The sequence below is a fragment of the Dipodomys spectabilis genome, unplaced genomic scaffold (genome assembly GCF_019054845.1).
Source record: "Dipodomys spectabilis isolate Male_0828 unplaced genomic scaffold, ASM1905484v1 ptg000043l, whole genome shotgun sequence".
In the NCBI taxonomy this organism is placed as follows: domain Eukaryota; kingdom Metazoa; phylum Chordata; class Mammalia; order Rodentia; family Heteromyidae; genus Dipodomys; species Dipodomys spectabilis.
In genome coordinates this window covers 380,324-452,412 of record NW_024870720.1, presented here as the reverse complement: position 1 = coordinate 452,412, position 72,089 = coordinate 380,324, and positions in this window count along the sequence as shown.

Below are 72,089 nucleotides of genomic sequence, written 5' to 3'. Positions count from 1 at the left end.
ATTTCTTTACATGAAAACCTAAGTAACTACAATTTTACTAGTATTATCCTCATATTAAAATGTGGAATATATATATATATATATATATATATATATATAAATGGAATTCTATGCTTCCATAAGAAAGAATGACACAACCCCACTTATTAGGAAATGGAAAGACTTGAAAAAAAAATCATATTAAGTAAAGTAAACCAGACCCAAAGAAATATTTCCCATGGTTTCCCTTACTTGCAATAATTAGTATACATCTAGAATAATCTTATCAGATGAGCAGAAATGCTCAAAAGCTATGTGCATATGACCATATAAGATGATGCTAAGTGAAATGAACCCCAAGATATGGACACAAGAGGTCTTTCTTTGTTGTTGTTTTTATATACTATGTGATTTTTTTGTTTCTTTTGTATGTTCTTACCCCTATGGCATATCCCCTGTATTTGATTTTAGTACCCTGCATCTTGCATATACATTTATCTAATTTGGGAGGGGGAGGAGAATAACAAAATGCTGAAACAAGCACACAGCATTACCCATTGCAACAATGAGACTCACAAGAGTCTCATTGATATGAGATATGAACTTTACAACTTCAGGTGTGGGGGAGGAGTTGGGGAGGCAAGAGAGGAAAGGGATAGTAGGAGAAAAACAAAGGAGGAAGTAACAATTCTCGACCAGAAATGTACTCAATGCCTTACTCATGTAACTGTACTTACTCTGTACAGTATTTTTATAGTAAAATAAAAAAATTTGAATGTAACTTTATATTCATCTTACTATTTTGAAGTTTACTTAATCATCTTGAGTTTCTGCTATGATTAGAGAATTTTGAATTCCAGTTTTAAATACTTCAACTTCACATTTTTACTTTAATTTTATTTGCCTATGTTGTTAACAATGCCACCTCTCTATCTTTATAGGAATTCATTTGATTTTACAGTGATCATGTGATATACTTACGTGAGCTGAATTTCACAAATTAAGGTATTGACTTATGACAAAAGTGTTCACATTGAAATATGAAATCGATTCTAATGATCCCAATGTAGGATGAGCATGTGTGTCATTAGAGGTCTCTCTTCACTAGTACATGGCTAAGAAAACAAAAGGCATTTTGGTGTGATTGTACATGGCATGAGCCAGTGCTAAGTTTGAATCATGACTTCTGTAGGTTCCCTCTATATATTGTCTTAGGAAAGTTGTCAAACTATCTTACTTTGTTCATGAGAGTATGTTTCATGCTTTGCTGTGTGGCTTCAAAGGCGCATATTCAAACAATATTTAAATATTTCATAAAGACATAAACATTTTCTTTGCATTTCTAAGACTCAAATCCTATCATTTTCTGTCCTCTTTCTCTGCCCCAAATTCTGATAGAACAAATACCACAAATTTGCAGTTTCATTTTTTACATTCAACATTATATGAAAGATGCTTTAGGCATCTACATTATATTCTATAATTAATGCTTTATTGATGCCATAACATGACAGCATTTACATTCTTTTCTATAGTCAATCCTTTTGGGTTTGGGTGAGTGTTTAATATTTTCAATCAATAAACTTGTTTTTAACATTGTAGTTGAGTGTTCATGGATCTTGTGTCAGAGCATCAAAATTTATAACATTTTCAATGAATATTTTATGCATACTTTCCTTTCTATCTCAGTAATAAAGGTCGACATTTTTCATCTATGTACAGCTGTGTATAATCTAGGAAATAATATGCTTAAGAAACATATTTCTGGGAATAAGGGACTAAGCATAAGAAAATAAAGTGAAAGAAATTATGTTTGTCTCATGTACAGTTTCCTTAATTGCTATACATATACATTCACTGGTATTTGAAATTAAAATTTGACTATTTCCAATAATATCTATCTGGAAGATACCACAGTATGTAAGTTTATGTGGAAAAAATGCATCTGGTGAGTATTGAACTCTAAGAGGAAATATAGGAAGCTTATGTGCTGGAAGAATGAGTTTATTCTCCCTCAGTAACACACCTGCTTATCTAGGCTATTTAGTACCTCTCAGTATGTTGCGTCTACATGTATCATTTGCAAGTAGCTCTTGAAAAACCATGAGAATAGATTTTGCCTGGAAGTCAAAGTCAACATTCTCATCTTCTTGTCTATTGCAATCATGAGAGAGCAAGCTAGGAGGTTACATACATTTCCCAGATTTGATACTCTTCTTTGGTTAATGACTATATATAATGATAGATAGCTTAAAGTGGTTTGTTAAGTATCATACAGAAAAATTTCACCTCAATGTGTTGGAAGCTTATTCCTTGAATAGTAGTTTCATTGTATATTTGTTTATAAAGTCTATGATATTTTAGTTATATAAGATGGTAAGTTCTAAAATTCACTGTTCCATACCAAGGTGGCTGTAAATAATCCTACTTTATTTGACATTTTAGTATCTGTTTTAAAAAAGTAGATGGTATATTAGGTTCTTGTCCTGATGAAATAATAGGATTAAAAGAGATTATAATATATAAAAGAGAAAATATAGTAGAATGAAAGAGAAAAACAAAACGGGAATCCAAATAGGGATTAAGAATTAAAATTATCTCTTTTGCATATAATTAAAAGAATCTTATACAGTCCCAGCCTACTAGAGCTGATCCTAAACTTTGGCATCGTAGCACAGTATAAAATCAATCTACAAAAATCAGTAAGTGTTCTGTTTGCTAACGATCAAGACTGAAATCAGAAAAGCAACCACATTTGTAATAACATTAAAAAAGCTTAGAAATTCACTTACCCAAAGATATGAAGGACCTCTATTGTGAAAACTTTAAAATTTTGAAAAATAAAATTGAAGAAGATTTAAGTAAATAGAAAGATCTTCCATGCTCCTGTATTGGAAAATTAAAATTGTGAAAATGGCAATAATGCCCACAGCAATTTACAAACTCAATGCAAAACCTATTAAAATCCCAATAACATTTTTCAATGAAGTAGAGAAGGCAATCCAAAATTCATATGGAATAACAAAGACCTGAAATATTAAAAGCAATACTTAGCAGGAAGAATAATGTAGGAGGGAAATCAATAGCAAACTTCCATCTCTGTTGCAAATCCATAGTAATAAGCAGTTTATCACTGGCAAAAGAATAGACGTGAGGATCAATGGAAAAAATAGAGGATCCAGAAATGAACCCACAGGTCTACAGCCATTTAATATTTGATAAGGGAGCAAACAAATGTAGGTTGGAAAGAAGACAGCCTCTTCAACAAATGGTTCTGTCAAAATTGGCTATACACATGCAGAAAACTGAAACTAGATTCTTATGTATCACCTTGTACCACAATCAATAAAAAAGTGATATATATATGTGTGTGTGTGTGTGTGTGTGTGTGTGTGTACACAATAGAATTCTATGCTTCCTTCAGATAGAATAACACTACCCCTTTTGTTAGGAAATAGAAAGAGTTGGAAAAAATCATATTACGTGAGGTAAGGCAGACCCAAAGAAATATAGGTCTCATGGTTTCCCTTATAATGCAATAATTAATATATGTCTAGGATAATTTTATCAGATGAGCAGAAAAGCTCAAAAGCTATGTATATATGACCATATAAAATGATACTAAGAGAAATGGACGCAAGGAGTCTTTGTTGTTGTTTTAAATGTACTATATGATTTTTTAATTTCTTTTGTGTTTCCGCCCTATGGTATACCCCCTGCTGTTACTGTATTTGATTTTGGGGCCCTGCATTTTGTATATACATTTATCTAATTTGGGGAGGGAAAGGGAATAACAAAATGCTGAAATAAGGACACAGGATGACCCATTGCAACAAGAGATTCACAAGACACCATGTTGGATATGAACTTTACAACTTCAGGGGTGGAGGGAAGAGTGGGGGAAAATGAGGGAAGGAAGGGATAGTAGGAGAAAAATAAAGGAGGGAGTAACAATGCTCGACCGGAAATGTACTCATTACCTTACTCATATAAGTGTAAGCCCTCTGTACAGCATCTTTACAATAAAATTTTTAAAAAATGGATCAAAGAACCTCAAGCTATTACAGGAAGGGGTAGAGGAAGCACTAGAGATCCTAGGCTCAAGTCAAAACTTTTTAAGATCCAGAATCACAACAAATAAAAAAAAAGACCAGATAAATGGGATTGCATCAAACTCAAAAGTTTCTTCATGGCAAAGAACATAGCTGGCAAGCTCAATAACAGCCCACAGAATGGGAGATTTTTACCAGCAACCCCCAAAATATAACTGGAGCTCAATAAATTAAACCATCAAAGAAACAACACTAATGACTAAAAGAGAATGACTAAAAGAGAAGCTACTGACTTGAGATACTTCTCAGAAGAAGAAGTAAAAAAGGCCCATAGACACATGAAGAAATGTTCAACATCACTTAATATAATTTTTCCAAGTCTTTCCATTTCCTAACAAATGGAGGGATGTCATTCTTTCTGATGGAGGCATAGAATTCCATTTTATATCTATCTATCTATCTATCTATATTATATATATATATATATTTATATTTATATATATATATATATATATATCACACTTTCTTGATCCATTCATCTACTGAGGGGCATCTGGGTTGGTTCCATATCTTAGCTATGGTAAATAATGCTGCAATAAACATAGTTGTGCTGGTAGCTTTAGTATGGTCTTGTTTGTAAACATTTGGGTAAATGCCCCAAAGTGGGATTGCTGGGTCATAGGGGAGCTCTATGTGGAGTCTTTTGAGGAACCTCCATAATACTTTCCAAAGTGGTTGAACAAGTTTACACTTCCTCCAACAACGCAATAGGGTTCCCTTCTGTCCACATCCCCTCCAGCATCTGTTGTTATTAGAGTTCTTTATTCTAGCCATTCTAACTGGGGTGAGTTGGTATCTTAATGTTGTTTTGATTTCCATTTCTTTTATGGCTAGAGAGGTCGAGCATTTCTTCTTGTGTCAAGCCAGGCCCAAAGAAACATAGATACCATGTGTTCCCTTATTTGCAATAACTAGTATATGTCTGGGACAAGTAGTAAAGGTCAAAAGCTATATACGTCTGACCAGATAAGATGAAGTTAAGTGAAATGAACCCCAAGATAGGGACACAAGTGACTTTTTCTTTCTTGCTATTGTTTCGAATGCATTTATAAGGTACCATGTGATTTTTTTTTTGTTGCTTTGTATATCCCTTCCCCATGATATAACCCCTGTTTTAACATATTTGATGTTCGTATAGTTTGGGGAGGGGAAGGGAAAAAAACAAAATGTTTAAATAGGGATACAGGCTGATCCATTGCAACAATGAGTTGTACAAGATGCTATGTTGGAAAACAAACTTTACAATTTAGGCAGGAGGGAAGGGATGTAGAGGAAAAACAAAGGAGGATTCAACAATGCTTGATAAGAAATGTACTCATTACCCTGCTCATGTAACTGTAACCCCTCTGTACAGTATTTTCACAATAAAAAACTTAATAAAAAAGAAATGTTCAACATATTTTGGCCATAAAATAAATGCAAATGAAAACAACATTGAGAGATTCCACCTCACCCCAGTTAAAATGTCCAATATCAAAAATGAATGTGGCCAAAAGGGAACTCTAATTCACTGTTGGTGAGAATGTAAACTTGTTCACCTACTCTGGAAAGCAGTATGGAGCATCCTCAAAAACTAAACATAGAGCTTTCTTTTTTTTGGGGGGGGGGGGGCCGTCGTGGGGCCTGAACTCTGGGCCTAGGCACTGTCCCTCAGCTCTTCAGCTCAAGGCTAGCGCTCTACCATTTGAGCCACAGCACCACTTCCAGCTTTTTTCTTTTTGCTTATGTGGTGTTGACGCCACTTCCAGCTTTTTTCTTTTTGCTTATGTGGTGTTGAGGAATAGAACCCAGGACCTCAGGCATGCAAGGCAAGCGCTCTACCACTGAGCCAACTTCTGAGCCCAAGCATAGTGCTTTCTTATGACTCCGCAATCCCACTCCTGGGCCTTTGTCCAATAGAGCACAAACAAGGCCACACTGAAGCTACAAGTACAACTATGCTCATTGCAGCATTGTTTACCATAGCCAAAATATGTAATCAGCCCAGATGCCTTTCAATGGCTAAGAGAATCAAGAAAATGTGGTATATCTACAAAATAGAATTCTACATGCCCATCAGAAAGAATTATATTGTTCCGTATAGTAAACCAAGTCAACCGGACCCAGAGAAGCCCAGGTTGCATGGTTTCCCTCATTTGTGGTAACTAGAATGCTCCTACAAATCCATAGTAAACACACTGATTGGTAAGCAACGAGTTGCAAATGAAATGAACTGTAGTATAATAGACTCTATGGCTAACTCAAATCGTATCATTCTTTAAAAAGTCTATGTTGAAAAATAAACTTTACAATTTAGGCAGTGAGTGGGGTAGGAGGGAGTGTAGTTGTGGAGGTGGAAGGGAACGGAGAGTAGGGGGAAAACAAAGCAGGAGGGAACAATGCTTGATAGGAAATGTATGCATAACCTTGCTCATGTAACTGTAACCCCTCTGTACAGTATTTTTACAATAAAAAAGTATTTTAAAAAAAGGCTAAGTCAAATGCCAACAAAATGAGTATCAGGAAATGGGTACACACAAGAGGGGAGGTGGAGGCAGTGGCAGAGAGTAGAAGAAAGGGGGAGGACATGGGCAAGAATTCATTACATATGCCACAGAATTGAAAAACATAAGAAAAAGGCTGGATCAAATGGGGATGGAGATGGTGAGGCCATCACAGAGAAGATGCATTGTGGATTTAAACTGCTTTGTTAAATGGCAAAAAATTCAATACATAAGATAAAAATTAAGAAAATTACAGGAAGGGGTAGAATTGGAGGGGTGTATGAGAATGTTGAAAGGGGTGACACTGAATAATATGCATGGATTCATAAACTGCCTTGTTTCATGGCAACTTTTGTACAAGAACTTAAATATAATAACAATATTCAAAAATTTAGTAAAATCCAGAATAGAATATCTAATGACACTGATTTAGAAACATTATTGAGCATATCTTGTTGTCAAATATGTACATATTTATATTTCAGTCATTGTTATGTTGGACATTATATAGGCAGCAATAAAAATTGTTATTTTACTTTGAACAGAAAATGAGTTCCATAGTTGCTATTACATAATGCCATCACTTATAAAATACTTTAAATGTACGACTAATCTAATACCATGAGAAAGGAAAAAATGGATTATTAAATGAAACATGAAAATGAGAGTATAAAACATTGCATAATAAGTTATGAACCTGAAAAATTTGCCAAAGAAACAGGATTTATTTAGTTTCTGACATAAATTTTTTAAAAATTGTTTAGCTAGTATCTATTGTTTAATGGATATAATTTCAAATACACACTCCATTGAGTAGAAAAAAGTCATTGCTAATATTTTGTAATTTGGGGTATTCTTTCTCTGTAGGAATATGCCCCTAACAGATATGTTTTCATTACATTAATAAGGATGATAGGTACACCCACTTAGAGAGTGCAGTGCCTTTTAACATAACAGCATTACTACTCATCCGTTGATTTATTGCTCAGAGAGCTACAAAATTAATAGTATGTTTTGGTGGGTTAATATAAGTATAATAAATCATTTGGCTTTATTTTTTGGCAAATTAAAATTTGCATAACATGCTTAAATAATGTAAAATGAAAAGCAAAACAAGCATATAAAAACATCAATTGAGGGCATTATTGAGAAAAAATTATTGTGTATTCATATAATTGGCTACTATACAATTCAATAAGTGGAAAACAGCTGTAATTTGACAGTAAATGTTATACTGAAAGAATGATTTCCTTAAAAACAATCAAAAGGGACATTAGTGAAAATAGTCTGAGAGTTAGAAATGGATATATGAAGATTCATAGTTAATTAAGACTTACTAGCTACACATTTTAGCACAAATACAGGATTTTGAGGAAGTTATCTATATTTTAAAGAAAAAAATCATGTAGTTGGTCTTATCATGTTTTCCTCATCCTTAAATATGTAAATCTGAATTCTAATAAAAATACATAAATATGCTCTACTGTATAGAAATTACATTAAAATATTGCTATGAGTTGTATATACATCATTTATATTATGCAAAACTAAAATGGAGAGTATTTATACATTAATCCATTGAACATGAGCAAATGAAACACCTAGTATTTAAAATATTGATCTTACATTGATGAACATAAATATGATTTTCCAAATTTATAAGGAATGGTATAATGTTGCCTTTTAAAACGTGTTTAGTGTCTAACTTAAGGAAAGACAGCTGGCTTCTCATAATCCTCTTGTACATTCAATCTGCTATGATTTTTCAATACTATTTAGCTTCTCAAAAATTCTACTGTGCAAAAAGAATGCAAATAGAAAAGTACAAATAATAACATTCTTATGAAGATTGTTTGTGAAGTGTTTTGGTCACCTCTGGGCTTTCTAGGGTCAGCTTGAGGTCAGCTGAAACACATTTTCTTTCAACAGTAAAACTCCTGATTTAGCTCTTCCATCTACAAAACACTTGCATTCTGCAAGCAGTCTTTGTATTACTGTAACAATGGATATGTACAAATTGTCTCTATATCCTCTGACTAATTCACAATTGTGTTCACATGCCAATTTGTTCTCAAGAGTTGAATTGAAGAGTCCTATGAATCCTTTATATACAATAACAGACACTCTACAAAGTGACCATCTTAAGCAAGGGTCACAAACATAATGACACAGGTAATTCTACTCAGAATTTTAAATTGTCAATAAATTTAGCAATAATTTTAAGAAGTTTATTTAGCAAAACAATTCCAGCTCTAGCTATTACAACAACTCAATGATAAAAAGAGATTAAAAAGGCAAAAAATGTAGAAAATGACACTCTAAGCACTCTTCAGAATGCCTAGAAAAAGACATACTGATGTAGCTTCTGACCATATACTCAGAAGCCACTGTAGCAGGAGAGCACAGAACCTAGCCTGTAAAATACAGAGGCCCTATGTTCCATATTGCATGCATAATCAAAATGAAGCAAACTGAGTGACATTCTTTAAAGGGTTTGATACAAAAGTTGGGTTTCTCTGATAAAACAAGAAAAACATAATCCTTTTAGGAACATTCAATTAAAACACTACATTGGGAATGTTCTTCAAAATGCACAAAAGTACTCAATTATATAAACTGAAAGGATTAGGAAGAGAGAAAAAATAAACAGGAGGATGAATGTTCTCTAAATTCTTCCCATTTGAAATAGTATATTAAGAAAAGCAAAACAACGACAAAACAGCAGTTTGCCTTCAGTATTTTTAAATAATTGAAAAAACTATCAATCATTCATTCTGATGATATTATTTATATACTAATTTTATTTGCTTTAAAATCATCTTTAAGCTGTGCCGGTGGCTCACGCCTGTAATCCTAGCTACTCAGGAGGCTGAGATCTGAGGATCGCAGTTCAAAGCCAAACCGGGAAGGAAAGTCTATGAGACTCTTATCTCCAATAAACCACCAGAAAACCGGAAGTGGTGCTGTGGCTCAAGCAGTAGAGCACTCGCCTTGAGCTGAAGAGCTCAGGTGCAGCACCCAAGCACAGAGTTCAAGCCCCCCCGACCGACCAAAAAAAAAATCATCTTTAACATGTCCACTAAATCTAATATATTATATGATATTTTTAATTACACATCCTAAAACCAAATTGAAGTCTTAGCCGAGCACTGGTGGCTCACTCCAGTAATTCTAGCTACTCAGGAGGCTGAGATCTTAAGATCATGATTTGAAACCAGCGTGGGCAGAAAACTCCCCATGAGACTCTTTATCTCCAATAAACCACTCAAAAAACCAGAAGTGGCACTGTGGCTCAAGTGGTAGAATGCTAGCCTTGAGCACAAAGAGGCTCAGAGACAGGGACCAGACCTTGGGTTCAAGCCCCAGGACCATCAAAAAACAAAACAAAACAAAAAACAACAACAACAAAAAAGAAAACAAGGAAAGCAAGCACAGTCCTAATAAGCTGCCCAGGCTGGCATGGAAATCTCAATGCTCCTATTTTAACCTCAAAAGTAGCTGAGAGGATAGAACATATGTATTGATTAATATATCAACACAATATGAAAAAGAGAAGAGCAAACGCCCAAATGTTTACACAGAGCTTAGGAAGAAAGAAATACTTCAAATGTTTTATATCAACACTCTTCAAATTTTCTTTTGTGAAGAATTACCTTGAACCAATATTTTTGTTCTTTGTCATTATTTTCCCCAATAAAGGGTGCTTCCATCTATACAGAGTCCTTGGATGTATTTTTAAACCATATATAATTGACTTACAACATGTTGTATCCTTTTATGACTGACATTTTACATAATGGTAAGTGTTAATAAATACATTTCATTTCTTTTTAATGATGAATAGCATTCACTTGTGTGACTTTATGATCATTCATTTCTCCATTGGGCCCTCAATTGATATTTAATGTTTTATGTTTTACCTTTATACATTTCCTAAAGCTGCTGTTTTGAACTTATTAGGCAAATAATAAGTTTTCCTTGGATGTTTAACCAAAAGTCTAGCCTATGGTCAGTTCAGTATTTATTTGTTCAAATTTACTAGGTAATTTTGGTCTGTATTTGGAGGTGGTTAATTTCTTTGCCATCACTTAAGTATAAAGATACTCTTATACAAGGATATGCTTCTATCTAAGATACACTGGGTATCTTAGTTGGGTGTTCATTTGTCTTGGAATAAAATTGAGAATCAAATTTCCTTTGCTTCCACTCTGATACCCAGTAAAAATTTTGTTTTCCCATCATTCTTCAATGACAGTTGTCATCTGAATACATTTAATTGTATAATAAATAAGGATACTTCACTGAAAAAGTCATCCATCCTTCTGCTTTTGCTTTAAGATCATCTGAATAATGGTTGAAGATTTGCAGTTGATTTTTAAAGTTAAAGCAATATTTCTTTTCAGACCCCTGGTCCTTTTAGCTCTGGCTATTCCAGTCTGAATTTCAGTCCATGCTGTAGGCTTCTCACTGAAGCTAGGCTTATAGGCACATGACACCGCATCCGGATTGTTCTTTAGAGATGATGAGTGTGTTCATATTTTTTTTTGACCTGGGTTGGTCTTGAACAGCCTTACATTTCACTGTGATGGCAGGCACCATTGCACCCAGCTACTGGCTGAGATTGGTCTCCTGAACATTTGCTGCTGTCCTGGAACTTCAAAGATTCTAGTCTCAAGCTGCTAAATCAGTAGGATTACAAGCCTGACCCACCAGTCCCTGGACACATCTTTCTATTTTTAAATGTTATATGTCTTCTGTAATTATTAAAACATTTATTACACTTACATAAACACAAATCTATTATGCTTAAATAATCACTAATCATTGTGGAGCTCTTTTATTAGGTATAAATAATTATTAATCATTGTACAGTTTTGACACTATAGGGAAGGTCTATATACATAGTACCTTCAATATATAAAGAGTGAAGCAATAACCATATTTTTCACAAAAGACTATATGAATTAAAGATCTTTTTTTGCAATACTGTTTATGAGAGCCTTTGAGGGTCTAGAACCTGAAGGTGTCATTGCAATCCATAATAATGGTCTTTGCCTTTATTGAGTGAATAAATGTGTTAAATATTCACTCAAAAATTGTTACTACATATTGTGATAGATTATAAAGCCAGGTAAATAGTACTACAAAAATCTAAAGAGTGAATTCATCTGATTTCAGAAATTAAGGTATAACTAAGAAAGTGACCATTGAAAAGGGATGTTGACTATAGGCAAATTTCACAAAGGTAAACTGTGTGACAAGAAAATATAATCCAAGTAAAGAAAGTTACTAATATCCAATCTTCAATGCAATTTCATGCAAAGAGAAGGAAATCCTTAAAATACAATGGACCCGTGTTCTAGTGACACTGTGAAAATGACAAGAGATGGATAAAATGGGCCACTTTCTCAAGGATATTACTGATAAATCTGAGGTTCATTCACTGTATTCTAAGAATAGTGGAGAAAGGATACAAACTCTTATGAGACAATATAGTAATACCTGATTTACAAATATGCAATGCCATTCAAGATGCTTCATGGGGTTGAGAGAGATGGGTGAGGATGTAGAAAGGGGTGATCCTGATCAGGATGCACTATGCTTACAAATGGCTTTGTTAAACTGCAACTCCTTCATACAACTAAAGATAATTTTCTTTTTACAAAATGAAATTCCAGATGCTTCCTGGGAAAACAATCCAGGCACCAGGATTTGGGAATAGCCTCATCTTGTCTGAAAGCTAAATCCTTTATTCTAAACCCATGTGCACCTAAAGCATCTATTATTTATTTGCTTTCCAAAATAACCCTCAGAGATTAAAAAATGAATTATTATTCACATAATATTATTGTTGAAATGAAGATCAAGAAGAAAGTACACGAGGCCATGGTGTTTGTTCCCACAGAGTCAGAGGGGTATGGATAAGCAGTTGATGAGTAATAGCTAAGAATGACAAAAGGAATATCTGAGCCAGATTCTGTGCTAAATTGCTCATGTTTATTAACTCCTATAATATTCACAAAATTATTATGGGGCTTTGTTTCTAGCTCCTTAAGGAAGAGACGACGACATGAATAAACTAAACAACTTCCTGCAAGAACAAATCGCTAGTACAGTCCAAAGCTATTGGATTATGTAAATTCTGAACGCTACTCTTCTCTAGGTTTGATATACTATATGGAATCAAAACATTCCATGGCAATAGGATGCTTATATCAGCTCTTCCTCAATATAAAGTAAGTGGTAAGCTTTATCTTTTGACATGCAATAATGTAATAGGAGAGTTGTAGTCAGTGTTCACTCTAATAAATATTAAGCACACGTGATAAAAATGGAAATAAATTGAATAATGATATGGATTGAATTCTTCACTCACAGTTTATTGTGTTTTCTCATAGACAATACATAGATATCCATAGTAATGATAAAGTAACGTGTCTGATATTATATATTATATAATATACCTTTGTGTATTATATAATACACAAAAACATATACATTATTTTCAGAGTAAGTATGCACTTATTGTGAAGCCTGTTAGCTTCACTTGCACGAACTCTATCACTGTTGTCTATATGAATATTCTCTAATATTCCCTAAATTCTCCCCAATTAAAAATAATGATGTAGAACTAGAAATGATCACTTTACATTATTGTTTCAGTGCATATTATATAATTGAGTGTTTATGATATCTGGAGCAACAAGTGCAATGAATAATTTCAAGTGTATATACATTTATTTATATTACATATTAATATGTATTAAATTGTAGTTTAATTTAAACTTGGTTTAAGTTGTGTCTTATTTATGGACATTTAGACATTAATTTAAGAGCTCTTCTCTCCTCCCTTTGGAAGTTTTCATCACGCTTGCTATAAGGAGTCCTGGTTGGGGACAAGGAAGTAGATCAATAAAGTGAAGAATCCACAGGCTGAGGACATCTTGGACATCATGAACTGCCTCTCAAGCTACCGTTCTCAGGACTTCTATCTATAAATTAAAAGTGCTTATTTTTTCACTGTGCACCATGTCTTCTGTTACTGATCTCTGCTTTTTTATGAGAAGTGACAACCTGCCAAAAGCAAGATATACTGAAAAGTTTTATTTCCAAATCTCAGTAGAACAACATAGCAGCAGTACAAAGAGACAACTCTGTTATAAATGATCCGACAATATTCATTTGAGGAAGAATGCCAATGAAAAATTACTAGTTCAAGCTTTCCTGTATTTTTCATCACCTATTTTTGTGCTTGGTTTGACATGCAACAATTTGGAAATGTTATTTTAATTCAGATAGCTAGGATTGAGCATGGTAGAGGGAGAAAAGTCGGGCCAAGAACTGTTAAACATTCATCTTGGAACTATTCTTTTCTGGGGCTCAGGATTCCCTACTATTACGCTACTTCCAGCATGTGTCTTCTCTTTGCTGACTAAATCACAGACTTTGGCACCCGTTATAAAAATTGGCATAATTCCTGGCTTCACAAATAATGTATCAGCTGGAGCATGATGCGTGCCTTCATTAACAAAATTGGGGCATGGTATTCAATAAACATCCTCTCCAGTGTTTCACTGTCTGTCAATTTTAATTCAGCCAGAGTTATTTTGGGTTGGGAAGTAAATTGTTTTATATTGGCAGGGAGCTTGGATGTGGCCATGCCAAAAGTCTTAATTAAGCATCAAATCGAAGTATTATTTATGTTAGCTTTAACAACAACAACAAAAAAAACCAACAGTGTCAGGATTCAAACAAGTATCACTAAGAATTTTTATGACAATATAATTTATGACAAAATTAAAGTCATGCCTTAACTTAGAAAATAAATTGTCACTGTTTGGTCTTTAAAATTGAACACCTTGAACTACCATGATATATAGACTAATTTATTAAACCATAGAGTCCATGGTTGCTTTACTTTAAAGAAAATATCCAACAGAGTAAAACACATCAGTGAAAATATTTTCAGCCAAGAGTGAAATCAATATTTTAAGCATTGACTTGAGTATTTTGAAGGATTTCAATAATATTTTTATTTTGTTCAAATAATTCAAGAGATACATGGCCCAATGGATACTTTCAGAGGTATGTGATCCTCTGATAATGAATGAAAAATTTTAGATGTCAATATCACACAGTTGTCTCTTGAGAATATTATATATGAGAACAATAAAATTAAACAATGTAATATAATTCTATAAGTAGCTCTATGTTGTTAAGGAATATAATGATAACTGTAAATATATTTGGCAGGAAAAATTCTTTTAAATTAAAAACTATTATAGAGATACATAAAGGACACCACTAGAAGTACTGATGATCTTCTTAAAAAGTGTATTTTCTTTGTTTATGACTTTGGTGAATGGGTATACCTGTAATATTATTTTTACTCTGCTCACACATACATGTGTGGAGCACTGCATGCAGTAATTTTTATGTGCTTGAGTGTTCTCTTTTTCTTCATTGTCACTCTCAACTCCTGGATGTGCGTTCTTCCAGGACAATTGCAGTTACCCATCTTCATAGCATCTACAATGCTCTGCTATGAAAAGCAAAAGGCAATTGTCACCTATTTGCTCCCATGCTATTCCCCTTCTTCCACAAATGTCCTATAGATACCAGGTTCTCTTTCTATGTGTGTGCAAACACACACACACACACACACAGTTAAATATATATGTATAACTACTTCAAATCAAAGTAAAAGTTCACTTAAAATATAGCAGGTGCATAAAAAGCACTATGTTTTAAAGCATTAGAGCTAAAATGAGGAACTATGCATTGTAAAGCTTTTCCTTAAACTGTGACTGAAATACTACTGTCCCTCTTAGAGTTCTTTGAAAACCTTTTGCATTTTAGTTCTCCCAATGTTTTCTCACCTCTAACTGCAGATACCAATTCTTGCCATTTACTGTTCAGAAAAATGGATAGGATCAATGGGATGATATTTATCAAGTGCTTTGAACTCCTGAACAGAAGAACTATATAAATATCATATAGTGCACTCAAGTATATAAAGGAGAATTTCTCTAGACTTCCAATTCTACAGGGGATTTTCCATGTCATGGAGTCTGTCCCAGGAAAATAGACAGTAATGAAAAGCAGGCACTATGAGAAAACCAGTGGACCATTATGTTGATGCTCTACTTGTGGTAATAAAACATCCCTTTCATATCCATACTCCCCTTAAGTAGAAGTAAATGGGGGAGTGTATAGTTCATTTGCCTTGTGGCAAACAAGGTAGCATATTTACTTATTTTAGCAAACAATTACAATTTAGTGCTTAAAGTACTACTTTGAGTAATATATGAAATTAGTTATCAATTCAAATGTATTTCCTCCTGAAAGATATAAATAAAAATTAACCATTATTCTGAAGTCTCACAACAAGACATTTGTTAATTAAGCTACTTTTAATTGAACACAAGTACCTGCTGTTTACTAAATATCTAAAGCTGAAAAAGAAAATGTATCTGTGCTCCCACTGAATTCTTAAAGTAGAGATATACATGGTCAAATAGAAAAAGGAAATAGTTTACTTTCCCTTACACTGTGAGTACTCAAATGATATATATGCATATATAATATATATATACATATATATGTATATATTATACAAAACACACACACACACACACACACACACACACACACATATATGCAAGGCTATTTCCCAGGATCTTAGATGGAGGGGATTTCTATTCTATACTTTTGAAGGCTGAAGCAAAGAAAAAAATCCAGAGATATAAATGGATTTAAAATTTAATTAGAGCAGATCCAGAAACGGACTGGTCAAGCTTTCATAGGCATTCGGTTAGAGTTAATGGCAGCACTTCCTTGACTGCATCACCAATTGAAGAAGAATTAACACATGAAGATTTTTGCATAAAATGCAGGTTTTTATAGGAAACGCACACTATGGAAGTTAAATAAACGCACAGAGTGACTTTCCCATTGTAGATTCCCTTGTTTTCTTCATTAATGTAATTCTCTAGTCCATCTCTCTGAGAGCAGCTGCTGTTTAATTTGTTTGTTCATTTGTTTCTCAGAGTATCCAGGGGAAAATGGGTTGGAGAACTTTGGGATAAAAACAAGTTTCTTATGAACTACACATGCCCTCATAGAAACCGTGAAACCCCAGAGAGAGTAAGAAATTAAAAGCATCTTACTTTTCAAAGCATAGTTAGCTTATGGAAAAGGAAACAGACGGGCTAAACTTCTAATTGACAGGAGGAAAAAAATTAGGTGCAAGATAAATTTGATGAGTCATTAAAAATTCATTCATAAAACTTTTCAGTCATCTATTCATCACATGTATATTGATGAGTGAATTTACAAGCAAAACACTGTTGTGAATTCCGGAGGCCAAAGTTGTTGAAAGAGAAGACAAGACTCATATTCAAATATGTCTTTCTCATAGTTAAAAAGTATATCAAGGAAGAAAACAAATGAGCAGGAAGATTTTACTTGCTGCTAGGTTCTGTGAAGTAAACAAACCAGAAGAAAACAACAACTTTAAAGTGCAACAATTATAATAGTCTTATTTGGAGGGGCTAGAGAAACCTCTCAGGACATAGGCTAAATGACCAAAATGAGTTTTCCAGGTAGATTGCTGATCAAAGAAGCTTTCATAAAGGAAAAGCAAATGTGGAAATCCTCAGGCAGCTAACAGTTCTATAGAAGTTCCTACAGGATAGGATCACCAGAGTCCACAGGGCCCAGTGAGGAAGGGAGAAGGGTTGCTATAATTGGAAAAATTCAATCAGTAGGGGTTTTGCATGTTTACTTTTTTAAAATATCATACTAAGTTCTTGTTGTCATTGTTTTGTAAACCTGTAGTTGGGAGACTGTACCTAACTTTGGACCCAGAGCATGTGTCACTTTTATCTGTTCAGAGAACTTAAGGTTGTCCAACAGCTGATGTTTACATTGGGATGGATTCAACAAGGAAATTTAAGCAGAGAAGAGAAAGAGGAAGAGGAAGAGAAAAAGAGAAAGAGAAAGAAAGAGAAAGAGCAAAGAAAGAGGATGAGAAAGGGCAGAAGAGAAAGAGAAAAAGAAGGGAGAAAGAGGAAGAGGAGGAAGGTAGAAGATTTCCTGTCTGGCTGATGTCTTCTAAAAAATACTTGATCTTCAGCTGTTAGCTGCAAAAACGGATAGAGCCCAAGAGCCAAAAGATGCAGGTAGCATCTCCTACAAGATAGAGCAGTCTCCCTGGGCCATCAGAAGGGATGGGGTTGATACAGTGTTGGATTCCTGACCCTAGGACATAGAAATAGGGTATTACATTTGTGGTGTTTAAGTCACTGAGGCTGTGGTACTTCCTTACAGTAGCAATAAGAAGATTGGGTCTGGAGCCAGAATAAAACCAAAGTCCCAGAGTGAAAGCAGCTAGGGGTAGTCCCTCCTACTCAGGAAAGGGCTGATCCTTTTCTTCTATTCAAGGCTTCAACTGAATTTTCCAGGCCCACACACACAGCAGGGCAGGAGGGGAGGGGCAACATATTTAAATAGGACTCCCATTTAACACTGTTATAAACACACAGAAGGTTTGAGGAAATATCTGGGCACCCCATAGCCACATCAAATTGACTTCCCCACATGGGGATGTTGGAAAAGCGGCTAAGATGGTAGAAAGTATACTAATAGGGAAGGTAGAGCAGGGACTGGGTCCAAATTACTGACAGCCAGTTCTCAGAAGGCAGCTTTTAACTCCCTTCAGTTTGGAGCACAGGAACTCTATTTAAAGATGTGGTCTCTAGGATCAGAAGAGGTGTAAATTTCCAATACTTCCAGAGCTATAATAGCAATATGACATCAGGCATTGAGTCTATCACTCTGAACTCTGACTCCTAGTGTGCAAAGTAGAAAATGTAATCATGTCTGCTACATGTTACAAAGTATACGATAATATAGGTAAAGCATTTAACACTGATACATACATCTGAAAGATAAATTTCCTTGTTCTTAAGAACAGGTTGGATCTCAGCAAAGCAGTGGCTGAAAGAGAAATTTATTTTTCAAATGTTTTCACAACATTGGACTGATCTTTCTCCTTAAAGGGTTTGCTCACTTCTTTACTATTTTGACATTGTACTTTTTTTTTAAAGAAATCAATAGAACACAACAAACATATCAGGAAACAGTATTGCTCCCCGATTCCTGCAAAGCTTCACTGATCTTCCCCGCATTTGCTATGTATCTGATTATATAGAGTAAATAATCCACCAACATCTCTTAAAATTAGTGTAATCACTAAGGTCTGACAATGTCACCAAAGGTTTTTACGCAGGAGAAAGGCATAAGCTGCTCTTGATGGAGAATATCACAGAATAAGTGAGAATAAAATGTGGTAATTCCCATGTTTTTTTTTTCCAAGTCTCCTAAATGGTGATTTTCTCACATCATAAAGTATCCATTTCCCTTAATCCTAAGTGAGAACTTTAGTAGAAATACAAATTGAAGGATTTCTTAAAAAAAAAAAAAATCATTTGCTCATGACCAAGTACATTTCGCCTTTTGCTGTGTTCTTATTGATATGAGGCAGACACTTTACAAGGCTGGAGCCAAGGAGAGACAGAACAGGACAGCACAAATGCCACAGTTCATCCATCTAGCAGGAAGAACATTGGGAGTGGTGTGATTCATTGTTGAGTGAATGATAGAGACAGAATCCAAGCACTTCCAAAGCCAGCAGTGAGACCATGGAAGGAGAGGTTGCACAGTAGTCTATTGGACCTCCTCCTCCCAGTACAGCAACGGCCTGTGTGTGGCTATAGGTAAAGCTGTGATGTTGAAGCTCAGGATGTCAGCGGTGTCAGCTGTGGGGAAGGAAGTCAGCATACCCATAAAGACTGAAATCCACTAGTTCCCTCAGTATCTCTAGTTTCCAGAGGACAAAAGCAGATTCCAAAGCAAAGCAATGAGAACTGTTCACTCTTGCCTCTCAAACCCAGAAGAAGTTTTGCCTGTGACTGTCTCTTCTGTGACACTTAGAAAGGGATTGGGGCTCATGTAATTCCACGTACAGTAAACCTAGAACTATACAACTGCATGTAATAGAAAAATGAAATATTCAGAATATGGGTGTCATCTGCTATGAGGAAGGTGCTAGAAAGAACTCCAACTATGTGATCATTTCTATGGAACCTAAGAAGGACAATTCTACACATTTGATAGTTTATTATCATTAAAAAGCCACAAAAGAATCATTCATTGGCTGTTTTTGTCAATTGTTTTGTTTTGCTTGACAGTCTTAGTGTTGGAGGGCGTGGACTCATGGGGGCTAAGCTGAGTCTCTCCTACTTGAGCCAATCTTCCAGTGCCTGCTCATTGACTTTTACCCAGAATGTCACAAGTCTAAATTTCATCCTATGAATATATACAATGCACTGAAAAATAATTTTAACTCAGCCAAATTCATCACTAGGTTATTCCCATAAAACAAGAAGACATATCTTTAAAAAGAAACATTCACAGGAGGAAACTGTGCTTTACCATCATGTTAACATTAATTTAATTTTTTTTAGGATATTGAGAAACTAAGTTGATGTTGAAGAATTCTCTCAGATACCACATGAAACACCTCGCCCCTGACCCCAAAAAACCCAAAGTACTAGGAATGAAAAAATATTTTAAAGTGTAAAATATGCCCAGACACTAAAGCATCTGAATAATAGGAATTAGAAAAAGAGAAAAAAAATCAGTATTTTTTTCAAAATCAAGAATTCTAAGTTAGTGAAATGTGTCAGTAAAGAAAGGAACTATCCTGACTGTTCATAAAAAGCTTTTAACTATGATAAATAATGCTGCGATAAACATAGTTGTGCTGGTAGCTTTGGTATGACCTGGTTTGTGATCATTTGGGTAAATGCCCAGAAGTGGGATTGCTGTGTCATAAGGGAGCTCAATGTGGAGTCTTATGAGGAACCTCCATACTGCTTTCCAGAGTGGCTGAACAAGTTTACACTACCACCAACAATGCAGTAGGGTTCCCTTTGGTGACATCCCCTCCAGCCGCTGTTCTCTATCTTGTATATACATTGTATGTACATTGTATATAATTTGGGGAGGGGAAGGGGCCTTGCAGAACACTTAAATGGAGATGCGGCTGACCCATTGTGACGACCAGATGTACAAACACTATATTGAAAACGACTGTTACAGTGGGGGGGGGGGAGGGGGAGTGATGAGTTGGGGAGGAAGTGATGGAAGGGGTAAAATAAAGGAGGAGGTAACAGTGCTCGCTATGAAATGTTCTCATTACCCTACTCAGGGAACTGTAACCCCTCTGTACAACATTTTTATAATAAAAAAAGCTTTTAAAAAGAGAAGAAAAATAAATACAAAATCAGATTTCTAGCATGGGTTAAAATGAAAACTGATAAGACAATTACAAAGAAAATGACACTCAAATATGTCAATGAAACTATTGGAATTCCAAGTTAAGGGGAAAAGTAACAAAAATAGACAAATTAACATATTATAGCCAATCCAGGTTAAAGTATGTGAACATTTATTGTTACTTTTTTTCCATCAAGTGGTACAACTTATTTACTTGAAATTGTCTGTATCCTCACTAGTTTCTAGATTATTTTCCATTATTTCCTTCATTACATTTGATAATAGCTACTATTGAAATTCTTACTGCTAATTATAAAATGACAGGCATCATGAATTAATTATATTGACTTCTATACCATTTCTGTGTGTGTGCCATTGTTTCTGAGGCCAGCAGTACTTCTTCAATTTCTCTGATCTGTATCACAGACTCTTTGGAAATCTTGCATGTATGAGCGGTATTTGACTCATCATCATCTTAGATCAGCAATTTCCTAAGCACAAACCTCACACATCATTTTGTTTTCTTTTGTCTTGTCTTACCTTCCTCACTGCTATCAACAAGTATATCTACTCTGTCTTAATTACTTGGTCTTCCAGAATAGAATGGATGAGTTGTACATCTACACTTCCTCAGGATTTCTGTAGTTGCTAGGTGATACCAGTAAGTGCCAAACAAAAAAATGCTTCCTCTTCAGATTACATTTTCTGGTTCCTTTTCCTTTAAGGCACTTATACAGAGTGATTTAGACTGCATTAAAAAAACTGATTGAATCAAAGAAACATTTTGATTGGTGCACAGATTAATATAAAGTATAGATTAATTTTTTTCAGCTGAAGCAGCCACGTAAATTTTAAACTGCTAACATCATCAAATTCTAGCACACAGAAGTATAGTTTTTTGTAGGAATGAAGACATCCTAAAGAGAAAGTAATAAGGCATATCTAATCAGAGTGTTTGATAATCCTGAGGTAAAACTCTGAAGGGATTAGAAGCATGAGACTGCATTTCTGTCAAATTATTACCTTTCCACAACCCTTTCCTTCTTGTCACACTTGACTGTATAATTCAGGTCCAATTATAAAAGTGTCATTTTCTGGTGATTCTGTTAGCAATTTAGGTTCATACTTTTTCTGTTTCTACTTCAGAAGCTTCTTGGAAGACACATCAGTGAAATGGAGAGGACTTTGTTCCGAGATGCTGTTGGATGTGTTTGGTGAGGAAAATTGTTCAGACTGTGTCAGAGTGGACTGGCAGGGACCTGGTCAGTTATTCAGAACCATATTTTTCATGCAACACTGTGAACTGCTCTTCCATTTGTTCCACTCCAGCAATGATTAGTAGCTGTATCTTTAAGGAAGCCATTGCAATTATTAAGTATCTGATTTATGGTAGATAAGAAAATAGGAAGATTCAAAAATTCAAATGGTAAACCATAGGAGAACTCTGTATTGTATCTATCACTTTGAATTTGTAATTATGATATAATGTAATCACTTTCCAACAATTCACATATAAAAAAACTACATTAGTATTTTATACTAATGTGTCTATATAGATACACAAATATATACACACATACATGCACAGAAAATCAGTCATACTGTGCCATGAAGTAAGGCTGTCCTTCAAGGAGCAGCTACTGTGGAAAAACAGTGTATTCCTCAAAAATTTGAATAATTACTACATAATCCAGCAAGTCTAGAAACATATCTTACTACCTTATAACACAGTTTTTAAATGTTTAATGAAATGTAACAATTTGACCACTAATACTGAGAAAGAAATATTACAAACAGGAGGAAATGAAAGTAAGTATAAAATAGGTTTAAAAATATATAGGAAACCTTTTCATATCATCCAAATTAATAAATATTCCCTGAAAAATACCTTACAAAAATCATAGTAATTTATTTTACATTCTGAGGAAAATAAAGAGGCTTTTAAAAGTCTTAATTTTTTAATCTATATTTTATTATAAAGGTGATATACAGAGAAGTTACAGTTACATAAGTAATGAGTATATATCATTTTTGTGTGTGTGAAAATACTATACAGGGGGATTACAATTACATGGGCAAGGTAATGAGTATATTTCTTTTTTTAAAAAACACAGATCCTAGATTCTTTATTGATGAGAATAACTTACTTTGTATAATACAGTTTTGTTTTTTTATTGTGAAAATACCACACAGAGGGGTTACAATTACATGAGTGAGGTAATGAGTACATTTCTTATCAAGTATTGGTGCCTCCTTCTTTGTTTCCCCTTCCCATCCCTTCCCATCCCCCCCCCCTGCTGCCTCACCCCTTGCTAAAGTTGTAAAGTTCATTTTTCGACATAAGATCTTATACATCTCATTGTTGGAATGGTTCCACTTGTATCCCTATTTAAACAATTTGTTTTTGCCCTTTCCCTCCACAAATTATATCAATATCAAATACAATGAAAACAGGGGTTATACCAGGGGAGGGAGGAGGGACATACAAAGCAACAAAGAAATCATCTTATAAATACGTTAGAAAATTTTTTGTTTGAATATTCTCTCACAGACATGAGGGCTTTATCTGATAAAAATAGGAGCTGATAATTACTATAATTTTTATTTTGTTTTCAAACTATCCCAAATACACTTAAAAAACATACCCATTTTAAAAGTTTAATGTGATGATACCTACATAAAATTTAAAAATTTGGGGGTACTAAATGTATAATTAATGTCTAGTATGTACATTTAAAACTTTATCCAGGCATATTATAGTATCATAATGTCATTCCTTTTAAGGCTGGATAAAATCCCCTTGTTTCATATAGAAATGACAATCTCCTCCTCTAATGAGGGAACTTGTGCTTTGTTCTTGTGTTTTGACTGTTGTAAGTATTGTCTTTATATCTGAGTCTTCACTTTGAATTATGTTAAAAAGACAGGTAAATAGATATATTGAAGCATAGAAGGAAGATGGATTAATAGACTTCTAGAATTGGTGAGTAATGTGGAATTTCTCTGCTTAATATTTTGAAAGAAGTGTCAAACTGTATTTATATATTTAATCTATATTATTTTACATTCTCAACAGCAGTCCACACTCACAGTTATTACCATTAAACAAAATGTAAAAGACAAGAAATGGACAAAGCATATGAACTTTTAAAACCCGTATTTCTTGCTTTCTGTTTTCATTGTTGTAATACTTAAACCCAGGAAAATGTCATATCTGAAAGAGATTATGTTATCTAACAGTTTCTAGCAAAATGCAAAGCAATAGGTTATGATACTTAAATTCAAAATGCAATCACTAGAGTGATTTTTTTCAACTTATCTCCCATATGATTATATACATTTGTGTTTGGCTATAATTATTTAAGCATCCATCTGTTGACAGAATGGAAAATGCAGTATTATTTATAAGATTTTTATATGCTTCTTATTGTAAAAATACTGTATAGAGGGGTTACAGTTACATGAGTAAGGTAATGAGTACATTTCCTATAGAGCATTGTTACCTTCTCCTTTGTTTTTCCCCTACCCATCCCCTCCCTCTGCACCTCCCCAACTCCCCCCAACCAAGTTGTAAAGTTCATTTTCAACAGAGTGTCATGTACATCTCATTGTTACAATAGATCAAACTTTATCCTTATCTAAGCATTTTGTTATTTCCCTTCCCTTCCCCAAATTAGAAAAATGTATATACAAGATGCAGGACACCACAATTAAATACAGTGGAAACAGGGGTTATTCCAATAGGGAAGAACATACAAAAGAAACCAAAAACATCACATAGGACATTATAAATATGTTAAAAACAATAGCAAGAAAGAAAAACTCACTTGTGTCCTTATTTGGGGGTTCATTTCACTTAACATCAATAAGATGTTCTTTGTCTTGAGTTATGCTTTTTGGTCTTTCCTAGTGCAAAAAATACTGGCATTGAGACATTTATTTTGTTGTGAGTGATCTATCAGTATCTAGGAATTCTCTGACAAAAACTTTAGATTTTACTTCTTGACTTTTAAGTTTCTATAAATTAGTACAAATAATATGTTTTAAACTTTTCACTAATTCAATAATCCAAGTAAGTTTCTTGCCAAATTTCTCCCTCAAAAGGAAAGAAACAAAGATTATTTAAAAGAATATTCAGGTCAGTTTTGAAAAAATAAACTTTCAGTACAAGTACTTTTTTGAATATTTTGAATATTGGTAGATCCTGAGGTAAATTTCTCCAAGTTGACTTAGTACACTAACATAGAAAAAGAAATCTGAGTATGTGATAGGTGGAAAGGTGTATGTACACATCCATAAGACAAATATTAGCTCATCTTTTAAAATTTAAACATACCAAATGAACTGTTAGCACCAAAGCAAATGCAAACAGAGTCTTACTAAACCACAGATCAGTGAGGTTATTATTTTCCACAAATCCCACAACTGATTCACAGAGAAATTTAGGGCATTGGAATAAAATGGTAGAGATATGGGATTATATAACTAAATATGGAATTTGCCTGAGTTTAGTTTATTTTCACCAGATACTTTAGACATAGCAACTTACAGATAGAAACTCTAAAAGATCACCTTTCTCTGTGGTCTGCATTATTTTCAAGATAAAAATCAAACATTTATGTAGGTCAAAATCTTTTGTCTTATAACCTGAATTTAACTTTCCAATACTTGTTAAAATACTTTATATCAATATTTTATTATGATAAAATCATATTTTCTAAAATTCTCACATTTGCCACTAATTGGCAACAAAGTTATAAATGGTGTATTGATACCCACATCACAAATATATATATATATATATATATATATATATATATATGTAGACATGCATGCATGTTAGTGTATGTGTATATGCACATATATGCACACTATTTCCCCTTTAGAACTGTTATGCGTGGTTTACTATTGTTTATTCTTTAACAATCAGCTGAAATATATGGATTTTAAATTTCCAACTTCTATATTATGTTTTTCCCAATTTTACTTTGTTACAATTTTATTTTCCTTATTGCTTAATTACATTTAATTTTAATTCTTCTATCATATATATCCCAAAAAGTTGAATTGTTTGAGAGAAGGAATCTCTCTGTTGTTTTGTAGACCGAATATGCAGATTATTCCTGGTCCTCCTTAGATTCTTCCATTGTTTTTAGTTGTAAATAGTGGTTCATTATCTGGGAGCTAATGCTCAACCTGCAATTTGAAAGAGTCCCTCTGAGATGATGTGTTAGAATCTTTACCTTTTGATGTGGGGGTATTGAGAAACTGGTCCTTTAAGAAGTGATTAGCTCATATGACCTGGGTCCTCAACATGAGATGGATGTTTTGTATTTCAGGAGTGAGTCGTATTTGCTGAATTTGGTCCCCCCCCTTCTTTCTGCCCGTCCCTTTTTGCCATATGTTCTATCATATTATGGCACAGCAACACTTCACCATTGTTGCTACTCAGTCTATTCTCTCTCCTCCAGAATGAGCCAAATAAATTTCTGTTCAATATACATTACCGATCTTACATATTTCCTTATAGCGGGAAAACACGACTAACACACAGCAAATGAATACAAAGCCTGTGATTAAAATTCAGATGAAGCAGGCTAATAGATTCTGAACCGTACTAATTAAAAACAGTAGAATATTTTAAAATATTTAGAGGAGGATTGGCTAGAACTCAGACTCATCGGGAAGACTTTTTGAAGCATATCATAATAAATTAGGATAATTATTAATATAAATCATATGTTTTTATCCCCTAAGAAAATGAAGCACTTCCATCTACCACTGTAAATGAAATCAGATTTGCTGATAGTCAGTGAGCTTCAGGATATGAAATGAAATTAGGAACTTGAATTTGTGCTTTATCTACCTCAGGACTATTAGCAAAAATTAAACATCAACTTAATAACCATAACATGGTAATACCTAATTGTCACAGAGTTTAAGAGAAGGATCATTTAGCAAGTAAATAACACAGAAACATGTTCAGAATAATTTACAATCTTAACATATATTTTACTGTAGACAAAGAAACAGAAAATTTCTATTGTATTTTAGATCACAAAGTCCTTAAGATAATTAAAGAAAAATGTATATCATAGGCAACAATGATTTGAAAGTTCATAAAAACATAAACAATGTACCAGCTCAGAGATTTTAGGATACAGACATCACATAACCAGCTAAAGCTGAATTTAAAAGATTTAAAATCCATATGCTGGACTCAGGCATATGGACCTCATTTAGGACCTAGGCTCAATATTTGAAATCACTGACCTGGCACTTTTTATCATAGTCTTACACTATCCTTAGTGTCACACTAGATTTTTCCATATTATTGTCCCCACTGCTGGCATTCTGAGCTATCTGGGAGAAAAAGAGGAACATTTGCTCCCATTTTCAGTGGTTACCATTTGCAAAGAGTTGTACAATAAACTCACAAAGGCTAAGAATGAGATTGTAGATATTTTCAGTCTCTATACAAGACAGTGAGCTATATCACAACCTATGTATTTCCTGTGATACAGTTACCATTACTCTATTTTACCTGTTGCTTTCTGTAAAAAGCAGCCTTACTAATGAAAGCAATTTATGTTTTTGGATTAATATAATTAATATTTCAATATAATTTCTGTTGGGAAGTGAAAGAATAAGGATAGACAAAAGGAAGTAGAAAGAAGAAAGCAGGGAAGGAAGGAAATTTAAGTACAGAAGACTTTCTGTTTTGTCCATGGTAGGTCAGCACAATGAAATATATGAGAGAAAGGCCTAAAAGCCAATGTATACATGAAACTAACCCCTCCCAAACCTAATAAGCCTATTACTAAATGGGCAAGGAAGCTAAGAAGAGACTTCTCAGGAGCAGAGGTAAGAATGGCAAAGAAATATATGAGGAAATGCTCATCATTCCTTAACATAAAGGAAATGCAAATCAAAATACTCTAAGATTCCACCTCACCCCAGTTAGATTGGCCCACATTGTGAATTCAAACAACAACAAATGTTGGCCTATGACACAATTACATTACTCCATTTTCCACGTTTCCCTTCCTAAAATGCAATCTTATTAATGACGTGGGATATGGGGGAAGCCTACTGCATGGTTGGAGGGAATGTAAATGACTGCAACCACTCTGGACAGCAATCTGGGGCTTCATCATAAAACTAAGCATAGATCTTCCCTACAATTGAACTACCCTGAACACCATGAGCCAAGATAGGATAAGAACAATTGCACATCCATGTTCATTGTCACACTACCCACAGTATCCCAGATGGAAACAGCCCAGATGCCCCAATTAGATAAGGGAATCCAAAAAATTATGTGGTACATTTATGCAATGTAGTTTTATACAGCCATTAATATTTCAATATATTTTCATTTGCAGATGTATGGAACCAGAAAAAATCATGTAAAGTGAGATGAGCCAAGGTCAGTGAGACAAATGGCAGCGTGTGTTCTCTCTAATATAAAGAAGTTAGATCTAAAATATACTGGGGTATGACAAATTATACAGGATTCGAGATACTCACAAACAGCGAGACAAAAAGAGGATCCCCTAGGAGAGAAACACAAGGTACAATGCCTACATGACTCTTCATATTAACGTAAGACTATATATAAAATATATACACAGATATGCTTATGTTGAAATGAACTCCAAGATATGGAAACAAGAGAGCAATTGTTTTTAATTTTTAATTTTTATGTTTTTATTATTTGATGATTCTGTCTTCCTTTCCTTATGTATAGTATATTCAAGTGGGGAAAGAGTACAGAACTTGAGGGAAAAAAGGGGTAAAAAGTACAGCAGTGAAACTCATTGCACACTGGTAAAAATGAACAATACAATTTGTAGGAAGAGGCAAACCGGAGGGACTGAGATAGAGTGAGGACAGAGAAACTGTATGAAAAGAAATGTACTCATTACCTGACATGTAAATGCAATCCCTCTGTACATCACCTCTATAATAACAATAAAGCAAATTAATTTTTAGAAGGCCCAGAAAGAATAAAGAAAATGGTGAACTTAATTCAACGCTACTAGAATACAAAATAAACTGCTGTTCATTGAATTGTGTTTTAAATCATCCTTCACTCTCAACTGTTTCTCTAAATGCCAAGCTACTCTTTCTTTCTCTGTGGCTCAGTATAATTTCGTAGTTTTCCTAACTATGAATGTATTTTTCCAGCTATTGTTGATATGGCTGTATGGAAATTTTCCAATTTTATATAATATAGCAATAGCTTCTTCACCAAATTTAATTTTCTACAGGTTATTTAATTATTTTGCATGTGATTAATTTTTTATTCATAATAAAGGTGAAACTTTAACCGATTGGGAATAGTTGAACAATCAGGAGAAGATCGTTGAAGTACACATTGCATTTGGTTTCACACATTTAATGGAAAGCACCAAAGTTAAACACATACTGTGTGTGGAGTCAAAACATTCCATGATGTTTCTTCAACATCATGGGGCTGAGCACTGATGAGCAAGGCTTTTATTCATCTCTGATTGTATGTCCATCCCTTGTTGGCTTTTAGAATTTCTATTACCATTCAATCTACCCACTGATATATAATTGTCCCACTGCTAATACGTCATGCTATCTGTTTTAATGACTGGACTTTCACTCATGTAACAAGGACCATCCCATCTCAGAATAAGGCCTTTTAAAATCAAAGACAGACGTCACAGAGAGATTAAGGAAGGTGTAGGAAGATAATTAGTCAGGAAATAAAGCAAGATGTCTACTTGTTTAACAACATTCCAGCTAGTATGTATAATATTTCTATAACTACATTCCAAGACTCTGATTCCATAATTTATCTATAGCATGTACTGTCTAAATGTTAAATTTGGCATCTTTCCTGACCATTTCAAGATTTTGGACACCTTCCCATTGAATTCCTTTGACAATGAGTTGTATAATGTAGCCATTGTGCCACCTGACGCTGAAATTCCAGTAGCAGAAATAGATTCAGAGGCATTTGTGAAATATTTGGACTCAGTCTTTCTGGGATGTGAATAACACAGGCATAGTTACCTTGCGATAGAGTGAGGTGCCAACTTCAGCTACACTCCCCCCCCACCACCTAATTTGTAAAGTTTGTTTTTTGACATAGCGTTTTGTACATCTTATTGTTGCAATGGTTCCACCTGTATCCCTATTTAAACATTTTGTTTTTTCCCTTCCCCTCCACAAATTATACTGACATCAAATACAGTGAAAACAGGTTATACAGTGAGGGAGGGACATACAAAGCAACAAAAAAATCACATGGTGCTTTAGAAATAATAGCAAGAAAGAAAAAAAACACTTGTGTTCCTATTTTGGGGTTCCTTTTTTCTTAATATCATCTTATCTGACCTTTTCTGCTTGTCCCAGACATATACTAGTTATTGCAAATAACGGAAACCATGGGACCTATGTTTCTTTGGGCCTGGCTTACTTCACTTAATATAATTTTCTCCAAGTCTTTCTATTTCCTAACATATCATTCTTTCTGATGGAGGCATAGAATTCCATTGTGTATATATACCATATTTTCTTGATCCATTCATCTACTGAGGGGCATCTGGGTTGGTTCCATATCTTAGTTATGGTAAATAATCCTGGGATAAACATAATTGTGCTGGCAGCTTTCCTAGGGTCTTGTCTGTGATCATTTGGGTAAATGCCCAAAAGTGGAATGGCTGGGTCATAGCAGAGCTCTGTGTAGTCTTTTGAGGAACCTCCATACTACTTTCCAAAGTGGTTGAACAAGTTTACACTCCCACCAACAATTCAGTAAGGTTCCCTTCTGTCCACATCCCCTCCAGCATCTGCTGTTATTAGAGTTCTTGATTATAGCCATTCTAACTGGGGTGAGGTGGTATCTCAATGTTGTTTTGATTTTCATTTCTTTTATGGCTAGAGTGGTTGAGCATTTCTTCATGTGTCTATTGACCAATCTTATTTCCTTTTCAGAGGAGTCTCTCTTTAAGTCTTTAGCCCACTTATTTATTGGGCAGTTGTTTCTTTGAGGATTTGTTGTTGGGGGATTTAATTTTTTGAGTTATTTTAGATATGAGACTCTTGTCCATTGTATGTCTAGTGAAGATCTTCTCCCAATCCGTGGGCTTTCTATTGATCTTGCTAGCTATGTCCTTTGCCATGCAGAAGCTCTGCAGCTTCATGCAATCCCATTTGTCCAACCTTTCTTTGATTTGTTGTGTTTCTGGGTCTCTATTAAGAAAATTTCAGCCTGTGCCAAGGAGAACAAATAGGAGAAACCCTAGGTGTCCTTGGCACATGCTGAAATTTTCTTAATAGAGTTTTGCTTTTTGTACTTCTTAATTTCTTATCAAAAAGTATTTTACTATGACATGTTTATACATGTGTATAATATACATTGATAATATCCCCCTTCCCATTACCCAAATTTCTGCTGGTCTCTACCCTCTTCCCAAATAGTTTTGCTTCTACTTACATATTTAAAAAATAAAACAACCTATATTTTTCATATGAGAGAAAACACATGCAGTATTTTTATTTCTGAATCTCGCATGATGATCTTGAGTGGAATCTAGTTCCCTGCAAACCCATAATTCCATTATTCTTATTTTACACTATACTCCATGGTGTGTACATATCACATTTTCTTTTTTGTTGTTTGTTTTTTGTTTTTTATTTTTTTATTGTGAAAATATCATACAGAGGGGTTACAATTACATGGGCAAGGTAATGAGTACATTTCTTATCAATCAGTTGCCTGATTGATAAGATATATAAGACAGAAGGAACTTTACTGCATTCGTTGGTGGGAGTGGAAAGTGGAAAGTGAAAAGTGGTGGAAAGCAGTATGGAGGTCCCTCAAAAGACTCCATATTTTCATTATCCACTAATAAGTTGATGGGACCCTACACTGATTCCACAGTTTGACAACTGTGAATAATCCAATGGTCAAAATAGGTAGGCATGTATGTAATCTATATGGGAAGCTGATCTATATACATTTGGGTATAAAACCAGTAGCCACTTTTTATATGTGTATGAGTGGTCCATGAACAATGTTTGAGAGTATAAGATATGCATCATTCCATGTCATAATTTAGATTAAAATATAAACCTTTTATATATACAGGATGAATAGAAATTGTCACTCCAAAAAAGAAAAAAAAAAAACAGTTTAGAAGACCAACATATTAAAATCTCAGAAACCATTACTCCCACCCTTGTTAGAAAAATCTGTTTAGGATTTCTGAGATGAAATCCTCAACTGACTGTGCTAGGACTCCTCAAACAAAGTCACTAGACAAATCACCAACCAGAAACCTGGAGGAACAGGAAAATCTAGAAAGTCACAGCTGGTATCTCCTTGCCTGGAGCAACAGCAACAAACAAAGTTGCATCTATAAACTAAAAGGAACACTTAAATAGTAAGGTTGAAGAACTGACAGAACCTGAGGGAAGTTCTGGGTGAAGGTGGGAAAAATCGTGAAAACCACAAATTGGTTAATGATACCTCTAAGAACCAGTAAGTTCTCACAGTAAATAAAATAGATTTTTTTAAAATTTTGCATTGGGTAGGTTGTGTGTGGGGAAGGGGGGATAAAATGTCAATATGAAATGTGATTATAGTATTTTATCTAAAAGTTCTATTCTTCAAGGGTAAAGTAGATTTTACCTGAGTCTTGATTGTTCTTAGAATGACTCTGACCCATTGTTAGCTACAAGTAGCTTTCTTGTCTTTTAACATATATTTAAAAGCTGTTTTTTTTTTGCTAGGCCCATGAATTAACTGGAAGCAGAAAAAAAAATTTCTCCATTATGTACCTGTGTCCTTTGCACTGAGACATTATCTCCTGCAATTCCTTTAGAGCCATTTTGAAATGTAGAATAGAGCTGGCCATCTACAAACTCCTATCAACAGGCTAAAGAAAAAAAAATCATCCTTGTCTAACTCTCTGTCCTGTGATGGCACACTTGGTGTGATTCTCTGGCTTAGGACTGTTCACTGGAACTCTAAAACTGCTTTCTATGCGAGAGCTTGTTCAGATTCCAGCTTTATCCTGCCCATGTAACTGTAACTCCTCTGTACAGTATGTTCACAAATAAAATTAAATTAAATTAAAAAAAAATCATCCTAAATTGACATCAATTTGTGTAGCCCAGAAGTGATTTGTGATAAAAAATTCTCAGCTACAGTAGAAAGGCCTTTACTCTACATGATAAAGAACTTCTACAACAAACATTGTACTTAATGTTGAAAGACTTTGAACTTTCTCCTCAAGATCAATAACATAAATAATCTTTCCTTCATAGCTCACATCGTATGGAAGTCCTCTGATAAAATACATGGCATAGAAATTTGATGAAACAATTTTACAGTGCTTTCTTCAAAATTTCTGAAAGCCATAAGCAACCAAATTGTCTTTCAATGGTGTAAAAAGATAAATGGTAGGTACATTCCTACAACAAAATAGTGACAGAAACGAAACGAGAACTGTAGCCATAAGAAAAGGCCCGATCTTTAAGTATATATTGTCTAAATCAAAGGATCCAATTTTAAGATTCTACATATTTTATAATAGATAAATGACTTTTTTCTTGCAGTGCTGAGACCAAACTCAGGATCTTGTACTTGTGAGGCAAATGCTCTTCCACAGAGTTAAATCCTCAACCCCATAAATGACATTATGGAAAAGACAAATCTATAATAACAAGGTAAGTGGCTGCCAGAATTTAGCTAGAAGAGACACAGAATGGATATATTTTGTTTGTTGTTTGTTTGTTTTGAGGCAATAAAATATTCTGTGTATTATGCAATGGGCAAAGAATTGTTTAATTTAGACACTTCCAAAATGAACGGAAACCACAAAACTACAGCCAAGGTGAACTTCACACAACCACTACTCTGAAGTTCATGTGAATGTTGAATATGATGATATAAGTGAACAATTCTGCTACTGCTCTTCATGTAGAATGTAACCGTAAAATTAAGCAAAGTGATGGAAAACATTAGGAGACAGGTAGTCTATTATTGTAGTGAGGATTTTCAGAGAAGAAGCAAAGAAAGCAAGGGTGACACAAATAGTAATTGACTGAAGTTGGAAACCAAGCATGAATTCCTATCTAACTTAATATAGATGCAGGTTGTTATACAAATATCTAGAAATACGTGTAAATAACTTTAATGGTGAAGAAGTATAAAATTCCTCCCTAAAATGTGGGATAAAATTAATCTTTATCAGTACACTATTTAACATCCAGTTGAAAAAGTCTTCACAGATTAGTCTACACACACACACACACACACATTTTTATCTTCTTTCAACTGAAAAGTACTAAAACAAAGAAATACCACCACGATTCTAATGCATACACTTAGAACCTAGATCATCTTAATCTGCTAACCACTTGGAGAAGATTCTGATTCTAAAATTGGAACCAGTGAACAAGTAAATATGTAAAAAAGCCTAGACACATTGTCTAATGCCAGAAAGTAAATCACTTCTAAAAACAAAATGCATCAGTGTTTACATGTTAAACAGATACAAGAGCCAAATGAAAGAATTCTTAACAGCCAATTTTTTAACAATCTGAGCAGCAAAAGTAAATGAAGTAGTGAAAACTCAAAGTATAAAATGGGTATATGTTACTCCACACTAATATAAATAAATGAACTAGTAGATTAATGAATTAAGAAAAAGAGAAAATAATCTCATCTAAAATACTTGAGGATAATTTATGCCAATGACACCCTGAATGAGAGAAAATAGAAATATTCTTATCTGTTAAGTATAGGTTGCAGACCTTTACTTCCTCAAAATTTAGTGTTAAAAGTGGTGGTAATATGTACCTGGTACTTGGTACCTGGTAAAAGATACCTTTAATATCCAAATGATTAAGGTCAGCAGAAACACTGGTAAATTATGGAAATGATATTTGATATTTGATTCTTAGACAATTTTTCCCTAACCCTAAAATTTCATTGTACCTATTAGGAAAAATATTGAATAAATTCCAATAGTGGTACATTTCACAAATACCTGAACAGTAATCCTTGAAACTGCCAAGGATATCAAAGGCAAGAAATCTTTAAGCATTGCAGAGTCTGAGAATCATATCAGGAGGCATGGACATTAAGTGGTATTCTAGAGAGGAACCTGAAATAGAAACAAAGAAAGGTAAATATGAGAGAATCTGAATTAAATGAGATCTTTCATGTATCACAGCATATTAATACTGATTCTTCATTGTGTTTTTTTTTTGTTTGTGGGTGCTATCCATGAGCTTTTTTACTCAAGGCTAGTGTTCTACCACTTTTAGCCACAACTCCATTTCTGGTTTTCTGGTGGTTAATTGGAAATAAGTGTCTCATGGACTTTCCTTCCCCAGGCTGGCTTCAAACCACAATCCTCAGAGAACAGCCTCCTGAATAGCTAGGATTACCAATATGAGCCACACATTTCCAGCACTAGTTCTTTGAATACAGCAAATCTAAGACCATAATCCACTATTTATGAGATACGTATTTATATAAATATGCATATACATATACACATCTCTACAGACAGCATACAATTTTCTCATTAATTTTTCTCAAAATATATAACAATTTTTAAGTCTTTTTCATAAAGGTTCTAAATGAAAAAAGGAAAGAAAAATTTCATAGCCTTGCTTAAAGATAATAGTATATGAATGGCTTCAGTAACTTTTAACTTCAATATAGCAACTGCTAACAATTATGGCTCTTTTGCTTCCTCTCTTGATCACAGTCTAGAAGAACTTACCATGATTTCTTTGCACATGTAAAATAGAAGGTAAGGCAATCATTAGGTAGGTGCCCTAGTAGAATCTTTAAGATGGCTTCTATGGAATTTCAAACATTCTAACAATTTAAGTTTCATTCTGCTGTGTTTCAAGTATGCATTTTCAAACAATTTGCAATCTTTTGCTTTATTTTTTTCCAGTGAAAATTTCATTTCTGGCAAGTATTTTTCTTGGGCACCTAAGTCCTGAGGCTTTGTGCTTTTATTTAAAAATGAAAGTCTAGCAGGGAGCTGGTGGCTCACGCCTGTAATCCTAGCTACTCAGGAGGCTGAGATCTGAGGATCGCAGTTCAAAGCCAGCCCAGGCAGGAGAGACCGTGAGACTCCTATCTCCAATAAACCACCAGAAAACCGGAAGTGGCGCTGTGGCTCAAGTGGTAGAGCGCTCGCCTTGAGCTGAAGAGCTGAGGGACAGCGCCCAGGCCCAGAGTTCAAGCCGCACGACTGACAAAAAAAAAAAAAAAAAAAAGTGAAAATCTAAGTGATAAAATTGAGGTACAACACATTTCAAAGGATTTGGTAAGTATGAAGAAATATTTAAAGGGCCAAACATTACAAAGTGTTTCTATTGAATAGGAGTCTCTGGTAAGTATACTCTTGTCTGATGAAAGATTAAATTATTCCATTGTAAGGATCGAAATGTTGCAGCAAAGAAATAATCATAAAATTTTGCAGTAAATGTTCAAAATATTTGATGCTACTCAGAAGCACTATTATGCTTATTTAAAACTTAAAATCATTGAAACCCTATGGTTTAAGCACCAACTTCAAAACAAATAAGTATTGACTTAATTTCACAGAGAACATTAAATGTTACCTACACTTTATTGCACTTTTATTATGCTCCTTATTGAACACTGCTTTTCATTTTACTTTTTATACTGTGATAAGGCCTCCACATGAGGCATTTCATATCCAGGCAGCCAAAAATATTACTCCTTTTTTATTTAAAAATATTGTAACTTGTGCTAGTTATAGAAAATAGGTCCTAGAATTCTTCAGTGGTTCATTTTCAGGCATTGTTTTTCTTTCAATATCTATCTGCCATTCAGAATATTGCATATTCATTTTCAAAGTGCTTTATGAGTCTCATGAGCATATATATATGTATGCTCTATACATGCTTTTTATAATAAACCATACATAAGTATATGTATGTGTGTTTGTATGAGGTTCTTCATAAAAAGAGATAAAATTAACTACCAAATGAAAGGTCAATTGTGTCCTTAAATAATGAAGAAACTGTTTTAAATGGCAAAATTAAATCATATTTTAATAGTAATTAGAAAATTAATAATATTTGATATTTTTTATAGAATTCAAAAATAAAGAGGAACGTAAGTATATCAAGTAAATAGTCAGACTGTATATTATTACCATATAACAAAATTCAGCCCAGTCAGATTTTTGAAATACAAAGCTAAAAATATTAGTACAGAACAAAATGGAGAAAAATACCTTCTCAACCATTAACAAAACTACTTGTTTGACTAACTATCAAACAGACTCATGGATAAGTATCTTTTATTAATGTGCAAAATTTAATCAGTCAGTAAAGAAGATATTCAGTCAAATGAACAGAACAAATGAATAATTTGACTATGTAAAATGAGTTGGGATAACATTAAATTGTGGCACAACTGGCCTATATAGATTTCACATGGGATACTGAAGAAGTAATGAACTGTGCTTTGGATGGTTGATATACTTTGAAAGCAACTTATTTGACATTTTTAAAGCATTTCAAATACACTCTTAATCATATATAGTTATAAGGAACAAAATATTGTGCTGTTAGAAATGACTTGATGAAGTATTTTCTATCAAACCTTTGATAGGCAAAAGTCAGTAATCCAATTACTATAGTATGTGTAAGAGGTATGATTATAGCATGATAAAAGAAAAAAAAGTCATAGAGATCATTGTTAGATATTTCAAATGGTTGATTACCCCCACTCATTAATAAATTGAGTAGCCAAATGATTTTGAAGGATATAAATGGGACTGAGTAAACAATGAAGGAACATGAGTTTAGTGGACTTGGGAAACTAGATCCACAGGAGAGAACTAGATTTCCAATTGGAGAGAATGGGACTAGTATGTATATTCAGAACTAAGGACAAGATAAAGAGGAAAGAGGAACATATTTTCCAGTATCACTGGGTATGGAAGAACAAGAGAGGGCAATAAAGACTGCTTCTTTCTCTTCTCATTGGCTGGAAATAATTGTTAGTTGTTACAGACCCTAAAAATACAATGAGGAGAGGAAAAAAAATGGAAAATGGATATGAAAGAAACCATATCAGTATTAGGATTCTTAAAGGGAGGATTTGTAAACAATAAGTTGGTCGATACAAAGATTTTTTATGATTAAGTCTGATATGTATGATTTTAAATGATATTTCAATTAAATTATAGATTATGATATTTTAATTAAATTATAATTTAATGATTTAAAATGATTAAAATTGTAATCAGATAAATGATAAGTTTAAAAAAGATTTTATGATTTGAACATAATTTATTTAAAGCACATGCATGAAATTAATAATTTTTAAAGTGATCATAAAACAAACAAATATATACTCTATTATTGGATGTTAAGGAGTAATTCAAATAACGATATCTTCACATTAAATGCTTTTCTTCCAGTAACAGAATTTCTTTGACAATTCAGTCATCTAATTCTATTAATCATACAGAAATTAAAAATTTCCCCAAATAAACAATCCACTTATGAAAGAAAGCAGCAGGGTGAAAACCAGTGGTGTCATCATAGAAAGGAAAGTAAATGCCAGTTAATATAATGTACTGCCACAAACACTATGATATGGAAAGATTGTATTTTCAAATGGGTGGCAGTAGAGTTTAATAAAATAAAAGAGAGAGATAAAGAGACTCCATTCAGATAACATTCAATACAATATAATGTTAAAATTGTTCTTTACCACTATTGTTATGAATATCTTAATGTGAATTATTTAAAAATGATACCTTATTGTAGGTATATATGCATGAGAAAAAATATATTTATGGCTCAGTACAGTGCAATTTCAATATATATTCTTCCTAAACATATTCTTCCTAGCTAATTTATACAGTAGAGAAATAAACAAATAATTGTTTGTATAATTAGCTCTTCTTAGTAGAAACACATTAAATCAATGCCATCTCACAAAAAACTCAATTCATGCATGTTTAATCTTAAGTGAGAAGAGCAAATGTCGAAACTTTTTGAAGACATGAAAGAATATTTTGTGAAACTTTACTATTGCTGAAGTAAATTTCTTCAACATTGAATAGGTTCAAAAAAAATGTGTTATCACTCATTAGTTCACGACAACTGAGAAGTTTTACTGAGTTTTCCATGGTTTGATAACCTGAGCTGAATTTCTATCACCTCTGATCAACTAATGAATCAATTAGGAATTATCTGACTTTTTGGCTAGAAGGAGAGTATTGAGGAAATTATGTATTTCACACCATCTAGTAGATAAACATGGATATGTTCACGTTCCAGAGGATGTGACCTGAGAAGAGCCACAGACACTTTGAGACTGAGATTCAGAAATGCCATACCATAAAGTTCCACAATGCTATGGGGAGCAGCACAATCCACAAACGTAAAAAGAAACAACAAGTAGTGAAATGACCTCTATGTATATAGAATGAAGTTGTTTAAATAGGGATACAGGTGGACCCATGGCAACAATGAGATGTACAAATCGTTATGTGGAAAAACGAACTTTACAACTTTGGTGGGTGGGGGGGGGGGGAGGGGGAGCGGGAATGGGAAAGCTATAAGAAATGTACTCATTATCTTGCCTATGTAATTGTAACCCCTCTGTACAGTATTTTCACAATTAAAAAAAAGTTATAAGTTTCTGTGTTACTGAAGAAAGATCAGAAAGTTAAATCACAAAGAGAAGATAGTTCTAATAAACTGGAAAATCCATTGTTGTAGAATATTATATTTGATATCGTAGTTCTGACAGAACAGATACATAGAAAAATAAATAGAGAAAATACTGGAGTTGGGCACATACATACATGGGAATTTGACACATCAAAAGGGCAGACTTTTCAATAAAACAGAGCTTAAAATGTTTGGCTATAAATATGGGAATTTTTTTAAAGTACATTGTTTTTCACCAAACACAAAAATCAATACAAAAATTTCTCAAGCCAGGATTAAGGTGCTAACACACACTTTTGAAACCACATAGCAAACATTTCATGAACAATAAACCACCTGAGCTACAAGGAAATTAGAAAGATGCATAGTAATTGTGTAAAAAGGTGTGGTTCCTAGATGAATCAAGCAGATTAAAGTGTGTTAAGGATACAGGAAACACAAGCAAAATACTCAATCAAGTAACAGTAATAAATCCTGAAAGGTGTATTTATTTTATTCTTACACTGATAAGAGAGAATGCATCTTCTTTAAAGAGTGGCAGATGGAAATTTACTAAAATTAACTAGATATATATAGGCAGAAATATAAGGATAATTAATTTTAAAGTTAAATCAATTTAAGATTAAATAATAAAATCCAATAATAATAAATAGTAACTTCAAAAGACAATTCAATAACATTTTAATCAATTTAACAATTCTATTTGAAAGATTAGAAACATATATGCATAGATTGAAGGCCAATGTATTTCTTTGGTTCCAGCAAAAGTATAAAAGGAAACTTCAAATAAAAGAGCAAGATAAATGTGACTAGGATTATCTTTAGCAGGTAACTAGTGTATTATTCAGAGAATGAATCATGGAAATAAATACCTGATATAGACAGGAAAATAAATATATCACATGTGAAATATTTATATGAAATTGGTATTGAAAGGTTTATTTCTTAAATTTTCAAATGCTTTGTTTCTAATTTAGTTCTAGAAATCTACTTCCAAGAGAGACAATGGTTTGTTTAATAATGCAGTCAGCACACAACTTTTAATTACATCTTTCCTCAAGGTGATATAAAAGTTCTCTAAGAAGTCTCAAAACAGCATAAAAAGAGCCGTAGAAATACTCTATAATCAATAGTTCATTTTTAGCAAGATGAAAAATGTAAACATTATAAATCCCAGAATATTTTATCCAGGTTCAGCCTACACATTTATATAGCTTTCAAGTTGAAGGCAGATGTAAGCCTATACACTAAAATATCAATAGAGCTATTCCTAATTACATGTCATTGATGAGTAAATATAGACTAATATTTAAAATGTAGAATTATTCCAAAATTTACTTTTTATCCAATTAAGTTTAACCTCATAAAATTTCCCTGTAATTATGTTCCTTTAAAATTTATAAGGAACAGAATTTATAGCCTCAAATGTCAACAGATGCCAGACAAATAAACTAAATGATTTGGAAAATCAGAATGCAGAGTCTGAATGAAAATGAGAGAGTAGCATTATAAAAAGTGAGTGATATAAGCTGGGAGCCCGTGGCTCACACCTGTAATCCTAGCTACTCAGGAGGCTGAGATCTGAGGATCACAGTTCAAAGCCAGCCAGAGCATGAAAGCCCTTGAGACTCTTATCTCCAATAAACCACTAGAAAACTGAAAGTGGTGCTGTGGCTCAAGCGGTAGAGTGCTGGCCTTGAGCTGAAGAGTGCTAGGACAGCTCCCAAGCCCAGAGTTCAAGCTCCACGACAGGTGAGTGATGTGTACTCGACACTATAAAATGTTCTGAGAACAAATACAGTTCAAGATTTTATATCAACCTTTCCAAGAAAAGACAAATTTGGTGATTTTTATTTTATGGTAATGGGGTTTGAATTCAGGGCCTTGTACTTGTTTTTAAGTAGGTTCTCTACCATTTGAATCATTTTACTAGCCATTTTGGTCTTGATTGCTTTTTGAAATAGAATTTTATTTTATTGCCAGATTAGACTGGACTCTTTTGGCTTGCCAGCTTTGTGGTACATTCCCCTATACACAGCCAGTAGTCCTGATGAAGTCTTCTAAACCTTTTATCTTTTCTTTTCTTTTTCCTTTTTTGTTTGTTCGCTTGCCTGAGATAGGCTCAAAGTTCCAACTCCTATATAATTAGGAGTTGAGGATTGAGCCACCTTACCTAGAAAAATATAGTGCTTTATATGTTAGGCCTTTTGCCTATAAATGGCAAAAACAAATGAACTCACTTTCTTTTTTTGTGTTTATTGTGAAAATACCATACAGAGGGGTTACAGTTACATGGGCAAGACAGTGAGTACATTTCTTATCAAGTATTGTTGCCTCCTCCTTTGTTTCCCCATACCATCCCTTCCCCTCTCCCCTGACTCCCTCCCACCATCCCCTACCCCCCACTCCACCAAAGTTGTAAAGTTCATTTTTCGACATAACATCTTATACATCTCATTGTTGTAATGGGTCCACCTGTATCCCTATTTAAACAGTTTGTTTTTTCCCTTCCCAGCCACAAATTATATCAACATCAAATACAGTGAAAGCAGGGCTTATACCCTGGGGGAGGTACATACAAAGCAACAAAGAAATCATCTTATAAATATGTTGGAAACAATCACAAGAAAGAAAAAACATTTGAAATGAACTCATTTTCAAATCACTAAACAGCTCAAGGGAATGAATTACACAGTTCAATGCTATTGCACTTCTACATCAGGGCAAGATTTTATCTTTTGCCTTTTGGTTGTTTCTGTTGTTGTTTGTTTGTTTCTTCTCAAGTATCCCCATATTTTCAACAAGTTTATCTGGCAACAGATTCCCCCTTCTGTACTAACAATGCTTTCAAATCTAGTTATGCTCTCTCCAGCGACCTAGCTCCGGACACAAAGTGTTCTTGTTTTTCTATGATCCATAAAGATACAAAGGTTCAAGAGACACAACAAAATGGATTGGTATCTGGTTTTGCCTCCTGCTGGCATTGCTTCATGAATATTTAATAGAACAAACAGGAATATGTAGGTTTTGGGGTGAAGGAATATCCATGAGTGATGGGGTCATTTCATTCCCAGTCTTTTAAATTTCTGAGCCTAACAGTTTACAAAGAATGAGAAGGAAGGGTTGTGCATTTTCAGTCATTTGTTGGTGCTCATCTAGATCCTCTATGGATGCTGACCTTTAAATTTAGGCCTGTTCTTGGGAGCTGACAGGCCAGATCTTGCCATTGCACATGGCATGAATAAATGTCTTTCATTTTACCTTAATCACTTAGCCATTCTTTCCACTTATATACACATATACTCACTTTTTAAACCTTTCAAGAGCCATGATCACTTGGACCAATTACCATAGGCCAATGGTGAGAAAGAGCATCATGGCACTAGGAATATTGCAAAACGAACCTAACAATCTATGGTGATCTGGAAGTAGAGAAAGAAAATGAAAATGAGATATAGCTACCCTAAAATTGTAGGCCCAATACTTGATCTCCAATTACTCCTCATTATCTATAGTTCTTACCATTGTTCATTCAATTATGAACCCATCAGTCAATTAACTCATTAATTAGATCACAAATATGATCCAGTTATTTCCAAGGTCATTAGCTGGCAACTCAGCCTTCAGTACATGGCCTTTGGAGCTTTTGTTGTAAGAGACTATGTAACAATTTTTCTAGCAGGAATACAGTTGGAATATTGCCTTTATCTCACAATAGATTTTAGTTTTATGATTTGTACAAAATGAGAATGGAGAATAGGCATTTTGACATTAATCTTTTGATTTATATATTTCACTGTTTAATTAAAAATCTGTTAAATTCAGTCCATAGTTGGGTTTTATAGAAAAATATTAAAGCAAACAAATCACACAACAAAAATCTCTCTGCCTTTGAGTTTGCTTTATTTTTTTTCCTTTATGTTCTGGGACTTGAGCAAAGGGTATTGTGTTTGCTCTGCTGTTTCCTTGTCACTGAGACTGACTTTTATTGCCTTCAAATATTAAACATTTTAATAACTCAGCAAGTGTCTCCCATTTCTTTAAGAAGTGGTGTGAGGTGTAGGATTCATATGCTCCATGGCCATTGTACAGTCTCTGTGAATTCCACCTGACCAGGTCAGATGTCTCTGAGTTCTTAAGGCAATGTTCTCTACCATTAGAACACTGGGGAAAAAATGTGTTCTGGAAGAAGAGCACAACAACAAGAAATAGGGTTAAATGTGCCTCATGACTAAAGTAGACGACTATTCAAAATTCAATGTACTCAAAAGTGAAGTATTCATCATGATCTAAACCATGGATTTGAATCTCTATAAAATCCCTGTGAAAGAGACTTTACGAAGTGTGTGTGTGATTTGGGGGAGGAATAAAAATCTTAGAGAATTTACAGAGCTGTATTAGCACAAGTATATTTAAGGCAGAAATAATGACTTGCCGTTATATATTTTAAATCATATTTGTATTGGCCAATAATGAATTTGGTCTTCATAATTAAAAATAAAAATTAAAGTTCATTGGGAATTAACTTTGCCTTTGAATTAATACAACTTAATTTCCTCATGCAATTTTTTTCATACAGCTAATATTTGATGTTCTCTAGGTTTGAGTCTAAGTTTTATCCTTTGGTGTCTTTCTAATATGAAGAAATTTTATTAGGTTTATGACACAGGTTGTAACTAACAAGTTTGCACACTAAAAATGACTATACTTTATAAAAAATTCTTTGCTACAAAAAATTTGATTTAGCTTACAGAAAAACTTGAAAATGATCTTGTCCATAAAGCTTAGGCTTGAATAAATGTGTGACCAAAAATGTTTAATAGAATTTTTTCTCTCTGCCATTACCAGTTAATTTAGATAATATATTGAAAGAGTTGCAACATGTGTATAATAAATACATATCTGTATACGAGTTTCCTCTTCAGCATGACCAAAGTATTTTGTTATGCATTATAATTTTCTTTCTTATGCTTATTATTACCTGATATTATTGTTAGTCATGCCATAATTTTAAGAGTGTATATAATTTCTCACATATGAAATAACTATCCTTTGAACAAGGCCATATTACCAAGCAATGAGCAGTCCCAGTGCAATCCTTTTACCTCATACAAATATGCTTACCCAAATACACCACCAAAGTCAAATTTCCAAATCACTATGAGACTTAAATGTGTTCTGAAATATTCATAATATCAGTCTTTTCTAGTGATTGCCTTTGGAAATTTATCTGAATTTTTGAATAAACAAGGGTCAGTGTAATTTTTAACTCAATACACAAAAGATTTGAAACATGAATGTAAAGGTTTATCTCATATATAGAAGTCACACAGTCCAAATGACTATAATAATACTAAACAATCTATTTACATAAAGCAAATAATAAAGCCCCAAATCTTCTAACAGAAGACAATAACATTAACCAATAAGGTAAGCTGATTTTAAATAGAAAAATAATTATAAAACATCACCCACTGGTATACAGGTGATTTCTTACTACTGGTAAATTTTATAATAGAAAATATTTTTATAGCTATTAAAAGCTATATGGAACTTATTAAAATTGATAATTTACACATCATATATGTATATATTAGTTATATTATATATTATACATATGAAAAGTATTTGTTACTGGGTTTCTATATGCTATGTAAGCATAGCAGTAATTGTTATACTTGTATGCCATTCAGAAATCCTGGTAAGATTTTATAAATTATCTTTCAATGACCCATCTACTTCCAATCAGGAAGAATCTCTTGAGATAGTGTCTGAGCAGTTATATAGGTAAAGTCTCCCTAGGTGATTCTGAAGGTTGGTAACCACTGGTCTACAAAGGCAAAGTGTTATCTGGAGAATAACTAAATGAGTAGGATACAGCAATGCTGGTCTATTTTGTAAAGTAATTCCTCTGAATAGTGAATGGAGTATTTTCCCCTGAAGAGTTCAATAACTTCACTCTGAAGTATAATACAGAATAAAGTGTTTTTCTGGTTTTTGCTTTAATAGCCTCTTTAGCACATACTCTATAATCAGAATTGTTGGTTAAGAGAAGAGGAACAAGAAGAGAGTAGCAAGCAAAGTATCAACCATAGTTGGTTGTTCATTCCATCTGAACTTTATCATTCAGAATACAAGTGAAATCATGATTTGGCAAACACAGAGATCTTTGTTGGCGTACTTTGAGAGTCAGTCAGTCTTATTCCAGACTGTTTATTTGTTGCCTTAAAATAATTACAATGAGTAAATTGGATTACAAAATCAGAATAATTAGCTATATAATGAGTTAATTGGATTATAATATCAGAAAATATGAATCTAAAAACATGGAAATATAAGAATAAAAAAGTAAAAGATGAAAATTTGAAAACTTAAGGCTGTCCTATTGAAAATGAAGGAAAAGAATATTAGGTTATCAGAAAGTGAGTCCTATTGGCCCTTTGAATAAATTATAAATTTTATTTTTCCAGTATGTAGGGGGTGCTTGTATTCAGGTATTTATGCTCTAATTCTCACTGGCTTTTTTTGCTAAAAATTAACACACTACTACATGAGCTGGACCTCCACATAAGTTCTTTTGACTTATTTCATTATTTTTTGCCTTACCTCTAGAGATTTATTAAAAACTAAAGAATATTGATGATTCCAAAGTGCCATAAAATGAAGCAGCATTGTTACCGTATTGTATAATTTTCATTGAAATTTTTGCTTAGGCCTTCAATAATGTGAAACAGAGTTGATAAGACTCAATGATGAGAAAACCAGTGGCACAGAGGTGCATGTAATGAGCGACAGCAGCTCTTAACTGCTATATTTCCAGTATGTAACAAAGATGAGAACTTAGAATAAGAAGATATTCCAAGAGAATCTTTTCTGTTCTGTGTTTCAATCCTAGTATTAATTCAAGGAATCTGGATCCATTTATTGAGGAAGACACCAATACTCGGTAGTAGAGGGAATGTAAATCCTACTCTTTGACCTGAAAAACTCCTTTTATGTTTCTTCACGTCTATTAAACAGAAATATAATAAAGTATGAGTTGGATTACTCCAATTACTGAATTCTACCTGCTTTTATTTTTTCACTATTGTTCTACCCCAGGATACATTTTCTATTTCTTAAAGATGATCATTAACTTTGGAACTTCCTTGGAAATGAATCTTTTTCAGAGAAAATTGTGCTTGCTTCTGCCAGCTACCTCGAGGCTCTGCCACCTTGGCATCACTTTAAATTAAAATATTCTTTGGAGGTTTCTATGACAATATAGGTTTGAATTTTCTTTGCAAAGACAGAGCATGCCCATGGTTATGAATTCTCAGTGGAAATATATAACTTTCCCTTCTCTTGTGCCAGTCGGAAATAGGAGTGTCTCTTTGTGTCCCACTGTCACAGCAAGATTTCTTTCTACAATCCCACCTTACATTGCAGGTGGAGCCTTTGAATTTTCTATGAAATTCTACACAGTGGTTGTATTTAAGGTTTTGTTTCCTAGCTACAAACTCCAAGCTCATGAAATCTTTGACTCAAGATGGGGAAGAAACTTTCAGAAGTTAAGACATCTTTGGCATTAGCTTTCTCATAATATATACAGTTTCATCTTTCCGTTGATTCTGAGTCATATCACAGTTGAGGGATGACTTTTTAGTGCCTTTTTAATTAGCCACAATATTAATTGTTTCAGTCTGTGGTAGACTTCTAGTTCTCAATGAAAACTTAGAGTAATGTGTTCATTGACATTTTAAGCAAGGTAACAACTGTTTATTTTCTGAAAACAGGTTTTTTATTTTATTTTTAAGTTGGAAAAAAAGGAGAAATAGTTTTTTTTTTCCAATTTTAAGTTCCAAAAAAAAAAATGAGTAAAATGTTTCAATTTTAGTGTCTTGAATGTTGAAAGGGAAAAATACTTGTTCTGGAAAAAATTAAAAAGTTAAATCTTAACTGTCTTATTTTTCAAACCATATTAAGATGAAGTGGATGTCAAGCAATCTATTTCTTACAATTCTCTTGGGACATAAGGATTGTAATATCTCTCTGCTCACAAAAGAACAAAAGAAATGATAATTTGGGGAAGGATAGCTGAGGCAATATGGTAAAGCAGAAAGGGGCTGTTTACCTAGAAAAGGTAAAGGTTTTTTTCTATTTCCTTTATCTTGTTCTTTTCCTGAGAGTTGGAGTTGACCTCAGGGGCTGATGGCTTTGCTCACAAGTTGGTGTTCTACTATCTGAGCCATGGCTCTAGTCCCGCAAATTATACATCTTTTACTCTTTGCATGTGGATTTTGGTTGTTTGGGACTTCTGGTATTTTTAAAGAACATATTGTATTTACTTATTTTTATTTTACTATTAAGTAATTGTAGGAAGAGATTACAATTCCATAAGAGAGGCTATTAGTACAAGGCTTTATGCTCAATGTCACACTTTCTATTGTTTTCCTCCATTTCCCCCTCTCCCATCCCTACCCTCCAGCTAGGTAGGACAATTTTACATAATCTATATTGAATATAATGACTACATTTGCTCACCACTTTGCCCTCCTTTCCCAAATATGTTTCTGCTCTGGGTATTCATTTTGGTAAACAATTTACTAGCTGTTCAGAGGAGTTACACCTTTGCAGTACTTACACCTTTGTGTCTATGCATGAAATCCTTTATATGCTATCATGTATGTTTGTATTTTAGATCTAAATTCCATCAATGAGAGAAAGCATGCTTAAGGCACATATTTTAAATCCCAGTGATTCCATTTTTCTCCATGGCAGAAAATAAATGAATAAATTCAGATACTCTGTCCACCCCCTTTTATCCAATAGAAAAGATAATTTTTGTAACCATTTCCTGCTCCTCATTAGTAGAATAAATCAACAAATTTGACTGATCACATCACAATATATAAGGTCCCATGATTTCCCTTATTTGCAATTACTACTATATTTCTGAGACAAGCAGAAACAGTCAGATAAGTTGATGTTAGGCGAAATGAACCCCAAGATAAGGACTCAAATGTTTCTTTTTTCTTTCTTGTGATTCTTTCTAACATATTTATAAGATGATTTCTTTGTTGCTTTATGTATCCCTCCCCCATGGTATAACCCCTGTTTTCACTATATTTGATGTTGGTATAATCTGTGGAGGGAAAGGGAAAAACAAACTGTTTAGATAGGGTTCCAGGTGGACCCATTGCAACAATGAGAAGTACAAGATGTTACTGTTGCAACAATGAGAAGTACAAGTTGTCATGTCCAAAATGAGCGTTACAATGTTGGTGGGAAGGGGGGGAAAGCGGGGAGGATTGGGTGGGGGGTGGGGGAGGCTGGGAATGGATGTGAAGGGTAAACAAAGGAGGAGGCTGCAATGCTTGATAAGAAATGTACGCATTAACTGTCCCATGTAATTGTAACCCCTCTGTACAGTGTGTTCACAAAAAAAATAAAAAAGAAAAAGAAAAAAAAGAAAAACAAACTTTACAAATTTGGCCGGAGGGGGTGGGGGTGGGGTGTTGGGAGCGGGGAGGTGGGGGAGATGGGAAGGGATGGGAAGGGGAAACAAAGGAGGAGGCAACAATACTTGATAAGAAATGTACTCATTATCTTGCCCATGTAATTGTAACCCCTCTGTACGGTATTTTCACAATAAAAAAAATTTTTTTTAATTTGTGTCTAAAATCTGCCTCAAGCATATGACTTTACTAACATTCTGAGCAGTAAAATGTTTTCTTTTTTTAAAATAAGTTTTTATTGTGAGAATACTGTACAGAGGAGGGGTTACAGTTACATCAGCAAGGTAATGAATACATTTCTTATCAAGCATTGTTGTCTCCTCCTTTGGTTTTCCCTACCATCCCTTCCCTCCCATCTCCACAACTACACTCCCCCACCCTACACCACCCCAACGTCATTCTTCAAGGAAATAGAAGAGGCAATCCAAAAATTCATATGGAACAATAAAAGACCCCCGGAATAGGAAGTGGCGCTGTGGCTCAAATGGTAGAGCGCTCGCCATGAGTTGAAATGCTGAGGGACAGCACCCAAGCCCAGAGTTCGAGCCCCACAACCGGCAAAAAAAAAAAAAGACCCCCGAATAGCAAAAACAATCCTTACCAGAAAGAACAGTGCTGGAGGAATATCAATACCAAATGTCATAATACAAAAACCATAGTAATCAAAACAGCTTGGTAAACCGGGCGCCGGTGGCTCAGGCCTGTAGTCCTAGCTACTGAGGAGGTTGAGATCTGAGGATCTCGGTTCAAGGCCAGCCCGGGCAGGAAAGTCCGTGAGACTCTTATCTCCAATAAACCACTAGAAAACTGGAAGTGGCGCTGTGGTTCAAGTGGTAGAGCACTCGCCTTGAGCTGAAGAGCGCAGGGACAGCACCCAAACCCAGATTCAAGCCCCATGACCGATAAAAAAAAGAAAAAGAAAAATAAACAGCTTGGTACTGGCACAAGAAGAGACCTCAGGACCAATGGAATAGAATTGAAAACTCAGAAATGAACCCATAGACCTACACTCACCTAATCTTCGATAATGTAGCTAAAAATATAGAATGGAAGAAAGACAACCTCTTCAGTAAATGGTGCTGGCAAATTTGGTTAATCGCCTGTAGAAAAATATGTTTTCTCATTATTTAAAAATGGCTACAATAGGGAAGATGGCGGAGGAGAAGCTGGAATCTGAACAAGCTCTTGCATAGAAAACAGTTTCAGAGTTCCAGTGAACAGTCCCAAGCCAGAGAATCACACCAAGTGTGCCATCACAGGACAGAGAGTTAGTCAAGAGAGGGGAAGCCAAGCAGACACATCTGAGCAGCTGCTGCTGCGGCGGCAGGGTGGCAGCGGCGACCACCGCCGCGGAGGCATACCTGAGACGCAGTCCGGGAAGAAGGAGCCAGACGCAGCGGACGAGCGGATTCTACTCAACACCAGCAAGAACCGACAAGGAGCGGACAACTTCATCCTGCACTTTGCAGACCAGAGACGACCCGAGATCCAAGACTCCCCGTGAGTAGAAGCCCCACTTCCTCACTCCTCTGGGAGCAGAGGAGGGAAGGCCACCCCTCCCCCCCCAGCACCGGTGATCTCCATCTTGGATACCGACAAAGCTTGGAGGAGCGGCTAGCTCCAGCTCAGGCCTTGGAATAGAGCTAGTCATTTGGCAGGTCACAGGAACTTGGCGGCGAGGTGACCTCACAGACTCAGTTCCATCCAGGGAGGGGTCGCCCAGCTCAGGCACCAGCCACTGGAGTGGCTCTCCTCGCTGGGTGGCCAGAGCCAGAGGCTGCCCCTGCCTCTAGCAGCCACCACAATCAATTGAAAAACAGAAACCCTGAGAATGGCTCCAGGCCGGGTGCTGTGAGTTTTTTTTCACAAAATAGCCCCAGGGAAAAGCTACGGTTCGTTGAAAGGCCTCAACTCTACCCAGAACCTAGCCTCATCACTGCATCCCCCTCTTTTGTGATTCTCAAAGCAGATCACCCTCCCAGTAAACTAACCTGGGAGGGGGATCTCAAAATCTTGGGTAAAGCAGAGCATTTTCCTGCCTGTTCCAACAAACTGACTTAAGAAACCAATCAAGCCACAGGACCTCAAGCTGACCAGAGACTCCAACCAGACTCTGGTTACAGACAAAAGGGAGATACAGGACTCTTCCCACCCCTCCCAAAAAAAAAAAAAAATCAAAGAACTTTTTTTTTCTTCTTCTTCTTTTCTTTTTTTTTCTTGTTTTGTTTTTTTTCGTTTTTTGTTACCTTATATATATATAAAAATTTTTTTTTGCTTTTCTAAAACTTTTATTAATCTTTAATTTTTGCCTCTTCTGAAAAAATAATTGTTTTCCATTAACTTTTTTTTTTCTCCTCTTATAATTTTTATTTTAGGAATACGTGAATGTGTGTTTTCTTTTCTTTTCTTGTCTTCTTTCTCTTTTTCTTTCATTCTTAATTATCTTTTTGGTTTTTTTTCTAGCTCTACTGAACTTCTGATCTTTTCTTCTCACTTTCCTATCCTTTCCATCTTTTCCTCTTTGTTCATCTTTATGTGACTTAACTCTTGTCCTGCACATCCTCAGATAAACCCGTAGTTAACCAGTAGACCCTATCCCCCATTGTGTACACACTTAATCCACAAACTTATTACTCAATTCAAAACCTCTGAGACTTAAATTCACTAATAGCAGTACTTTATACCTATACAATATTTTAAGCATTTTTTTAAAGTTTTTCTCATCTCCTCTATGTCCCTCCCTTTCTCTCAACATATTCATATTCCTCTATAAATAGATGGTCTCTTAATCTCTAAAATAACATTAATTTTTACGTTTCTATTTTTTTTCTGGTCTCTTTTCATTCCCCTTCCCCTTTCTTCTTTTTCTCTCTCTCTCTACTTACATCCTACCCAACCTATTTCCTGCATTGTGATTAGGACATAGTTAACTCTCCCTGTGCCTCCCCACACCAATCTATTCCTATTTTTTACCCACATCTCTTCCTAACCCTAATAATTTCTGGCTTTCCAAATTCTTCTCTGCGGTTCGAAGTTCTTTAACATATAGTTGTTTGATGTCGAATAGATGTATCTGTTGAACTAGATTGTATCTGTAGACTATTGACTGTACAAATGCAAACTTTGGTTGATGGTTGCCTTAAGATAGTGTTCTAGCACAAAACTGGTGCTATCTTCATCTCAAATGGGCAGAGTAAGCCGGAAAAACACAAGAAAAATGGCAAATTCGGGTATCTCAATTCCCAATCCTGATAATCAGGGGTTAGAACAGATAATGAATAATCCAGAGGAGAGTTCCCAAACAGCTCTACAAACACTGGTGGCAAACATGATAAATGAAAAGTTTGACAACGTACAAAGGACTCTGTATGAGCGTGATAGGGAGAGAGAGGAGGCATCCCAGAAGTTTATACAGGAATATCATAAGCGTGAGGAAGCTACTCAAAAACTGATACAGGATTTGCGTGAACAACTTGAGAATACTCAAAGAGAAAGGGAGGAATGGCGTGAGCAGGCTGAGAACACTCAAAGAGATCTGCAGGAATCCCACGAACGGGAGGAAGCTAATCAAAGAGTAATACAGGAATTGAGAGACCAGGTAGAGAACACACAAAGATCACTAAAGGCATTCATGGAATCCATTAACAAAGAGCTGAAGGAAGTCAGGGAGACCACAAAGGGAATGCTGAATGGAACCCAACAGAAGGAATGGGAGCCCAAAGAAACCATAACCAATCAACTAAGTGATTTGAGGACAAACACTGAACACCAAATTAAGGAAGTAAAGAAATTCATACAAGACCTAAAACAGAGCTTCAACAAAGAACTTGAAGCCATCAAAGCTGACCAACTAGAAGGAAAAGAGATAAAAAACAAAGTAGAGAGTCTTGACAGCAGGTTAGACCATGCAGAAGATCGAATCTCAGGGATTGAAGACAGCCTAGATATTATAGAGAAAGAACATACAACCATCCAAGACAAGTCCAAGAAATATGATAGATCTATCCAACACCTGGAAGACACCATCAGAAGGCCTAATCTAAGGATAATGGGTGTAGAGGAACACCTAGAAACAGAAGTTAATGCTCTAGGAAATCTGTTTAACAGGATCCTAGCAGAGAACTTCCCAAACATGCAAAAAGATAGGCCTGTCCAGATACAAGAAGCCTTTAGAACCCCAAATAGACCAGACCAGAATAGGACATCCCACCGTCACATTATAATCCACACAGGATCAACTCAGAACAAGGAAAAGATCCTTAAAGCTGTCAGGGAGAAAAGGGTAATCACTTATAAAGGGAAACCAATTAGAATCACCTCAGATTTCTCAGCAGAGACAATCAAAGCAAGAAGAGCCTGGAATGATGTATGCCATGCCCTAAAAACAAACAACTATCAACCAAGAATACTGTACCCAGCTAAACTCTCCTTCATAACTGAAGGCCAAATAAAAACCTTCCATAGCAAAGAAAAATTGAAACAATACATCTCCACCAAACCAGCCCTACAAAAGATTCTTAAAGATGTCCTACACATAGAAAACCAACAAGACCGCAATAAAGGCCAAGAAACTGCACCCAAACTGAGAATCCAAGAACCATAGGAAGAACCCAGTTTTCACAGCCCCCAAGAAGGTAGATAACATGGCAGGAACTCCCAAATACCTCTCAGTCCTATCTCTTAATGTTAACGGACTGAACTCTCCAATTAAGCGACATAGACTGTCTAGTTGGATTAAAAAACAAGACCCTTCTATCTGCTGCCTGCAGGAGTCACATCTTGCCCATAAAAACAAACACATTTTCAATGTTAAAGGCTGGAACAAAATCTACCAAGCAAATGGACCGCATAAACAGGCGGGAGTTGCAATCCTAATATCAGATAAAATAGACTTCAAATTAAAATTCATGAAAAGAGATAAAGAAGGTCGCTACATACTAATTAAAGGATCTCTCCTTCAGTAGGATATTACAATTCTAAATATCTATTCGCCAAACAATGGAGCACCCAAATTTATCAAAGAAACACTACTTTCCCTCAAATCCCATATAGATCCAAAGACATTAATCGTTGGGGATTTTAACACACCACTCTCCCCACTAGATAGATCAACTGGGCAAAAACTCAACAGAGAAACCGCAGATCTAAACAGCTGCATAGATCAACTAGACTTAACAGACATTTACCGAACATTTCACCCAGCAGCATCAGAATACACGTTTTTCTCAGCAGCACATGGAACGTTTTCTAAAATAGACCACATTTTAGGCCACAAAGCAAACTTGTCTAAATTCAGAAACATTGAAGTTATACCTTGCATTCTCTCTGACCACAAGGGAATAAAGTTAGAACTCAACACCAAAAGCCACCAAAGAAAGTCCGGTATCACATGGAGGCTGAACAACACACTGCTGAATCATGAGTGGGTCATGGAAGAGATTAGAAAGGAAATTCAAATGTTCATGCTATTCAACAAAAATGAACACACAAAATACCAGCTCCTCTGGGACACAGCAAAGGCAGTACTCAGAGGCAAGTTTATAGCTCTGAGCTCCTACATCAACAAATTGGAGAGATCTGAAACTAACAATTTAATGACACATCTAAACCTCCTTGAAAAAGAGCAGCAAGATAAACCCCAATCCAGTAGACGGAAAGAAATAATCAAAATTAAATCAGAATTAAATGAATTAGAATCCAAAAAAACTATAGAAAGAATCAACAAAACAAAGAGTTGGTTCTTCGAAAAACTTAACAAAATTGACAGACCCTTAGCAAATCTTATCAGAAAAAGAAGAGAACACACCCAAATTAATAAACTCAGAGATGAGAATGGAAACATCACCACGGAAACAAGCAAGATTCAGAACATTATAAGGGAATACTTCTCAAAACTTTATGCTAATAAGTTTGAGAACTTGACAGAAATGGACCTCTTCCTAGCAAATATTGACATGCCAAAACTAAACCAAGATGAGGTAAACTATCTTAACAGGCCCATATCAAGCATTGAAATAGAAACAACAATAAGAGACCTCCCAGCTAAGAAAAGTCCAGGACCAGATGGTTTTACAGCGGAATTTTACAAGGCCTTCAAAGCAGAGCTCACACCAATTCTCCTCCAACTCTTCAATGAAATTGAAAGAGAAAGCTCACTACCGAACACATTCTATGAAGCCATCATAACCCTCATCCCAAAACCAGGTAGGGACTCATCAAAGAAAGAGAACTATAGACCCATTTCTTTGATGAACATTGATGCGAAACTTCTCAACAAAATTTTGGCCAATCGACTTCAACAATTCATCCAAAAAATCATACACCACGATCAAACAGGATTCATTTCAGGGATGCAAAGCTGGTTCAATATACACAAATCAATTAATATTATTCATCACATCAACAGGAGCAAGAATAAGAACCACATGGTTATCTCAATAGACGCAGAAAAAGCATTTGACAAGATCCAACACCCCTTTATGATGAAGGTTTTGGAAAAATTAGGAATCCATGGAACATTCCTCAATACAATAAAGGCTGTATATGACAAACCTACAGCCAGCATTATACTCAATGGTGAAAAACTAAAGCCATTTCCTCTTAACTCAGGAACAAGACAAGGATGCCCACTCTCTCCACTTCTCTTCAATCTAGTATTAGAATGCCTAGCTACAGCAATAAGACAAGATGCAGACATAAAGGGGATCCAAATAGGGAAAGAAGAAATAAAACTCTCCCTCTTTGCAGATGACATGATCTTGTATTTAAAGAATCCCATAGACTCCACTCCCAAATTACTCAAGCTGATTCAAAACTTTGGCAAAGTAGCAGGTTATAAAATTAACCCCCAAAAATCAATGGCTTTTCTGTATGCCAACAATGAGAAAAGTGTGGCTGAAATTAGGAAAGCAACTCCATTTGTAATAGCCTCACAAAAAATAAAATACCTAGGAATTAACTTAACTAAAGAAGTGAAGGACCTCTATGATGAAAACTTTAAAATCTTGAAAAAGGAAATCAACACAGAACTTAAAAAATGGCAAAACCTCCCATGCTCCTGGATTGGAAAGATTAACATCGTGAAAATGGCAATACTGCCCAAGGCTATCTACAAATTCAACGCAATACCTATCAAAATTCCACCCTCATTCTTCAAGGAAATAGAAGAGGCAATCCAAAAATTCATATGGAACAATAAAAGACCCCGAATAGCAAAAACGCTCCTCAACGGAAAGAATACTGCTGGAGGAATATCAATACCAAATTTCAAACTCTACTATAAAGCCATAGTAATCAAAACAGCTTGGTATTGGCATAAGAACAGACCTCAGGACCAATGGAATAGAATTGAAAACCCAGAAATGAACCTACAGACCTATAGCCATCTAATCTTCGATAAGGGAGCTAAAACAATAGAATGGAAGACAGACAGCCTCTTCAGTAAATGGTGCTGGCAAAACTGGTTAACTACATGTAGAAAACTAAAGCTAGATCCTTATATATCACCCTGCACCAGAATCAACTCCAAATGGATCAAAGACCTTGAACTCAAAGCAGACACTCTGAAAACATTACAGGATGGAATAGGAGAAACCCTGGGTCTCCTTGGCTCAGGCCGAAATTTTCTGAATAGAGACCCGGAAACACAACAAATCAAAGAAAGGCTGGACAAATGGGATTGTATAAGGTTGCAGAGCTTCTGCAGGGCAAATGACATAGCTAGCAAGATCAATAGAAAGCCCACGGACTGGGAGAAGATCTTTACTAGCCATACAACGGACAAGGGTCTCATATCTAAAATATACTTGGAACTCAAAAAATTAAACCACCCAACAACAAATCCTCAAAGAAACAACTGCCCAATAAGTAAGTGGGCGAAAGACTTAAAGAGAAGCTTCTCTGAAGAAGAAAGAAGGATGGCCAATAGACACATGAAGAAATGCTCAACATCCCTAGCCATAAAAGAAATGCAAATCAAAACAACATTGAGATATCACCTCACTCCAGTTAGAACAGCAAAAATCAAGAACTCTAACAACAACAGATGCTGGAGGGGATGTGGACAGAAAGGAACCTTACTTCATTGTTGGTGGGAATGTAAACTTGTTCAACCACTTTGGAAAGCAGTATGGAGGTTCCTCAAAAGACTCCACATAGAGCTCCCCAACGACCCAGCAATCCCACTTTTGGGCATTTACCCAAATGATCACAAACAAGGCCACACTAAAGCTACCAGCACAACTATGTTTATTGCAGCATTATTTACCATAGCTAAGACATGGAACCAACCCAGATGCCCCTCAGTAGATGAATGGATCAAGAAGATGTGGTATATATACACAATGGAATTCTATGCCTCCATCAGAAAGAATGACATTTCCCCATTTGTTAGGAAATGGAAAGGCTTGGAAAAAATTATATTAAGTGAAGTAAGCCAGGCCCAAAGAAACATAGGTCCCATGGTTTCCCTTATTTGCAATATCTAGTATAGGTATGAGTCAAGCAGAAAAAGTCAGATAATGTGATGTTAGGAAAACAAAACCTCAAATATGTATTTTAATGTTTTTGTTTCTTTCATGCATGTGTTTCTAATGCATTTATAAGATTATTTCTTTGTTGCTTTGTATGTCCCTCCCCCACAGTGTAACCCCTGCTTTCACTATATTTGATGTCAGTATAACATGTGGAGGAGACGGGGACAAACAAGTCGTTTAAGGATTCAGGTGGACCTGTTGCAACAATGAGAAGTACAAAATGTCATGTCAAAACCAGCTTTACAATGTCGGTGGGGGGGGGGGGGAGGGGGGTATGATTGGATGGGAGGGAGGGGGGAGGCTGGGAAGGGAGGTGAAGGGTAAACAAAGGAGGAGGATGCAATGCTTGGTAAGAAATGTATGCATTATCCTGCCCATGTAATTGTAACCCCTCTGTACAGTATGTTCTCAAATAAAATAAAATAAAATTTAAAAAAAAAAAAAAAAAAATGGCTACAATATCGTAAAGAGTTTCTTGAAAAAGCAAAAAGTCCAATGCTTCTTTAAAGAGCAATTTGCAATTTAAAAAGCAACAGATATTGAGGACATAAAACTATGTGAAACAAATTAATAAAAGTAATATATGTCTGAGTTTTATAAATCTCAATATCCACAAATTTATACTTACAGTGTAAAATGCACTATAAAGATCCTAATATTCTATTCGAAGAATATTTCATTTGTTTTTTCTCTATGAATTGCATGAAAACTTATTCCCCTACTTAATATGAACCCCAGAAACATGGCTTTGAAATATAAAACAACTGTTGATAGAAAATCCTGCTCATGCCATAAGATTGCAAAATGGGAGGAAATACCCATCCACTCACATTTGTGGTGATTGACCACTTAATCATGCTAGGTAGTGCTTCTTCATAATGAGAAGTCATGAAACTACTGTCCATTGAGCATCTAACCTGCCACCAGTACACAGAGGCACTGTATCACAGTCCATGCAAAAAATGTCATCTAATGGTACAGAGCTTATTTCCTACTTGTCTATCTCATACAAACGGCTTTGATCATGTTCCTTAGAATTTGCTTCATTGTGACAAAACAACTGAGAAAACAACTTATAGAGGACGTAGTTGCTGTGGTTTATTGCTGTATTTGCTGTGGTTTATCACTGCAGAAGCGTTCATTCATCTTAGTGGGGAGGGCTTAAGGGAACAGGATCCATCCAGTCATGGTAACTGGAAACATAGAGGAATGGCCCGTACTGGCTAGCTTCTTGCTTCTCTTTCCTTCCTCCCGGCTTCCTAGAATATGGGATGGTACCATTTACATTTCCCTTAGCTAACCTTTATGGAAATGATCTCACAGACACTAAGAAATGCTTCACTAACCTAGATGCTTCTGAATATGATTGATTTGACAATCAAGATTATCCAGCCCAGGGCTCTTCTTTTCTCTTGCTAAAACAAGTTCTTATAGACCATTTTTATACAATATCTTGCTTGTGTTTCTATTGTTGGCATATTTGTATGTTTTGATTAGCCTCGTTCTGCATTTTCCTTAATTTTAGTTCACTATAATTCATTAGTTTCACGAAGTTTTTACAACCAACCATATTTGCATATTTTTGACTATGTATCAAAGAAGAAGGCTGGTAAAGAAATAATTTTAAGCCTCAGATCTTCAAAATATAGCTCAAACTCTCTAGATTTCAAAACCTGGAATGCCAAAAATCATACTAATCGGTATTTGAGGGATTGTTGTCTTAAGTAATGCTAAAATTCAAGGTTGCTATTGTTTCTTTAAATGTCTGCATCTTAACATTTTTGCAGCAGTTTTGGATGTCATTCTATTACATTTTTGAGGTAGTTTATTTGGAATTCTCTAGAGGAGCATATCTCCAGGCACATCACATTTTATAATGAAAGTCAATAAGAAAATCAATTTCAATACATAGGAATTTGATTTATAGGCAACTATTCAGAAACATATCCATTCAGCAAAATGAGTTATTCCTCAATGTTTGAATATGTAAAATCTTACCCAAATAGAAAAAGGAAAGCACATTTTATATCCTGTTACCTAATTATTTTTAAAATATTCCATGAGCAAAAGTAAATGCATTTCTCATCCAAAATTTTACAGATAGTAAATTAAATCGAGGTAGGTGTGGTTGCACATGCTCATAATCTTTCCCAAAAGAGAGGGCTGAGACAGGAAAATCAAATTGGAACCCTATTTTGGTTGTATAGTAAATTCCAGAATGATTTTGTGTACTCTCAACCCAAGGACCTCTCCTCATACACTTTCCTTAAAAAGAAAACAAAGAGAAAGAGGGAAAGAGAAAAAGAGGAAGGGAGGGAAAGAGGGAAAGGAGGAAGAAGAGGAAGTAAAACTTGTATGAATATTTGTACATACCAGGCAATAAAAGAATTAAGTAATAACTGAAATATGGTCAATTCAAGGGAGAACTCAAATAGTATAATTCCTTAGAAAGACAAAAATCAAACTTTAAAATGAACACCAGGAAGCAGGTACTTAAAAGGAGCGAGGGAGGGAATGAAGAAGAAAGGGGCAGAATGCAGTCAAGAGGAGAGAGAGATGGTTGAGAATACTCAGTATGCATTTTATTCATAAACTAAACTCCTTTGTACAACTACATGAAGATAATAAAACACTTTCTGAAAAATAAAAGTAAGTCCATAGGATAATTCAAATTTGAGAAGCATTATTCAGGTTAAGTGTGAATAGTTAATATAAATAGTTCTGTGTTGATATGTAATATGTAGCCCATCCTAAAATGAAAGCAAGGAAGAATGATGTATCAATGAACAAACAAGGGAATCTCAAACACACATTCCCGTGTTGGTCACGAAGCCTTAAGCTTCTTGCAGAAATCCATTGACATGCTCCCTGTGACTTTGACAGTCTATCTAATAAAACTTTCAGAGAAAGGAATGGGTGCATGAGCCACGAGGTAGATAAGGAAACAATGGGAATAAAGAAGGTTATTTCTGCAGATCTTGGCTTAAGGCATTACCCAAGGTATAAATCTTCAATATTAGAGAAAAATTACTGTTTATAAAGGGTATTTGATAATGATAAAATAGGAGCAGCAAATTGAGTTCCTAACTATAAAAGTTGGAAAATTTGTTCAAGACTACTTGGATCTATTGTGCTTTTTACAGGACATCATATGAGCTGAAAAAAATGCAATGTCTTCCAGAAATACTTTTTTTTTTAATGTTTATTTTATTGTAAAGATGCTGTACGGAGGGGTTAGAGTTACATGAGTGAGGCAATGAGCACATTACTTGTCCATCATTGTTACCCCTTCCCTTCCTTGTTGTTGTCCCACTATCCCTTCCCTCCCCCCCACCCCACACTCCTCCCCACCCACCACAGCCCCTCCAAAGTTGTAAAGGTCCTTTCCAATATTATGAATAACTTGTATGATGATTTTCTGTGTTTTACAACTATTATAGTTTAATATTTAATTTGGGGTATTTTTGTCAATGCCTACTATATATAATGCAAACTACATAAACATAAGTAAATATGTTGGGTGGTATCCAAATGTATACAAGTATACTAATTGAGATGCAGTGGATTCAAGGGAGAATCCAAATACTGCAATTCCTTAGAAAGATGAAAGCAAAGTCCAGTAAAATGAAAATCAAGAAGCTAGTACTTGAAAGGAAGAGGTGAGATTAAGTGGAAAGGGGTAGATAAATGAAGAAGAGAAGAGGGGTAGAATTGCCCTCAAAAATTCAATACACATTCTACAAAATTAGGAATAATAAGGGAAAAGTGAGAAGGGCAGGGGTGGGTGAGAATTGACAATAATGGACAATAATCAAGATATAGTGTTTTCATAAACTGATTTGCTAAGTGGCAACTCCTTCATACAACTATTTATAGATTATATATATATATATATATATATAATTGTAAAGATACTGTACAGAGGGGTTATAGTTACTTGAGTAAGCTAGTGAGTATATTTCCTATCAAGCATTGTTACCCCCTCCTTTGTTTTCCTCTACCAGCCCTTCCCTCCTCACCTTCCCAACTCCTCCTCCTACCCCCCAAGTTGTAAAGATCTTTTTCAGCATAATGTCTTATACATCTCATTGTTACAATGGGTATCCTTGTTTCAGCATTTTGTTATTTTTAGATAACATTTCTTAAAGCAAAATAAAATTCTTCAAATTTTTAAACCAACAACTCATATTTTTAGAGAAGATTATTTAGCAAAATGTCTGTTCTTTCCTAGCTGATAGTTACTGGACATACATTTCTTATTGCTAATGCAGAATAACTTGAAGATGTTTCTTTATTAAGATCTTGGTTGGTTGGTTGGTTTTGTGTGTTGTGGTGCTTGAACTCATGGCATGAGCGCTGTCCCTGAACTCTTTTTGATCAAGACTAGCACTCTACCATTTTGAACCATAGCTCCACTTTCTCATTGAATATTTAATACACCACCAAACCACGGTAGCTGTTTCAGTCAGCTGTTATGTCATGTGACAAAGCTTTTAATTGAATTTAATCCTTCTCATCTTTTGACCGAACATAATATTCTAGATTGCATAGTTTGTCTCAAGTATGGAATTTAATGGGATTACTAATACAGCAAAATCAGTCAACTTGAAATTTATCAACATAAATTTCCCTTTAGTTAACATGTAATAAAATTTGTTATGCACACCCTTAACAGCTACAAAGCATTATATAACTTAACAATTATTTTAATATTACATATGCATTTGATAGTGATTACAGGAAAAGTCCAAAGAGAAATATTGAATGCTTCAGTCAATGCACCTGGACTGTTCTTCTAGCACAGGTGAATGAATATAGTATTGAGAAGCAAAACTGAGAAAGGAAGCACTCCTAGTGAGAAACATAGGAAAATAACCAAGAGAACTCCTATATGAGAAAGTAGTACTTTATATACATTACTTTATGTCTTATATCACCAATTCTATGATCATGAATACAGTATCATCCTCTCTTTCTGAAGAAAGATTGGAGACTCAAAAACTTGAAGTAACATAATTTAATTAACTATAACTGTCATAGGCAAGACTAAGTATCATTTTAGGCTCCAAACTTGACACCTCAGCACTTAAGCACTATGGTCACCAGTCATTTTAAGAACAGGTTTCCACTAGTCAAAGCAAATATGGCTTCTAATGAAACAAGCTTCTGGGGAAAAAAATCTTCTCCTCACTTGAGTGCAGTTTACAGAGTGGGAGGAAAAAAAATCTTGACCTGTAAAAGATCAAAACCCAACTGACAAGAGTTAAAAAGAATTGACTGATAAATGAGAAAAAAAGAATTGACTGAAATTACAAAAGCTTATGAATAATCACATACCTTGAAAAAAATGAAGGTTCTATAGAGAAGACAACCAGGAGAAATCAAACAGCATTTCTATTTGAATCAATACATTTACAACATGATATTTACCTGAAATTCTTAAGCATAACATGCTTTTAAATAGTGAGCTTAAAAGTGATTATGTTAAGCTGGTAACAAAAGACACCACAAGAAGTGGTCATTTATGTTCAAATAGCAAATTACTGAGCACAGAAGTGAGTAAATTAATAGTTACAGAATTCTATAGAGATAGAATGAAAAATGGTGTCCCTGCACTTTTAGCTCAGACCTCTAATTTTTCAGCAATCTGTTCAACATTTCACTCAAAGACTTGAGGGATGCTCTTGAAATACCCTAAATTGCTTTTGGCTGAATATAATTCATAAACATTCTCATCTCTCTAGGGAAAACTTTTAAGGACAAAATTCCCTGTTTGACATTTACTGCTGAATCTTTGGCTTGCTGGCAAATATATCAAGACAGTAAAACTGAAACAATGGTCAGCTTCATATCATAAAATTAAATTAACGTAGATTATCTGAGAATTAAGAAAAGATGAAATGTTTTAAATATTTTTGTGGTTTCTGTTTTTTTTTAAGCTGTTTGGAGAAAGACTATATTCTCTCTTCATCTCAGGAATCAGGCACTGAGAACAGCAGAAATGAGCTTTTGCAATACTCTGTAAAATGCAGAAGTACAGAAGCTCTTTCTGCATATTAAGTGATTAATGAACCTTGGATTAGCTTTGACTGATTTGCTGTTGAGCTTTTGCCTGAGATAGTTTGTCAGCAGTAAAGTTGCCCACTATGTTTTATGTCAAAATTAAATCATCCCAGGAGTTTGCAGAAGGCTTATATACCATTCCAGACAGTATAGAAAATTAAAAATATCCAAATAATATATATGCCAATACAGTCACAACCATTTGCTAGAAAACTTATACATATTGAATACATTAAACTAATAGCCATACATTTTGGCTCAATGAAGGTACAGCAATAAAAGACATTCATAACACATATCATGAGCCATTTAGAAGGATAAGTCGATACAGAAGAAAACTTATAAATTCTTTATAGAAAAGCTTTAACCTAACTGCAAATATGGCTGCTGTTGTCAACAAAAGAGCTTGTTATTCATTACCAGTGTTTCTGCACTCCATGAGTTTGTGAATGAGCCTTTGATTCAGGCGTAGTCTTGAAGTAAAAAATAGGTAAAAAATCATTCACATCTTTTATCTAATATGTATCTTTTGCATTAAAAATAACTTGTACATCATGAAAAGTACAAATACATATGAAAAGTGGGTTCAAAAATTACAATGTTCCCATTATTGTTTATCAGAGAAAAAATCCATGTAACTTTTTATCAGGTTTAATATCCAGATATTTTATCATCTATATTCAAAATGAGACTCAATTTGTCTACTGTGACATGTATGCTAAAAACATACACTGTATATGTTGTCTATATATGTGTGCATGTATATATATATATATATTACAGAGTGAAATAAATTTAAACAATTTTATTTTCTATTTGTCCTATGAACATTTTTATTTTTGTTATTTAACTTCCATGATTTTTCACAGTCTTAGTTTAGTTACAGCAAAATATGTTCTACATTCCACTACTAAGATTTTAATTTTTAATGTTTTTTTTATCTTGAGAAAATGAGGGAAGATGTGACACTGTTCACAAAGAAATGCACTCATTACTTAATGCATATAATTGTAATCCCTCTGTACATCACCTTTACAATAAAAATAAATTTTTATTTTTGTACTCATTACCTTGATCATGTAACTGTAACCCCTCTGTATAGTATTTTCACAATAAAAACTTATAAAAATAATTTTTTAAAAGGTAAAAACATTTAAAAAGAATATATGCATCCTAGAAGTATAAGATAGACCATTTCTCATTGTTGTGACTGTTTTTTATTAGTTAACTCACACATAATACAGTTCAACTGTCCTCTATTCAACTGACTTCTGGATCATTTTGTCTTCATTCTAGTAGTTAATCTTGAAATTATCTGATTCCAACATCTATGGATGGAGAGAACACAAAGAACTTAACCAAGAGATGCTTTATGACAAGACAGTAGACAGCATAGAACATCTCCTTGTTTCCTACCACTGCCCCAAAGGCATGTTTTCACTCACAAGTGCAAGAAAATACTCTAGAAATCTGTTTCCTGTCTTTCACAGATATCTCACAAGTTCTTTGAGAGGAACCAATGTACAAACACTTGGATCACTACCAAGTAAATGCCATTGCCAAGTGAAGACAACAGTTCAGCATTTATGATCTAGAAAATGTTTATACATAATTTAAAGCAGAGGCACGAAGACAGAGCCTTCCTTGGAGATTGCTACAAACACACGCACACATACTCAACACTATTTCCTTCGTAATATTTAGTCATTCTATTTAAAACAAGAGAAAGGTAATTTAGTGCTTACCAAATTACATGAGTTTGTGTGTGTGTATACAATATCTTTACAAGTTTAAGGTGAATTAAGCTAGTTCATTGGTTGTCATTTAAGTAGCTAAAATTGTACAGAGTGATCATTAAAAGTTGATGTGCAAATTTCAGTGATCTTGAGGCATAAGACCAAGATCAGCATTTGTACTGAAAATTAGTGAGAGATTTATAAGGTCTCAGATTTAAAATAATTGAATTGGTAAGTATATTGGGATTATTCCATAGTCATTTTATTGGTTTCATAAATAACATTTTGAATTAGAAATTATTCTATGGAATGAGAGGTTTACAAAATATTTAGCTAGTGCTAATATAAACACTTTTCCCTAAAAATATTGTTTTCAATTAAGAGAAACCCCTCTGGATAAATTACTAAATGAGAAATTCTCTGGCATCCAAATGCTATGATTCATACATTTTCCTAGGAAATTATACAGCTTTCTTACATATTCAAGTATGGAGGAAATAAGACACTGAATATAACAACTTTTTTTCCTTTTCTACTTGAATAAATGTTAAATTTTTAATTATAAATTATTTATTGGGTGTTAACTCTACACGAATTACCACACATGCCAGCAAGTATTTAAATATGATCTACAAAACACTCCTCTTACACTGGAAAGATAGTGTAACATTAAATGTTTGAGATTTAATATCAGCACCCTTGCAATCAGCTGTATGGTCTTGCAAAAGTTGTTTGATATTTCCCTTATTCTGCTTCACATTGTCAAATTGGATGTAATATAATCCAGTTCAAAAGAGGATAACGTACATTGTATGTTTAGTAATAAAAACACTATACACTGTACTATTGATTTGTATACCTATCAGAGAATTATTGAACATGAATGTAATATGTAATTAGTATTAATATTAAAATTAACATGGATCAGACATAAAACAAAAATCCCCTGGCAGCATATAGCTAGGGGTTATACAATCAGAGAAAATAAATGAATGCCCTGCTCAGAAGAACAGATATGCTTGAGGAAGGCTTCATGTTAAATATTAGGAAAGCCAGGTATTAGATGAATTGGAGCCAAGTCCTCGTCTTTTCTAGCACAGTCTAGAGACACTTAGCTTGTAAAGGCTGAATACCAGAAACAAGTGGCAGTTAACACAGGACGTGTTTCTGAGGATCAAAGTTAAGCAGGGCAGACAGGATGTTGCCCAGTCAATATGACCCTTTCTCTGTACACAGCAAGGCAAAGTTCGAGTAAGACCTCAGACTGCAAGGCATCCAGTAAAGGCCTACATCTCCATCTTCTCCATCAGGGGTGCTTCCCTTTGTGTGACTCCAATAGATCCTACAAGGCCTGGACCTAAAATGTTCCCTTCCAAACAAAGCAAAAACCAACCTCCCTCTACCATGACAACGTAAGAATTGTGGAGGAGACAGTAACTTACATGCACCACCCCATGACCCTTACATCCATCCCTGACCCACCTGGATTACCAGCTTTCTATGTAATATAAAGAAGGTTTTTTTAAAAATATTTAAATAAAAAGAAACCCCGAGGCTCCCGAAAGTTAGTGGAATGCTAGCTAGTTTAAACATCATAACAATGTCGGGGCCTTTGTAACCTCCAATAGTCCAGGCTGTTCCCACACTTTATGCACAGAGCAATTTTGTTAGGGAAGTAGTGAATAATACCCTTTCATTGTTCTAAGTTGGGGTCATTAATGATCTAATCTTACTAAGTCGTCTGGAAGCCTGACATTGCCAGGTGAGAGAGCACAATCTGAATGGGGACAGCCAGATAAAGAAAGGACAGAAAGCAAACTGTCATTTGCCTTATTAATCACTTCCAATACTGCCCCTCTCTACCTAACAGAATTGTTCTTGCACGAAATGCAGGATATTTCCCCCCTAAGTGGCAGAATGAGCAATACTTTCTGAATGTTTGCTCATGTCCACATTCCTTCAGATCTTTTTTTTAAAAAAAGAAACTAGGGTAGTGTTATCTGACTACACTTGACAGTCTGTGGTCAGGTGAAGAATTTCAAATGAATTTTCAGACAGGAGGTCATCACATGAAGCTTCTTGCTGGGAATGTTGGTGACATAAACCCTCAGGGTATGAATGAAAGCAATCTTACTGTAGAGACAGCAGATGCCACCTGATCAATTACAGTGACTTTACTCCTGACCTTTGTGCGAGGAAGTTTGCATTTATGTCACCATCATCTTTTGGTCTGGGGCATCTGGAAGCACCTAAGATGCTAAATTTAGATAAAAGACAAAAATGTATAGGAGAAAATGGGGAGGAAGGAAGGAAGGATGGAAGGCAGGAAGGAAGGCAGGCAGGCAGGCAGGAAGGAAGGCAGGAAGGAAGGCAGGCAGGCAGGCAGGCAGGCAGGCAGGAAGGAAGGAAGGAAGGAAGGAAGGAAGGAAGGAAGGAAGGAAGGAAGGAGGGAAAGGAATGGAAGGGGAGGGAAGGGAAGGGAAGGGGAAGGGAAGGGGAAGGGAAGGGGAAGGGAAGGGGAAAGGAACGGAAAGAAAGGAAAGGAAGGGGAAGGAAAGGAAAGGAAAGGAAAGGAAAGGAAAGGAAAGGAAAGGAAAGGGGAAGGGAGGGAAGGAAGGAAAAAGGAAAGGAGGGAAGGAAGGGAGAAGCAAGGCAGGGAAGGAAGAGAGAAGCAAGGCAGGGAGGGAGAGAAGTTGGGAGGAGGGAAGAAGGGAAGGAGGGAAGAAGGAGGAAGGGAGGGAAGGAGGGGATTCTGAGAACCACAATTAACAGGAGATTTCTTTTCTCCTAAAACTTTTGAGTGAATATCCTTTAAAATATTTACTTGAAGTTATTTCTAAGGCATGATGATAGCGCTAGTATTGGATAGTGAGATTGAGAAGTCAAATATTAAATTGTGAAAAGTAATTCACTCATGCAGCACAAAATATAGTATTTAATTTTAAGTTAATAACAGCTTTCAGATCCCACCATCCATTATCACAATAATGCTACATAACAACCCTAAAATCTTAGTGGCATACAAATTGGTAGCCAATCAGTTAACCAGAGGACAGACAGCTTTGGCTATGCGGGCAGTTGGTTTGTTTTGTTCTTGTTCATGGCAATATTTCTCCCAGGAGAGAAAGAGATTCTGAACAAAGCAGTGGAAGTTTAGTAAAATAGAGAGCTAGAGAGATGGGGAGGGAGAGACTATGGACAGAGAAAATAAACACAATCCTCTGGTACCATGTAGATACTAGAACACTGTCAATTTATTACCAATTGTCTTTTAAAGCATTCCTCAAATCAATCATATTCCAGGGATTGGAAAACATCATGTCATTTTTTATTGAGAAGAGAAGCTACAAGTCACATTCAAAGAAGAGATACATATTGATATTCAACAGAAATGGTAGATTATAGGAACTATTACCAAAGCCTAAACTACTTATATCCTCTTTATTGAAGGATTGCTTGAGAGACCAAAAATGTTTATCAGTAATTTCAGACAAAACTAAAATATTGCCATCTGTTACTGGAAAGTAAGTGTTAGATCCTGCACCAAGGCAAGATAACAGTAAGAATTATTAAGGGATCAGTCTGCCTTGACAGGTCTAGGAATTTGGGCAGTCTCTCCCCCCAACTCTGTCCGACAAGACATAATTCAGCATTCCTCTGGTTAGCGCCACTTACCCAACCAGTGATGTATGATTTAACCTATCCTGTAACCGCCAAGCTAGAAAGTCCCTGCCCTTACTGGAAAAGATCATACCCCTAACCAATGAGCTTGAGACATCCTGCCCCCTGCTACATACTCAATAAAAACCCTGCTGAAATGTAGTCGGGGCTCACAACTCTGACCTGCTGCGTTGGTGATGATTGTGAGTCCAAGCTCGAGCTTGCAAATAAACTATGTTTTTGCTGTTTGCATTGGTCGTGGTCTCTGGGGGTCACTCGGGGGTCTCGAGTTTGAGTATAATATTGTTTATATGAAAAAACTTACTTAAATCGTTTGGTTGGTTATTTTCAACATAAATCTTTTGCTATGTGATAGTAGTAATATACATCAAGGCATTATACATCATGCTATGTTGGAGAGAATATAGGCAGGTACAATGAATAAAGAAACATAATTTGTATATAAAAAGCACTAGCGCAAAGTAAAGAATAAATACTTTTAGAGAAATACAACTCTGCCAAGTCAAAAGATATTCCATACTAGTGCGGAATGTTAGCAACATTGAAAATATACTAAAACATTTTAAATACATATGGTAAAATACATGGTAAAGGCGGCGTAACAATCCTCAATAGGAAATGTATTCATTACCTTAGTCATGTAACTGTAATCCCTTAGTGCAGTATTTTACAATAAAAAATATTTAAAAAACAAAAGGCACAACAAATGAATAAAAAGAAAAACAGATTGAAGTGACCCAATATAACAATAAAAGTATTCAGTAACAAAAAAGACATTGATGACACTAAACACATCCAGAATTATAAGAACTGAAACGGATCCCTCTCCTAACTTTCTGCTTTCAGATAAGTAGCACCTGCAAACACAAAATGAATCCAGATAAAAAATATTGCAAAGGATACTGGTTGCAGAATCAAGGTAGCCTTTCTCTATTAAAAGAAAAAAAGGCCATTACAAAGCTAGGCAGAAGGCTAGCACACAAAGAGAATTATGTTGATGTGATTTGAAAGCCCTTGGAAAATCTCCCGTACTTCCCCTAAATGGACTGTGGTGATTAAATATATCAGTCATTTCAGCAAATTTCCAGTGGCACCAGGATGATTTAGGAATCCTCGGGAAAATTTTCAAGTAATATTTTTCAGAGTTAAAAGAGAGATTTCCCATTCACAGACCACAGAAGCATTGCACTGGTAGGCTAGTTTTCACCCACAAGGAAAAGTGGTAAGGTAGAAAGGATCTCACTACTCATGGATAGTGAGTGGGTTCCATATTCTTACAAGATGATTATGGAATTGCTTTGTTTAAATCCTCAGTACATTTGCAGTTACTGATTTATAAGGAGCCCTGTCTCATTTTTCTTTCTAAAACTGACTTAAAAACGTGAAGAAAAATTAATGGAAGATGTATAAACATGTAGAACTCAAAGCTTTTTTGAAGAAAGGATGGTGAAAGAAACAAAAATACACAGGACATGGTTCACACACATTCCATAGCTCTAGAAAGCAATCATTAGCACATTCCATAGCTCTAGAAAGCAATCATTAGCCAGATGATTTGCTTTTTAGTCAATAAACAAAAGAATTATAAAAACTACACCAAATAATAAGTACAGACAGTTACAACTACACTGAGGGAGAGTTATAATTGCACCTTATTATTGATTGTGCTCAACAGATTCCAATTAAATTAGTCTTAGCAATATTGCTAGTTTTTTTTTTTCTTTTTCCTGTGAGTACTGTGTTCTGGCTGGTATGGGGCTTTTCCATCACGTTTGATTGCTCTGTTTGCTAAATAGTTTAGAAGTTTGTTTATTTTTTTTTCAAGAATGCCATAGAACTGTTCTAGGATGTAGTTTATAACCCTATGAATATACCTGGCTAGATTAAGCTAGTCTTGTCCTCAAAATCTGCTTGTGTGCTTGTGGATTGGTGGTACGATTTGTCATGTCAATGAAATTTCTATCAACAGCAATCTCTCCCTATCTTTTTCCAGGAACTGGGTGCTTTCTAAGACTACCAGCTGGTTCTTGTATTCATTTGTTTGCTTGTTTGTTTTGTAGACTCTCTCTAAATTTGAATTTGCCTATTATCTTCTCATAAGTATTTGGAAGTGATAGTTGTAGGGAAAATATTTCACACAATTGATCCTGTGTCTTTCTCAATGTATTACTTCCAAAAAGTCACAGGATTCTGTTCAGATATAGCAAAGAGTTATTAGTCTCTGGAAGCCAAAGAATGAACTTCACAGACAATAAAAGATAAGAGCAAATATTGAAATCTGTTCATTTAGAAAGAAGACATAAGAAAAAGAAAAAGTTAGAGGAACGGAGAGTAGTATAAAGAGGGGATTGGCACCTTCAAGTCTTTGTCCAGAGTCTTTATGAAACTCTGGGCCAGTCCAGGAATTGCTCTCCAGGAATTGCTCACACACATCTCTCACCACTCTCTCTCTCTCTCTCTCTCTCTCTCTCTCTCTCTCTCTCTCTCTCTCTCTCTCTCTCTCTCTCTCTCTCTCACACACACACACACACACACACACACACACACACCCTGCTTGAAACCTGAGGTGGCCTGGTGATTATGGGAATATCTCCTTATCAGCTAGAGGGCTATTACTCTATTTATGCCCTGATACTCATTCTGGAGGGCTATGAACCTGTGCTAACTTTTGAGTGAAGCACTCTACTATACTCTAAAACACCTCTACCCCTAACAATTCCTACCCAACTAGGAAGTTTATTTTGTTTTGTCAATGGTGAGGTTAATCTGATTGCTAAGTTCAACTGACCTTTTCCCTATTTTATTGCTGTAAAATTATTTCCTTTTGAATTCATAGAAATTCAAAGTCCAGATAACTTTAACACGATGCTACTACTACACTTCTTAAATGTTCTCCAATTAATACCAGTGGTCTTTTGAGAAATAT